A 72,089-nucleotide genomic window follows, 5' to 3' on the forward strand; every position below is an offset into this window, starting at 1 on the left:
CAAACACCTTTGCAATTTAACATGGGTATTGTATCTTTTATTATACTAAAAACAAGAGTGAGCACAAGACCCAATACTCAGTTTGCAATACTGCACTTACACATAAAGCTGTCTACCCTTAAAGTTAAATAAATGTTTGTCATGACTGTTGAAGAACCAGACCAATCCACAGGATCAGTGGCAAACACAGGATTTCTAGGGGGGGGGGGGGTTTCCAAATGCTTGATTTTAGAGTGAGTGTGGCCTTTCCATGAAGAGAGCATAATTAGCACTTATCCAGCTTTAATATGTTACATACAAAGTGTATTGTGCTGCATAATTCCAGCATATACAGGACCAGCAATCACAGTAAGCCATTAGATGCGGCAGTGGGTCCATCCTGTCTGAGCAGAAAGTTTTTTTTCAGTTGTGGACACCATTCCCGAGCATGGGAGCAAGTCTGAGAGTCTGAGGGAGCAGCAGAAGAACCTAGCACTGCCCTGGACATATATGTACATATCAGTCTCCTTATGTACTGGATAGTGTATTATTATAGAGTATTAATTATTAACCCTATAGATGGTCTATAGCAGTGCACCCCTAACAGTGCATGTTTTTCACATCTTCTAGTTGGTGCACAGGTATATTTATTACTGGCTGACACATTTTAAAAGATCACTGGCAAACGCAGGATTTCTAGAGGGGGGTTTCCAAATGCTTAATTTTAGAGCGAATGTGGCCAGTCCATGAAAAGGGAAGAATTAGTACTCAGCCAGTTTTATTATGTGTCATACAAAGTGTATTGTGTATTATAATTCCAGCATATACAGGACCAGCGATCACAATAAGCCATTAAATGCGGCAGTAGGGCCATCCTGCCTGGGCTGGATGAGTTTATTTTAGATGTGGGCACCATTCCAGACTATTAGAGCAAGTTCGGGAGTCTGGAGGAGCAGCAGAAGAATCTAGCACTGTCCTGGACATATATGTACATATTGGGCTCTATAGCAGTGTATCCCTAATAGTGCATGTTTTCCAGATCTCCTAGTTGGTGCACAGGTTATTTATTACTGTCTGATAAAAGATCCACAGGTGGTGCTAAGTATTTCATTTGCGATACTGAGAAGAACATGCAGCACTAGCAACAATCTATTATATTACTATTTCTACTGTGGTCATGTGTGTGCTGGGGAGGGGGGTTCCAGGCAGACGGAACCCCCCCCCCCTGCGTTTGCCTATGAAGATCCACAGTTGGTGCTAATCATTTCATTTGTGATACTGAGAAGAACATGCAGCACTAGTAACATTCTATTATATTAATATTTCTATTGTGGTCATGGTGTGTGCTGGGGAGGGGGGTTTCCAGTCAGACGGAAACCCCCCCCTGCGTTTGCCTATGAGGATGGCTACATATGTGAGGGACCAAAGACATTTCTACACCATCATCCATTTTAGATGGAACCATGACAGTGCATGCAGCAATGGAAGTCTCTGTTTAATCTGGCTTTCCACTATACTGGAACGAATCCAAAACAATCATTCTGGGTTTTGGTCAGTAATCAGCCCATTCATCAATGTGGTAGATCAGTTCAATTCTTCAATTCCTCTTCAGTTGGTGGGACTTATTAAATATTTAACAAATCCAGTTCTGGGCACAGCTAATTTGAACCTGTTGCCTACATTAATACACTGTGGGAAGCTTGTCCACCAAAAATATGTTTGGCATAATTATCGTAAAATAAATTGTAAAAGTTTCTGCCAATGTTCTTTTAGTTTAACAGAGTTGCAGCCTTCTGCTGTTCCATTGGAAAGTTAGTACAGGGAGCTTTATTAAAAGCTTTATTTTTCTAAAGGCTTTAAAAAAAATTCTCAAGTATTTGTGATGCTCCACTTTTTGTTTAAAGAAGCTGAAGGCTGTATTAAGCCTGATGCTACATAAACAACTAGTTTGTCAGGGAGTAGAGGTAATGGCAGTTATAGAGATACTCTCTGGTTTCTACTTCCTCTGTGTCTTCAAAGTTCCCGCCACCCCCTCCTCCCCAGTTTATTCGTGTGTTGTTCTTCTTTGTGGCGTATTTATTTATTTTACTACCGTTTGCTTATCAAATGAGGCACAAGTTTGACGTCACTGCTCAGCAGCCTATTAGGGCACAACTGGCAGTTAAAGGGCACCTCCTTTTCTAAGGGTAAGTTGTCTCTGCACTATAGGGGGGAGCTGAGGTTCTTCAAAGAGGTTGGGCTCGGTAGTACTATGCCAATAAGGAGGGCAGGAGTGGGACCTGCCCAGCTTAGGTTGCATCAGGAGCTTACATCTGCCTAAAGTATTATTAGTTTTATCTTGACTAGAGTCGAGAATGCAGTGCTCTGTAGGCCACCCTACCTCCACTTTCATTAGGTCAAGCAAAGCTGTAACATTTATCTTCATCCCTGGGTATTTTTCCGAAGGCTGCCAAACGCATAGCAACCATAATAAAAAACACAAAATGTTGACTGCAATTTACATCTATTGAACTGTTTCTCTTCCACAATATTATTCATTTACTTTTTCTTAATCTAGAATATTTGTTTGAGCTTCATTTATTTTACTTAAATATTAGGGCATAAAAGATCATTCTGTGATCTCTCGCTGTCAGTCTATTCACCTGCTGCACTCACTGCCCCTGGAAGTGAGCAGTTCACTACACTACAGAAATAAGCATAAGACCTAGATCCCTGGAATGGGATGCAACCACCGGTGTCAATCCCGACATCGGAATTCCGGCAGGGGATTTAAGATAGGCATCGAAATACTGACACCTATCTTAATACCGATGCCAGAACTCCGAAGACGCCAGCCTGAATGCAGGTAAGTCTGGGGCGCCCTTAGAGTTAGCCGTGTGGTGGTGGGGGAGGTAGGATTAGGGAGTCTAGCGGGGTTAGGGTTAGGTTTTTGGGGGGAGATTAGGGTTAGGCACCCCTAGGGGGGAGGGTTAGGGTTAGGCACCCCCAGGGAGAGATTAGGTTTAGGCACCCCCTCTGGAGGGTTAGGTTTAAGGAGCGGTATGAGGGGGTTAGGGTTAGGCACCACTAAGGGAGGGTTAGGGTTAGTGGGGGGGACAGGATGGGGTTAGGGTACTTACCTGCCCCAGTCGGGATCTTCATCCTGTTGGGCATCCGCTGTCGGATGTTTGAACTGGCAGTATTTCAATCCCTTTCCCCTGGAACCCTAGCTGCAGAAAAAGCATATGGCCTAGATCCCTGGAACCCTAACTACTTAAAAAGCATATGGCCAAGATGCCTGGAAACCTAACTACATAAAAATCATATGGTCTAGATTCCTGGTACCCTGACTACATAAAAAGCATATGGCCTAGGTCCCCGAAACTCTAACTACATTACTTAAAAAGCATGGGCCTAGGTTCCTGACACCCTAACTACATAAAAGCATATGGCCTAGTTGCCTGGAACTCTATACTACAAAAAAAGGATAAGTCCTAGAACACTGGAAACCTAACTACTACACTTTTCGGGGCACTGTCCACCTGCAGGACATTGGAGTTCACACATGTGCACAAGAACTCTGTGTCCAGCGGAAGGAGCTTAACAGGGGTGGAAGGATCTTCGCAAACCCTGGACCTCCTTCCCATAGAAAGTAGTGGGATGTGAGAAGAAACGACATCTGAAGATGGCTAATGTTCCTTCTGTCAACCTCTGAAAACTTGCTATTTTGTGAGCTTGATGAATTTAGGCCCCCATACTAGTGTATGGGAACAGCGAGACAGATGAGGACTGAAAAGTAAGCAGGAGATACAGTATCTGTGATATCTTTTGTTGTATTACCTTTTTAATGAATTGCCCAGGTACTTAATTTCTACAACAGTAGGTGAAAATTTTAATTTTCACCTGCTTTTGTAGAAATGAAAGGAAGATGAACATGTGTCTACCATTATAATGGGTGTGCAATAAAATGGCTGCTGAAAGCCATGTTGTGTGCAGTGCTGTTATGAATGTATCAGGCATTAGGTGGTGGTCAGGCGTTGCATTAGGTGGTACAGGAATGTGGAAACTAGACACGCTATAAATCTCCAAGGCGTTGTCTTTTACCCATCTAATCAGTATTTAACCAATAGAGTAGCTTGAAGCAGATTTATACCCATATTTGTAATTTATGTTCAGAGCTCACTGGCAGGCTGGTATAAAGATCAGGACAAAGGTGATTCATCAGCCTTTAGCCTTTGCTTTTTTCTCGATGTACGAGATTTCAACTTCAAGATTTTGGAGTGGGCTCCTGGAAATTAAACCATTTAAGTCCTAAGTAGATGAGCTGATGAGCAAGTTAAGTGTTTAAAATATATTTTATTTTTCTTTGTAATAAATGTCTTTTTAACTGATATTTGTTTGTGTGGCTTGATTAAAGTCTTTGTATCCGAGAATCTTATCTTGTTCAACTGAGAACAATCATATGTGAAGGACTGTAAATGCAGAAATGTGTAGTTGGAGGTATATACTATATACATGCATTAGAAGTAAAATACTCATTATATATATAGTATACTGTCCAAGCCAGTCAGCACTCCCAGTTGCACTATTATTATTGCCGTGGTGCCCACCAAATTCTTAGGCTATATATATATATATATATATATATATAATTGGACAATTAATAGGATTCACCCTAATGACTTAATCGCTGGGGATACCATGTGAATAAACCTCCCCACTCTCAAATGCATGACCTCATCCATCTCACCAAGAAGTGGCTATAGCCAGAGACTCTAACAGGAGTCAGGGCCATAGATCACTGAAAGGGTCGTTATGGACCGATATCTACAGTCACTGCCTGCAAATCTGTGCAAGTGGGTGATCCACAGGAACCCTAACTTAGCAGACCGGCTTGTGAAAATAGTGGAGAGGTATGTGGTGGCAGAGGAACTGCCGAGTGTACCCAAATGGCCCCTAATGCTGCAAGTGACCACTGGTAAAACTGTTCCAGGGTAAAAAGTTGCTGGGTGGTGGAGTGAACTTACAAGCTCAGAGACTGTAGGCTTGGGACCTGAAGACTGGCCAGCTGTGTCAGGAAGGTCCCCATGTCATATAAGACTTGATATATATGTGATCAGATGTTTTAGATGTGGTGGCTTGGGCCATGTTGCTGCTAATTGCCCACTTACCTCTGAACCTATGCAATATGATACTGCTTATGTAAATCCCAGAGTATCTGTCTTTGCTCAGATAGCCTGCACTGTAGACCAACAGCCTGAGCCAGATAATAAATGTGTATAATTACTATAGAAGGCAAACGAGTAGAGGCTCTGTTACATTATGGTAGTCTGGTTACTCTTGTAAAAAGCCGAGTTGGTAAACCACTCAAAATATCAGGGGGAAACTGTTGGCGTAACCTGTATACATGGGGGATACTCGGTATTATGTTACCGTTGAAGTGAACAAAGAAACACAGAGTGGCCCCATTGATAGTCACTGAGGGATTAGTTTCCTATTTGATGTATGATACTTTATTGGGAAGAGATTTTTCCCACTTCTGGAAGCTGTTTGTCACAAGTCACATAGGGATAGTAGATGCAAACCAGTACCGTGGAATTGGCAGAGACCCTGAACTGAGGCGCGGAGTCTAAAGTGCCATTGGTTTTCACCAGGGACTCCTGCAAGGAAGTTTGGACTTAGCTGCGCCCGCCACGCAGGTCGCAGCCCCCAGTCTGGGTTCCCAGGCAAACAATGTATAGGTGGAATGGCGCTAGAAACACATTACAACATGGAAACAATGTAATCATAAATCATTTTATAAGATGCAAAAATTCATTAGCCACTATTGCTGAGAGCGCTCCAGCGACCACTCAGACATACCCACTGTTACATTTTTAGGGTACCCTATTATCATTTTTCACATGGCTGCCTATTGATATTAACATCCACCTATTTTTGGAGGTTCATTCTCTCCCTGTATGGAACTTTATACAGCCTTATCCATTATTGTTGCAGTTGTTATAGGTTATTTCTGTTTCATTTGTTTCTCCCATTTATTGTCGCAGAGACATCATTCTTATATGTTTTAAAAATATTATATTCCTATTTACTGCATCAGTACTATTGTCATTGAATTTTTGCATCTTATAAAATGATTTATGATTACATTGTTTCCATATTGTAATGTGTTTCTAGCGCCATTCCACCTATAAATTTTTTGCAGTTTTCTGGCACATCTTGTGCCTATTGGGAGTGGTGGCTTACTCCCAGGTGGAGGGCAGCTTCATACACATTTGTAATCAATTATTCTAATTACTGATATACACCCCTTTGTGGCGCTTGGTCCTTTTGTGTATTTTTGGGTTCCCAGGCACAAGGCTGGTATGCACTGAAGCAGACACTGAAATATGTTAAATGACGTGCAGACTCTGGAGTGGCAACTGCTAGAAGCCGGTTGGCAGGGATACAGATGGAACAGGGACTATAAGGAACACAGCAGACTGGAATCCTGAATAGTACAGAGAACAGGTATCAGGAATGAACTATACACAGAGAAAGTAATTGCAAAAGGCAGATGCTGGAGTAAGGTGTGGGAGCCTATACTCTGGCACAGGAGTGCTCCCAGGGACTTTCTTATATAGGTGGAGTCCCACTGGGCACCAATGAGGAGTTTCCCTGTTGCCACGCCTGGCCTTTTTAGCCACCTGCGCTCAGCATGCTGCAGCCGGAGGAAGGGAAAGGATGCCGGCAAATCTGGAGCTGCTGCTTCCCAGCTAATATCACCGCAGTGGGCGCCGGGGATCTCCCGCCCGCTGTCTAGCAGAAGCCATAGAGGAGCAGCACTGCAGGACCCGGTGAGTGCTGGTATCCAGCACACTGTGACACTGTGGGAATAATTGATTTGTTACAGAAGTTAATAATCCTCGCTAGGGAACTAGTACATTTCTTAAGTAGTGTGGGAATATTTAGGAAATCCTAACTGATCAGTGAACCCCATTTATGTAGAGAGATCATGAAAGAGTTGTGCCGCCTGTTATAGACTGATGGGTAGTGAAGAGAATTAACTAAACTGTAAAGAATATGCTAAAGAAAGTGGCGGATTAAATATGGGGAAAATTGGGATTATTTATTACCATATTTATTGCTGGCCATTAGATGGATTCCATAATCTTCCACAGGGTTTTTACCTTTTGATTTGCTGTATGGGAGACACCCCAGTGGCTTGCTGGATACTGCAAAAGTATTTGCATTGTGTGAGCACTTTCATCTATTGAGGGTCCAATGTTTTCTTATTTTGAAGTGCCGTCAGTTCAAAGAAGCCGACATTCTGGCTGCTCCTTCCGGGAGGGGGCAGCCAGATCGGCAAAATCGGGGGCGTGGTCAGCGATTGGGAGGCGTGGTCATGTGAACATGCCATTTTGGCCCCTCCCCTGCTACACAATGCCAATAATCCCGCCATTGTGAAGCAGGGGGTGGGGCCAAAATGATGCGATGAATGAATCGCATCACAGGCCCCCCTGCTGCCTGGGATTCTCATGTAATCGCGGGGAGGGGGGGAACAGGAGGGGTCAGCAGCTGCCGGGAGGTTTGCCTGCCTTCCCGGGAGGCCAGAAGCGGCACCCGTTTTCGGGAGGCTCCGGACCAAATCGGGAGGGTAGGCAAGTATGCATCAGGTGAACACAAGCTGTAGCCAATCAGATCACCCGAATGATCAGAGTAGCACAGTGTATGTAAGGAGATGAGCTTGTGGGAGATAGTGACCTGTCCACCTATGTGATAATGTTATTGAAGAGAGGGCTGATTGTGACAAGTGTGAGGAGGAATATGGAGGTAAGCAGGAAGTCACAGTGTTATATAGGGAAAGGAGCATTGCCCTCCAGAATCATACAGTAGTTATGTGAGGCTCCAATGAAGTGCTTGGAATAGTGTTGGGTAACAAGCAGTCCTCTGAGCCTTTACCTGTGGCCTCCAGCTCATCTGCTCTGATATTACAGATAGGCGCCTGTTTCTATGACTAAGTACATTATTCTAATCCATTACAGAGTAATGTGTTGCCCATATCAAGGTTAGGGTCTATTTGTCAAGCAGTGAAAAGTGTGGAGAAGTGGACCAGTGGAGAAGTTGCCCATAGCAACCAATCAGCTGCTACCTATTATTGTATAGACTGTACTTGATAAATGCTACTTCAAAGATGATTGGTTGCTATGGGTAACTTCTCCACTGGTCCCACTTCTCCACACTTTTCACTGCTTGATAAATAGACCATATACAGTATATAGAGAGAGAGCCATCCATGTGATCCCTGAATTGTATGAGGGTGTCTATCACTCAAATAAAACAATAGCAAATGGGTATTTGATTGCTAAGGGTTACATTATTTTTACAGTCAGCTCCAGTCTTATGTCCCAGTCTGTGTACTGCTGTCTTCACCTTATTACATCTGGAGAGATCCTCACATTATAAAACACAGCAACAGGTTATTACATAGATACAGCTTTCAGCTATTATGATGCTATACATCAAATCCAGTTGCAAGAATACACGGAATGGACGTGTTACATGTCTCTGAAGGCAGCGCTGCCACGCACAATTTCTACTCTGACACATGTTCCTATGACATTATCCAAATAGATTACTCATTGACTGTAATCATTTCCTATGGTCTCATAACAGTTGAGCACTGTCAACAATTTACTTAACGTATGTCCAAAATTATATACATCAGAGTGATGGAATTTCATTCCCTGAAGGTATCATTTAAATGAAAGAATGTGTTCTCAAGACCTGGTAACAAATACATTTTGTATTCTTTGCATGAACATTGGGCCATGAAGTGCTTTTCACAAATAAAGGTTCCCCTTTGCAGAATAATTAGATGTAGTTTTACTTTATAATGTAGCTTTGTCTCTTTATCTATATTTTCTCTGTTTACTAACTGAAGAAAAATCCACATACCCTTTAGTTTTATCCTAGTCTGTGCAAGCTAGTATTTTGGACTGTCATGCTCTAGGACATTAGCTGTTGTTCCCGGCATTGTAGGTATTTTCTCATCTCTCTTCTCCCACCTTCCCATCTTCCTCCCATCTCTCTTTCTCCCCTCTTCTTCCATCACTCTCTTATCCTCTCTTCCTTTCATTGCTCTCTCCCAACCCCTTCTCCTCCCATCTTTCTCACCCTCTCTTCTATATCTCTCCCTCTTCCTGCCTTTTCTCTCTCTCTTTTCCTCAAGCCTCTCCCTCTTCCTCTCTACTCTCGCTCTTCCTCCCATCTCCCACTTCCATATCTCTCCATCTTCCAGCCACATTTCTCCCTCCTCCATCTCATCCTCTCCCTCTCTTCTCTTTCTATCTCTTCCTTACTTATATCTGACCTCTCTGCTCTCTCTATTTCTACATTCACGCTCTTATCCTCCTCTCTCTCTCTCTCTCTCTCATCCTCCATTCTCTCTCTCTTCCTCAGTTCTTTCTTTCTCTATCTTCCAGCCATCTCTCTACATATTTTCCTCCCCTCTATCTCTTTGTCGCTTCCTCCCATCTATTTCATGTTCAGGTCCTTTAAATCAAGTATGTGTGATGTGCCTAGTTCAGGGTATTCTCCTGGGAGGGGGGATTGACTGCAGTGGGACCTTCTCCCATGGTGGAAGAGGTGCAGAGGCGAAGAGGCCTCTGTTTTGGGACCATCTCCCATGCGGGGAGGAAGGGGTGTAGGGAGGTGTCTGGTTTAAGGACATTATCCTCCACAAAGGAGGGAAGAGGATGGAGGCTTGGTTTGCTGGTGCGACAAGGGAGAAAGAGAGGCTCTGTTTGTCAGGCAGCCAGTGAGAGCTCTGAGGAGAGGGGGGGGTGTCCTCCCTGCAGCTCTGACTGCAGCTTCTAGACCACAGGTTCTCAAACTTGGTCCTCAGGACCCCAAACAGTGCATATTTTCCAGGTCTCCTTGCAGAATCACAAGTGAAATAATTACTCCACCTGTGGTTCTTTTAAAATGTGTCAGTGAGTAATGAATACACCTGTGCACCTGCTGGGTGACCTGGAAAATGTGACCTGTGTGGGGTCCTGAGGACAGAGTTGAGAACCTCTGTTCTAGTCTGATACAATAGTTGGTTAAATAATAGATAATTAGACTTTAGGTTTTTTTTGTAGTAAAATTTATTTTTTAAAAAGTAATAATTATTTTACAACATTATTCTGTTTAGTATACTTTGTTGAAAAACAATATATTTTTTTATGGATTTTTAGGAATGTTGTTTTATTGTGATAATCTGGGTAATAACCCCTTAATAAAATTTTATATTGTTGTATTAGACAAGTTTTATAATCTAATTCCTGAAACTGGGCTTTCTTTATGAGCCTGTTATAAAGCAGCAGGGCAAATTTCTAAAATAAAGGGCAATAGGTCATTTTGCAAATATATACAAAATAATCTTTATTGAAAATAATCTTTTTAAACATGAGATATCATGTTACCAATTATGGATGATCCTATGAGTAATTCCCCAGGACTGGAAAACTTAGGAGCCAGGTAGACCATGCTCCGAAATAAATACTGATTATGCTTAGTTTTGGGAGGATGGGTATAAATCAATGGGTAAAAATCTTCTCTGGCTCCTTAATTAATTTTTTTATGTTATCCACCATTGCAGTATTTTTAGCATCTGTATGCAAAATCCAATAATCACATATTTATTTATTATAAAAATACCAGGGATTTACCTACAATATCTGACTTTCAGCACAGCACACATTCATACATGCAAATAAGGTGATTTTGAATAAAATTATTCTATTAAATAATAAATATATTTTTTTGTTGTTTTTGATACACATTAAACAACATATTTTAAGTTCAGGAAAAATAATACAATATCCTTATATGGTAGCGTGAGGTTTCATAGCAAATGATCAACAAATGGTTCTAGAGAATGGATTCAAAATGCCCATACGGTTAGTTTACAATATTTTTTCAACTGCTGGTTAAATCTGGATCTCCGATGTATTCAACAAAACTAGTCCAGCTACAGCCAAGCTCTTATCATGCGTTAACGGTGTAACCGTCCAACAAGCTAGGTAAAGCCCATATAAGGGACTTAAAAGCATTTACGTGAGCCCGCAGCCTTCTGGCGCAACTCCACAGACTGTTACGTGACATGAATTTTTCATCAAGCTCTGGATTGTAAACATATTGTCATGAGCTATAAGCAGCTCATTTCACAGATTGCGTAGTGCATCAAAATTCATCGTCAGACAGAGCATTGAGATAATCAGTATCTGCGTACAGAAGAAATCCAGAAAACAAACTGTCTGCCCAGCTGGGATCTGAAAAAAGGCCATTTTGATCTGTGAAAAATATTTCCAGCCAGACCTCGTCTTCTGGCTTTAGGTAGAGCAGTGTGGAGCCTGAAGCAACATCGTGGTTTCCTGTGTTGGCATCAAACGTCTTTATTTTGTACTCTCCGTTATGTACCAGGGTTATGGCCAGGTGCTTGTTTGCAAGTGTAATGTCATAGGAGAAATAATATATACCAGGAATAGCACAAATAAACTTCCCAATGGATGGGTTGTAATGCTCGCCCTCATTGAAGATTATTTTGTTGAATAGAATGGGCAGTCTTTCTTGTGGGTAGCTGGTGGTGATCCCAACGGAAAAAGCAGATTTCAGCACTATGCTGCCACATCGGCACACCCCTGCTTCTCCTCTATTTCCCCTTATGCCTGTATCGCCCTTAGGTCCAACTGGTCCATCAGGTCCAAATTCTCCTTTGTCTCCTGATGGTCCTATCGGACCTTTTTTGCCAGCTTCGCCTTGATCTCCTCTCTCCCCAATAGGTCCAAGTGGTCCAGTTTTTCCTCGTAAGCCTTTAAATGACATTGTGACATTGTTAATCAGGTATACATTTACAGAGGTGTGTATAAAAATGAACATAAAAAAAAAAAAAAATACATAAAAGACATTATAGCAGACATGTACAATATTAAAATATTGTAACCAGTGTACCTGTGACTATTACAAACAAGTCTGGTGTAAAGGAGAATTGTGCAAAATGCCCAAATACCTGTGTGGGGGCAACCTAGACATAAAGCCGGCCTTCTGTGTTTGGAGCAAGTGGATAGATCTGCTAGTTCAGTGGTTCTCAAACTCGGTCCTCAGGACCCCACACAGTTCAGGTTTTCCAGGTCACCCAGCAGGTGCACAGGTGTATTCGTTGCTGGCTGACACATTTTAGAAGATCCACAGGTGGAGCTAATTATGTCACTTGTGATTCTGCGGTGAAACCTGGAAAATCTGCACTGAGAGGATCTTAATAAATGTAGAAGAAAGTTTTAGATTTGGTCCTGGTCCTGTAGGCTGTATATCTGAACAAACTAGAAATGCCCAGCCCAATGAATCTCATATATTCTGTAGTGTAGTGGTATCTATAATTGTTAGGTATCAAAACCACTTTACATTGACCGGGATTTGACTTAGGGGGTCTATGTACTAAGCCTTGCAGTGAGATAAAGTGGATGGAGATAAAGTACCAACCAATCAGCACCTGTCATTTTTGAAACACAGCCTGTAAAATGACAGGAGCTGATTGGTTGGTACTTTATCTATGTCCACTTTAACTATCTCTGAGATTTGATACATCTCCCCCTTTGTATTTTGTGCTGTACCTATGGCTGGAGTTGGAGATAGGTATCACAGTTTGTGTGCATCTGGGGAAGAAGCACTGTGCTGGGGAGTATTCATGAGACTTAGGAGAGCTAGAAATACATTTATACCATATCTAGAATATTTTTCAAGCAGGTGCTTAGCAGAACGAGCTGCCTTTTCCACAAGTGCATTAGATTGTGGATATCTGAGACTACTGGTTTTGTGTGTAATGTACCACTGTGATGGGAAGCTTTTGAACTTACTGCTCATCAGTGGCGTAACTAGGGTCTTTGGTGCCCAGGACAATAGGGAAAATGTCCCCCAACTGTGTGCGCGCTGAAGGCTAAAAAAGTGGGCGTGGCCACATTCCAAAAGGGGGTCAACATGACACGCCACCGTTTCTTGTCACTCTGGGAACATTCCTTTCCATTCCATATGCACCTTAATGCCCTCAGTAGTAGTGTCCCTTATGCAATTCCCATACAAGTAGTGCCCCTTATGCAATGCCCACTGTAGTAGTGCCCCTTATGCAATGTCCCCAGAAGCAGTGCCCCTTATGCAATTCCCCCTGTAGTAGTGCCCCTTATGCAGTGCCCCCAGTAGTAGTACCCTTTATGCAATGCCCCAGTAGTAGTACCCTTTATGCAATGCCCCCAGTAGTAGTGTCCCTTATGCAATTCCCATACAAGTAGTGCCCCTTATGCAATGCCCACTGTAGTAGTGCCCCTTATGCAAGGTCCCCAGAAGCAGTGCCCCTTAAGTAATTCCCCCTGTAGTAGTGCACCTTATGCAGTGCCCCCAGCAGTGCCCCTTATACAGTGCCCCTAGTAGTAGTGTGCCTTACACATAAAACACATAGACAAACAGAACACAAAACTGCAGGAGCAAGAAGGCGGAGCTCATGACTGAGCTCCAGGCCAGAGCCGGCCCTGGATGTAGCAGCCAATAAGAATCTGTATGACTCTTATTGGCTGCTACAACAAACGCACTGCCGTCGGGTAGTACAGTCACTGTAAGTGACGCAGACCGCACTTACCTGGATGGCGGCCAGCGGCAACACCCCCCACCACCACCACCCCTGCCGGTTCCAATGGTGCCCAGGGCACATACCCCGTGCAATCCCCCTAGTTATGCCACAGCTGCTCATCATGGACTGCATGGCATTGACAGCGAAGAGTTGCTGCGGTATGCCATGAACCAAGAAGTGCCTCCTCAATTTGTTCATCAGAGGTGCTATTGTTGTTGGACAGGCAGTCTACTTCAAACCAACTCAAATACGAGTCGTGCATATCTGCCAACTGGAGTAATTTAGCTGGCTAGAATGGAGGAGTCTTTGTCCAAAGTGATCTGCCCGAAACCACACTAGGCATTCAAAGTCGTGAATACCTATGTACTGGGCATATCTGCAATGACTTGCTTTACAATCTTAATAGGGTGGACAGTCCCATCATTTTAAAATTTTTAACAGCAGCCACAATAGCAGACGGTATGCAGTCGGGAAGCCGGCGGACCTAATCCCGACAGCCGGCTTCCCGACTGCTTTATCTTAGCGAGGGTTAAATGACAGGCATCTAAATCTAGACGCCTGTCACTTTACCGACGCCGGGAGACCGGCGCCCGGCATCCCGATCGAAGTGATGCCGGGTACTGGACAGCCCAGGGGGGGGTAGGGTTAGGTTTAGGGTTCCCGGGGGGGGGGACTTAGGGTTAGGCACCCCCCCGGGAGGTTAGGGTTAGGCTAGGGGGAGGGAGGGTTAGGGTTAGGCACACCGGGGGGGACTTAGGGTTAGGCACCCCCCCCGGGGGACTTAGGTTTAGGCGGCGCGGGAAGGGGGAGTTAGGTTTAGGCACTTAGAGGGGGGATTAGGGTTAGGCACTGGGGGGAAGGTTAGGGTTAGGCACCCCTAAGGAGGGTTAGGGGAGGGAATTAGGTTAGTGAATACTTACCTTAGGGACGATCAAGATTTTCACCTATGTCAGGCAGCCGCTGTCGGGATTCAAGTCCGGCGGTAAATCATACCACACCCTAGCAGACACCCTATGAATGGCTTTTACCACAGTGGCAATTGTAGATGAATGCCGTGTGTGGATGGGGGAAGCTGCTGCACTGAAAAAACACGGTTCTGTACACATCTGCATTGAGCCTGTGCATTTGTACAAAGCTATTTTGAGACTACATCATCCCCTCAGAACTGTGGAGCAGGTAATAGCTGATATGACTAATACGACAATCTTCACTACCTTGATGTCGAATGTGGATAATGTAGATCACATTGGTCAAAGAATCACCCATGATCACCGCGGTCCTGGATGATTCTTTATACAATGTGATCTGTGATTGGTTGGTACTTTATCTCTGTCCACTTTATCTCTCTCCAAGGCTTAATACATAAACCCCTTAGTTCGTTGCCTTAGTGACAATACATGGCAATCATCATCAACTTTAAACCACCTGTCTAGAGATGGCACAACATTGTAAAGAATATATTTTGAAATCACCTATAACCCAAAACAAGTCTTATTTCAAAGGGGTGTAATTAGCTCGAGCCTGCACACCCTACTATACTCTGCTTGTATGAGAAACCATTAGAGAAAAAGCTCTGCATTCATCTCTGCCACATTTTAGTGGCTGCTGAAAGAAGTCAAAGTCCATAGATCTTTAGCAGTCTTACATCTAGTCAACTCCAGAATTATTGGAACCTCTCAAGGAATTGGGCAAAAAACAATCATACAAAACAAAACAATACAAATAATAATTTAAAGAAATTTCTTACTATTTACAGAACAGACATCATTCGTACAAGAGTGTTTTTATTTTTAAGAACACTGTATACTTTCAAAACACATGGGACAAAATTATTGGCACCCCTTTATATTTCAAATAAAACCAAACTAATTGCAAGTTAGTGTAAAAACCTCTGTCTCTCTATTGCACCTAGTCCCCACGAACTCCATTGTTGGTTATGACCATTTCTCGTCTCCCCAGGGTATAAATATGACCTGTTCTGAGCATGTGCAGAACGGGTCCTGTGATCTCGCACACAGTTCCCCCAAGTCTCTGCCTGACTGACGGGCAGAAGCGTTTGGGGTGCGGTCTGGGGGCAGCATGCGTTCCCAGAAATGGGGGTGTCATCCCCATTTTCTGGGAGAGCTGAGGCCTTGGTCTACCTCCATAGACGCAGACTTCCTGTCTTCCCAAGCAGCCAGGGGCCGGTCCAGCCTGCGTAAGCTGAGGGAACATCACAACCATCGATCGCGATGGTGATCCCAGTCTGCGATCTCGGTTGCAGCACTGGAAATGCAGATCCTGACAGGAGGCATCTCTTCTCTTCAGATGCCTCCTGTGACATTAGCATTTTAGATGGATGGTATTGCACAGCCACTTATGTGTGTAATAATGCCCCTGTGTGTAATAATGCCCGTGTGTAATAATGCCCGTGTGTAATAATGCCCCTGTGTGTAATAATGCCCGTGTGTAATAATGCCCCTGTGTGTAATAATGCCCCTGTGTGTAATAATGCTGCACATGATAACAATTAATCTAAGATGATACATTGCTGCAAGAAGCCGATAGATTGATGTTTGTGTATTACCTGCAATGCCCTTCTCGCCCTTTTCTCCTTTCCTGCCGTCTCTCCCATCTCTTCCAGGTAGGCCAATCCTTCCCGTGAGGCCAACTACTAATCCACTTGAACCAGGGGATCCTGGCGGCCCCTGGCAATCCCGGGACGCTACAGACATACCTTACGTTCTGGTGTTCTCCTTTTGCTTTTTTGTTCAATGTTTGTCCACTGGCACAGAGAGCAAAGCTTGTAATGTATAGCAAAATAAACATCATCTGCCCTGCGGGGGAAACATAACATCATTGTGACTTTAGTATGCAGAAACATTAATGCAAATCATTATTCCTGAAGCAAAAGCAGATACAAGAAATCAACAGTTCTAAATATAATCAGTTTACAAGTGGAGCCATGAAAAGTATTATAGTAATATGTATAGTAATCACACAGAGTATGTGGTTTTTAGGCATATGCAGGGGCGGATTGGTCATTGGAATTCCCCGGGAAGATTGCCGGTGGGGCGGTGGGCCAACATGTCCATAGGGCCGTCTGACGGACGGGTGACTTTTTTATTTTGTCTTTTTTTTTTGGTGCCTGTAACTGCCAGAGCCACCTAGTTGCCACCGGCAAGTACTTCAGGGGGCAGCCCCACACCACAACCTTGGTGCTCTGCTCAGGCCAGAGACGAAGTGAGTTTACTTTCACTTCCTGCCTGAAAGCTCCTGGGCCTAGCGTGCGGAGCAGCTGCAGGACCCAGCATGGGGACACAGCAAAGAGATAAGAGCTGGATGAGGGGAACCCTGTGACAGCCCCTTCTATACCCAGCCCGGTGTGACAGCCCCTCCTGGGAGTTATGATTTTCTTATGATGGTAGGTTATAAGTCTGTCCCACAAAGATCTAATTCCACTCAGGAGCCTGAGAGGGGTTCTTGTGTAGTTCATTAGAATGTACATCTCTGGGGATATCCTGTGACCAAGAAAAGCAATTATCTGAACAGATATTAGTAAACAAAGCATTTCATCTAAGGCTACATATAAATGAGGTGAGGCTGTGTTCCTGTCAGGGCCGGATTAAGGCACAAACACATATATATCAAGCGTATGTATTACAGACACACTAGCAACACACATATACAGTGTACACACATAAACACATACATGCACAGTATTCACACACTAACACATACAAATTAACACATACATACACATATATACATACTAACACATCCACAGTATGCGCACAATAACACATACAGTATATACACACAAACACATACACACACATACAGTATATACACAATAAACCAGTACACAACACATACACTTACATTTTTATGCTGCAGGTTGGTGATGGGGCCGGGCACTTTACATCATTAGGCTCCGCCTCTCGTGCCGTAATGCTGGTTTGCGGGTAATATGGGGCGGGATTTGTCAGTCAGGGGGATTTCTATGTACTAAGAAATCCCCCCTGCTTGCGCTAGTTGTGGGGGCCCCTCTGTGTGCCGGGCCCCAGGACAACCGCCCCTGTCGCCCTCCCCTTAATCCGGCTCTGGTTCCTGCCTCTTAACCCAGTGTGGGGGTTGGGGGTAGTAAATAGGGATGTGCACCGACCCCTGTGTTTTGGTTTTGGTATGTATGTCCTTCAAGGTTTTGGATCTGGATTTGGTTTTGCAAACCACCCTCAAGTGTTTTGCTTTTGGATCTGGATTTTTTAAATAAATCATAGATAAAAAGTTTTAAAAACAGCTAAAATCATGTAATTTATGCAATCCAAAACCCGAAATTCGGATTTAAAGTCCAAACCGCAAAAAGATCAGAACCGCGACCCGAATTTGCCCGGATCTCCTCAGGTGATTAGAACCATAACTCGGATTTACCCGGATTCACGAAATTCGGGTGGATTCGGATTTCTGGAGAACCGAACTGCACATCTCTAAATACTAAGCCATCTGCCTAAAAAGGTAATCAGACACCTGAAACCAGCACGGTCATGTGTGATTTGGGAAACATTGGAATGTTTGGTTTCTTACCAATACCAAACCACATCGCACCTTCATTTTTCCAGCTGTACCCCTATCACAGAAAGGGCTGTGAGTTTTATTCTGTAAGTTTTTTTCTTTTTTCTTTTAAATTGCAACACATTTGTCTATGTATAGATTTGTCTTAAGGTTCGCGCTACAGGGTTGTACGTAGTACCTGTAGCTGCTACACACCGGGAAGGTATCCCTACCTTCCTAAGTATTACAGGTTGAGTCTCCCATATCCAAATATCCCGAAATACGGAATATTCCGAAATACAGATTTTTTTTTTGCTTGACTGAGAAAATGAAACCTTTGATTTTTGATGGTTCAATGTACACAAACTTTGTCTAAGGCACAAATTATTAAAAAATATTGTATAAAATGACCTTCAGGCTGTGTGTATAAGGTGTGTATAACATACAAATGCATTCTGTGTGTATATTTGGGCCCCATTCCCAAGATATTTCATTATGATATGCAAATATTCCAAAATACGGAATATTCCGTTATCCAAAATACCCCTGGTTCCAAGCATTTTGGATATCGGAGACTCAACCTGTATAGGGAAAGAGGTGTAGTGCCAGCACTCTAAGGTCCTATTCTACCACTTCAAAGTTGTAATCTGTGGACTACCGTATGTGGGTGGTGTGTGTGGTATAATTGATTCTCTTGTGTTAAAAAGATGTATAGATTCTGTCGCCAAATTCCTGGTGTCCCACCTGAAACAAACTGTAGGGTGGGTGTTCTTACAAAATCAGTCTTAATATCAGTCTTAAAAATCAGTCACTGGTTTGCAAAAACTCTAGGCAGTTAGGTTCATCTGTGTCTCAGTGAATGGGTTGTAGTAAGTAATATTCAATAAGTCACTGGTGGATAGTAGCGTGGTGTAGAAAATCTTCCCCTCTCCAACGGGTATCTGCATCGGTATGCTGCCACTCCACCTCAAAGTTCACACAAACAAACCAGAGTATCAGGTACTGGTGGACACTATTGTGCAGAAAGGTGGGTAAGCTGTAGTGACTTACCCAGGTCTCGACGCTGTCCTGCTGGTTCACCAGATGTGCTCTCTCTGCGTGGTAGTTGTGTGTGGGTATTGGGGGCAAAGGACACTGTGGTCCAATATAACCTATGCAAAACACTATGTACGTGGAAAGGGTAAAAGTATAATTTATTGTTCTGTCCACATGCCTTGCTGTGGCTCAATGTGGTATCAGAAAGTATTACAACAAGGGGGTATACACTTCAAATTAGTTGGATGTGGTTTTTAAAATGTATTTTATGTAGGGGTGAGCGGGTTCGGATTTCTGAAATCCGAACCCCCCCGAGCCCCCCCGATCCGAGTCCGATCCGAGTCAGGCTCGACTTTTCCCGCCTGACTCGGATCTGACATCGAGGCAAAACGTCATCATCCCGCCTTCCGAGTCTCGCGGGTTTTGGATCCTATATAAGGTACCCGCGTCGGCGCCATTTTCTCACTCGGCTGTGGACAGTGAAGAGGGAGGGTGGGAGTTAGTGCTGTGTAGTGTAGTGTAGTGTAGTGCTGCTGTTGTCCACTACTTCAAAGTCCATAGGGGCTGGCTGTGTTGTGCTGTGCTGCTGTTGTTAATAGGGGCTGTGTCCACTACTTCAAAGTCCATAGGGGCTGGCTGGACTGTGTTGTGCAGTCAGTTCCAAAGTCCTGTGCAGTGTCCCAGTCCTAAAGGGGTGCTGTAGTGTTGTCCAGGGGGTGCTCTGTCCATCAGGGGTGCTCCCCCCAAGTGCTAAAAAAATAATATATTTTCTGTGTTTGTGAATTGTGTGCGCAGTAGCCGCACGTGCATCAACAAAGTAGTGCCAAGCGTGCGCCTGTGTCATAAGTAAAGGGCCGGCTGGCTTGACCGTTAAGGGTGCTGTAACCCCCGAAAGTACACTCCAGTCCAAACCAAAAAAAAAATTATTTTCTGTGTTTGTGAATTGTGTGCGCAGTAGCCGCACGTGCATCAACAAAGTAGTGCCAAGCGTGCGCCTGTGTCATAAGTAAAGGGCCGGCTGGCTTGACCGTTAAGGGTGCTGTAACCCCCGAAAGTACACTCCAGTCCAAACCTAAAAAAAAATTATTTTCTGTGTTTGTGAATTGTGTGCGCAGTAGCCGCACGTGCATCAACAAAGTAGTGCCAAGCGTGCGCCTGTGTCATAAGTAAAGGGCCGGCTGGCTTGACCGTTAAGGGTGCTGTAACCCCCGAAAGTACACTCCAGTCCAAACCTAAAAAAAAATTATTTTCTGTGTTTGTGAATTGTGTGCGCAGTAGCCGCACGTGCATCAACAAAGTAGTGCCAAGAGTGCCCCTGTGTCATAAGTAAAGGGCCGGCTGGCTTGACCGTTAAAGGGTGCTGTAACCCCCGAAAGTACACTCCAGTCCAAACCAAAAAAAAATTATTTTCTGTGTTTGTGAATTGTGTGCGCAGTAGCCGCACGTGCATCAACAAAGTAGTGCCAAGCGTGCGCCTGTGTCATAAGTAAAGGGCCGGCTGGCTTGACCGTTAAAGGGTGCTGTAACCCCTGAAAGTACACTCCAGTCCAAACCAAAAAAAAATTATTTTCTGTGTTTGTGAATTGTGTGCGCAGTAGCCGCACGTGCATCAACAAAGTAGTGTCAAGCGTTCGCCTGTGTCATAAGTAAAGGGCCGGCTGGCTTGACCGTTAAGGGTGCTGTAACCCCCGAAAGTACACTCCAGTCCAAACCAAAAAAAAAATTATTTTCTGTGTTTGTGAATTGTGTGCGCAGTAGCCGCACGTGCATCAACAAAGTAGTGCCAAGCGTGCGCCTGTGTCATAAGTAAAGGGCCGGCTGGCTTGACCGTTAAGGGTGCTGTAACCCCCGAAAGTACACTCCAGTCCAAACCAAAAAAAAAATTATTTTCTGTGTTTGTGAATTGTGTGCGCAGTAGCCGCACGTGCATCAACAAAGTAGTGCCAAGCGTGCGCCTGTGTCATAAGTAAAGGGCCGGCTGGCTTGACCGTTAAGGGTGCTGTAACCCCCGAAAGTACACTCCAGTCCAAACCTAAAAAAAAATTATTTTCTGTGTTTGTGAATTGTGTGCGCAGTAGCCGCACGTGCATCAACAAAGTAGTGCCAAGCGTGCGCCTGTGTCATAAGTAAAGGGCCGGCTGGCTTGACCGTTAAAGGGTGCTGTAACCCCCGAAAGTACACTCCAGTCCAAACCAAAAAAAAATTATTTTCTGTGGTTGTGAATTGTGTGCGCAGTAGCCGCACGTGCATCAACAAAGTAGTGCCAAGCGTGCGCCTGTGTCATAAGTAAAGGGCCGGCTGGCTTGACCGTTAAGGGTGCTGTAACCCCCGAAAGTACACTCCAGTCCAAACCTAAAAAAAAATTATTTTCTGTGTTTGTGAATTGTGTGCGCAGTAGCCGCACGTGCATCAACAAAGTAGTGCCAAGAGTGCGCCTGTGTCATAAGTAAAGGGCCGGCTGGCTTGACCGTTAAAGGGTGCTGTAACCCCCGAAAGTACACTCCAGTCCAAACCAAAAAAAAATTATTTTCTGTGTTTGTGAATTGTGTGCGCAGTAGCCGCACGTGCATCAACAAAGTAGTGCCAAGCGTGCGCCTGTGTCATAAGTAAAGGGCCGGCTGGCTTGACCGTTAAAGGGTGCTGTAACCCCTGAAAGTACACTCCAGTCCAAACCAAAAAAAAAATATTTTCTGTGTTTGTGAATTGTGTGCGCAGTAGCCGCACGTGCATCAACAAAGTAGTGCCAAGCGTGCGCCTGTGTCATAAGTAAAGGGCCGGCTGGCTTGACCGTTAAGGGTGCTGTAACTCCCGAAAGTACACTCCAGTCCAAACCAAAAAAAAAATTATTTTCTGTGTTTGTGAATTGTGTGCGCAGTAGCCGCACGTGCATCAACAAAGTAGTGCCAAGCGTGCGCCTGTGTCATAAGTAAAGGGCCGGCTGGCTTGACCGTTAAGGGTGCTGTAACCCCCGAAAGTACACTCCAGTCCAAACCAAAAAAAAAATTATTTTCTGTGTTTGTGAATTGTGTGCGCAGTAGCCGCACGTGCATCAACAAAGTAGTGCCAAGCGTGCGCCTGTGTCATAAGTAAAGGGCCGGCTGGCTTGACCGTTAAGGGTGCTGTAACCCCCGAAAGTACACTCCAGTCCAAACCTAAAAAAAAATTATTTTCTGTGTTTGTGAATTGTGTGCGCAGTAGCCGCACGTGCATCAACAAAGTAGTGCCAAGCGTGCGCCTGTGTCATAAGTAAAGGGCCGGCTGGCTTGACCGTTAAAGGGTGCTGTAACCCCCGAAAGTACACTCCAGTCCAAACCAAAAAAAAATTATTTTCTGTGTTTGTGAATTGTGTGCGCAGTAGCCGCACGTGCATCAACAAAGTAGTGCCAAGCGTGCGCCTGTGTCATAAGTAAAGGGCCGGCTGGCTTGACCGTTAAAGGGTGCTGTAACCCCCAAAGTACACTCCAGTCCAAACCAAAAAAAAATTATTTTCTGTGTTTGTGAATTGTGTGCGCAGTAGCCGCACGTGCATCAACAAAGTAGTGCCAAGAGTGCGCCTGTGTCATAAGTAAAGGGCCGGCTGGCTTGACCGTTAAAGGGTGCTGTAACCCACAAAGTACACTCCAGTCCGAACCAAAAAAAAATTTATTTTCTGTGTTTAGCCGCACGTATATATCAAATCGATATAACATAAATGGAGGACCAAACTTTCTCCGATAAAAATAAAATAGAGAAAGATCAAGAACCACTTCCTCCTAGTGCTGAAGCTGCTGCCACTAGTCATGACATAGACGATAACATGCCATCAACGTCGTCTGCCAAGGCCGATGCCCAATGTCATAGTAGAGGGCACATACAATCCCAAATGGCAAAGTTCAGGAAAATGACCTTGAAAAAGACATTTAAATCAGCTGAAGAGAAACGTAAACTTGCCAATATGCCATTTACGACACGGAGTGGCAAGGAACGGCTAAGGTCGATCCCTAGTATGTTCATGACTAGTGGTTCAGCTTCACATGACGATGGAAGCACTCCTCCCACTAAAAAAATCAAAAGAGTTAAGCTGGCAAAAGCACAGCGAAGAACTGTGCTTTCTAAGAAGATATCACAAATCCCCAAAGAGAGTCCAAGTGTGGTGGTGGTTGCGATGCCTGACCTTCCCAGCACTGGACGGGAAGAGGTGGCTCTTTCCACCATTTGCACGCCCCCTGCAAGTGCTGAAAGGAGCACCCACAGTCCACTTGCTGATATGCAAATTGAAGATGTCACTGTTGAAGTACAACAGGATGAGGATACTGGTGTAGCTGGCGCTGAGGAGGAAGTTGGCGAGGAGGATTCTGATGGTGATGTGGTTTGTTTAAATCAGGCTCCGGGGGAGACAGTTGTTGTCCGTGGGATGAAAAAGCCCATCACGGTCATGCCTGGGCAGAAGACCAAACATTCCACCTCTTTGGTCTGGCAATATTTCTATCCAAATCCGGACAACAACTGTCTTGCCATATGTACCATATGTAAAGGTGAAATAAGTAGGGGTAGGGACGTCAACCACCTAGGAACATCCTCCCTTATACGGCACCTGCAGCGCGTTCATAAAAAGTTACTGTCAAGTTCAGAAACTTTGGCTCAGACCGTAAGCAGTCCAGGGACACCTAAATCCCGTTGTCCTGTTGTATCCAAGCGCCTGCAAACCACACCGTCAACTCCCTCCTCGTCAATTTCCTCCTTAGTCAGGATCGGAAGTAGTCCTGCAGGCCATATCACTGGCATGACTGACTCTCCTATCCGGGATTCCTCCGGAGGATCCTGCATTGCTACGCCTACTGCTGCCGCTGCTGCTGTTGCTGCTGCTGCTGGGAGTCGTTCATCATCCCAGAGAGGAAGTAGGAACACCACTACTTTTACTAAACAATTGACCCTCCAACAGTCCTTAGCGAGGAGGATGAAGTACGACAGCAGTCATCCTGAAGCAAAACGTATAACTGAGGCCTTGACTGCTATGTTGGTGTTAGACGTGCGTCCGGTATCCGCCATTAGTGCAGTGGGATTTAGACAATTGATGGAGGTAGTGTGTCCCCGGTTCCAAATCCCGTCTAGATTCCACTTCACTAGGCAGGCGATACCGAGACTGTACAGAAACGTCAGAAAAAGTGTCCTCAGTGTCCTGAAAAATGCCGTTGTACACAATGTCCACTTAACCACGGACATGTGGACAAGTGGAACAGGGCAGACTAAGGACTATATGACTGTGACAGCCCACTGGGTAGATGTATCACCTTACGCAGCAACAGCAGCAGCGTCACCAGTAGCAGCATCTCAGAAACGCCAGCTCGTTACAAGGCAGGCTACGCTGTGTATCACCGGTTTCAGTAAGAGGCACACCGCCGACAACCTCTTAGAGAAACTGAGGGAAATCATCGCCCAGTGGCTTACCCCACTTAGACTCTCCTGGGGATTTGTGATATCTGACAACGCCACCAATATTGTGCGGGCATTACATCTGGGCAAATTCCAGCACGTCCCATGTTTTGCTCACACAATAAACTTGGTGGTGCAGAATTTTCTGAAAAGCGACAGGGGCGTGCAGGAGACGCTTTGGGTGGCCCGAAAAATTTCTGGCCACTTTCGCCATTCAGCGACTGCGTGCCGAAGACTGGAGCGCCAGCAAACACTCTTGAACCTGCCCCGCCATCACCTGAAGCAAGAGGTTGTGACGCGGTGGAACTCAACCCTCTATATGCTTCAGAGGATGGAGGAGCAGCAAAAGGCCATACAAGCCTATACATCCACCTATGACATAGGCAAAGGAGGGGGTATGCACCTGACTCAAGCGCAGTGGAGAATGATTTCCGTGTTGTGCAAGGTTCTTCAGCCCTTCGAACTTGCCACACGTGAAGTCAGTTCAGACACTGCCAGCTTGAGTCAGGTCATTCCCCTCATCAGGCTTTTGCAGAAGCAGCTGGAGAAAGTGAAGGAGGAGCTAAGACGGAGCGATTCCGCTCGGCATGTGGGACTTGTGGATGAAGCCCTTCATTCGCTTTGCCAGGATTCCAGGGTGGTCAATCTGTTGAAATCAGACCACTACATTTTGGCCACCGTGCTCGATCCTAGGTTTAAAGCCTATGTGGTGTCTCTCTTTCCGGCCGACACAAGCCTGCAGAGGTGCAAAGACCTGCTGGTGAACACACTGTCAGCTGAAGCGGAACGTGACACGTCAACGGCTCCTTCTTCATTTTCTCCCGCAACTGGGGCTGCCAGGAAAAAACTTAGGTATCCTAAGCAACCCGCTGGCGGTGATGCAGGGCAGGCAGGACCAAGTTTGGACATCTGGTCCGGACTGAAGGACCTGGCAACAATTTCTGACATGTCTACTGTCACTGCATATGATACTGTCACCATTGACAGAATGGTGGAGGATTACATCGGTGACAGCATCCAAGTAGGCATGTCAGACAGTCCATACCTGTACTGGCAGGAAAAAGAGGCAATTTGGAGGCCCCTGTACAAACTGGCTCTATTTTACCTGAGTTGCCCCCCCTCCAGTGTGTACTCCGAAAGAGTGTTTAGTGCAGCCGGGAACCTTGTCAGCGAAAGGCGTAGGAGGTTGCTTCCACAGAATGTGGAGAAGATGATGTTCATCAAAATGAATTATCAGCTCTTCCAGGGAGACCAGCCTCCAGAAGGTACAGAGGGACCTGTGGTGGTGGATTCAAGTGGGGACGAGTTAATACTTTGTGAGGATGAGGATGTACACACTGAAGAGGGTGAGGAATCGGTGGATGAGGAGGATGAGGATGACATCTTGCCTCCGTAGAGCCAGTTTGTGCAGGGACACATTAATTGCCAGCTTGTTTTGTGGGGGCCCAAACGAACCAATCATTTCAGCCACAGTTGTGTGGCAGACCCTGGCGCTGAAATGATTGATTTGTTAAAGTGTGCATGTCCTGTTTATACAACATAAGGGTGGGTGGGAGGGCCCAAGGACAATTCCATCTTGCACCTCTTTTTTTCTTTGCATTATGTACAGTTTGGGGCCTAGTTTTTCTAACTGCCATCCTGCCTGCCACTGCAGTGTCACTCCTAGATGGGTCACGTGTTTGTGCCGCCCACTCGTGTCGCTTAGCATAGTCATCCAGCTACCTCGGTGCAACCTTTTGGACATAAAAACACTATTGTGAGGTGTGAGGTGTTCAGAATAGACTGGAAATGAGTGGAAATTAAGGTTATTGAGGTTAATAATAGCATAGGAGCAGAAAAACCTACAAATTCTGTGATTTTAGCTGTTTTTATGCTTTTTTTCAAAAAAATACAGATCCAAAACACAAAACCCAGAACCCAAAACACGGAAGGGTGGTTTTGGCAAAACCAATCCAGATCCAAAACACGAAGAAAGATCCAGATCCAAAACCAAAACACAAAACACGAAAAGTGGCCGATGCACACCCCTAATTTTATGTGGATCTGGCTTGTTTCAGTATATTTTATGTGGATCTGGCTTGTTTCAGTATATTTTATGTGGATCTGGCTTGTTTTCAGTGTATTCTATGTGGATCTGGCTTGCTTTCAGTATATTTTATGTGGATCTGGCTTGTTTTCAGTATATTTTATGTGGATCTGGCTTGTTTCAGTATATTTTATGTGGATCTGGCTTGTTTCAGCATATTTTATGTGGATCTGGCTCGTTTTCAGTGTATTTTATGTGGATCCTACTTGCTTTCAGTATATTTTATGTGGATCTGGCTTGTTTCAGTATATTTTATGTGGATCCATCTGGCTTGCTTTCAGTATATTTTATGTGGATCTGGCTTGTTTCAGTATATTTTATGTGGATCTGGCTTGTTTTCAGTGTATTTTATGTGGATCCTACTTGCTTTCAGTATATTTTATGTGGATCTGGCTTGTTTCAGTATATTTTATGTGGATCCATCTGGCTTGCTTTCAGTATATTTTATGTGGATCTGGCTTGTTTCTGTGTATTTATGTGAATGTGGCTTGTTCAATGTTTTCTATATAGCTCTGGCTTTTTCTTTCACTTCAACAGTGAAAAAATTATATTGGGACTTATGTAAATTGGGTATTTTCAATGTGCTGGGCTCCTGCAAATGTCATACCAAAGTCGTGCGCACAAAAATGGGATGTGGCCTTGTGACAGCTAGATATCGGCTCTTTATCTTGACTACAGATATTTTTTGGCTCTATGGGCCTGATTCAGATCCGCTCGCTAGGATGGGTTCGCACGCAGCCAACCGATTGTTTGCATTTTGTGCATGCATACGCATCACAATGCGCGTGTACGAACTAGTGCGAGCAATCAGTAAGCGTCCGCTCGCTGCTCATAGACTGCCCGGCAGAATGAGTGACAGGAGAAGCCATTTGTGGGTGGTGACAGGGGCTGGCTGCTAGAAACGGGGGAGTGGCGGTGCGAATGCAGGCGTGCCTGAGCGTGTCAACGCCGTTTCAGAGGCATGCATAATTAACAGGCAGCGTCATAGTACACGTCACTTGGCTGTATTTTACACTGAACCGCTCGCAGTGCTTGCGGTAGGGTATGGTCAACTACAAGCGCTGCTTATGCATCCAATGGTACTCGATGTTATTGAAGGCTGCATACACTTCCTGGAGATGACGTGCGCAAGTGGGCATCTTAAGACAGGCTGGTGGGCGTCTGCATACACAGAGCGATCGCATGCCAAGAGATAGGGGCACGCTAATGCCTTGCCGTGTGATCGCTTGCCTTGCCGAATTGCATACGCATCTAGCGTGCAAGTCTGAATCGAGCCCTTTGTCTCTGATTGGTTGGCCACCCCTGGCTTAGAGCTACACTGTCACTCATGGTAACCCCAAAAAAATATAAAAAAATAAATCGAAGCGCTGAAATACCACTGGTAATATCTGTAGCTGCAGCAGTTAAGAATAAGGGGAAATTGCAACCCCACACAAGAACATATATGGGCAAAAACTGCGCTAATATACAGACAGGTATAAAATATAAGTAAATTTATTAGAACCAAAAATCAAAAACATCCAGTTAGTCACTTTTATTTTATTGTGGATTATGTGTTTTTTATTGTCATATGTTTGTCACTAATTATGTATGTATTTATTTTTCATCATTAATATATATATGTTTGATATTACTTACAGTACTTTAGATATTTGTGGTTATTCCATTATTTATTAACCTATCCATCATTCATATCCATATAATTCTAATATTTTTTTATTTTTGGTTCTAATAAATTTACTTATACTTTATACCTGTCTGTATATTAGCACAGTTTTTGCCCATATATACTCATGGTAACCAATCAGCTATCGTCAGCATGACCACAGCAGAATGCTAAATCATGCACCCATCATGCACCCATTATAGCTTCTACATTTGTCATTTTACCACTAGCTGCAGCTCATCATTGATTTTTAAACCATGTTAAATAAGCTTTAAAGATGTTAAGCTCCTTCATTTTCTTAGTGATAACTTTTCTGTGTATAACATACAAATGCATTCTGTGTGTATATTTGGGCCCCATTCCCAAGATATTTCATTATGATATGCAAATATTCCAAAATACGGAATATTCCGTTATCCAAAATACCCCTGGTTCCAAGCATTTTGGATATCGGAGACTCAACCTGTATAGGGAAAGAGGTGTAGTGCCAGCACTCTAAGGTCCTATTCTACCACTTCAAAGTTGTAATCTGTGGACTACCGTATGTGGGTGGTGTGTGTGGTATAATTGATTCTCTTGTGTTAAAAAGATGTATAGATTCTGTCGCCAAATTCCTGGTGTCCCACCTGAAACAAACTGTAGGGTGGGTGTTCTTACAAAATCAGTCTTAATATCAGTCTTAAAAATCAGTCACTGGTTTGCAAAAACTCTAGGCAGTTAGGTTCATCTGTGTCTCAGTGAATGGGTTGTAGTAAGTAATATTCAATAAGTCACTGGTGGATAGTAGCGTGGTGTAGAAAATCTTCCCCTCTCCAACGGGTATCTGCATCGGTATGCTGCCACTCCACCTCAAAGTTCACACAAACAAACCAGAGTATCAGGTACTGGTGGACACTATTGTGCAGAAAGGTGGGTAAGCTGTAGTGACTTACCCAGGTCTCGACGCTGTCCTGCTGGTTCACCAGATGTGCTCTCTCTGCGTGGTAGTTGTGTGTGGGTATTGGGGGCAAAGGACACTGTGGTCCAATATAACCTATGCAAAACACTATGTACGTGGAAAGGGTAAAAGTATAATTTATTGTTCTGTCCACATGCCTTGCTGTGGCTCAATGTGGTATCAGAAAGTATTACAACAAGGGGGTATACACTTCAAATTAGTTGGATGTGGTTTTTAAAATGTATTTTATGTGGATCTGGCTTGTTTCAGTATATTTTATGTGGATCTGGCTTGTTTCAGTATATTTTATGTGGATCTGGCTTGTTTTCAGTGTATTCTATGTGGATCTGGCTTGCTTTCAGTATATTTTATGTGGATCTGGCTTGTTTTCAGTATATTTTATGTGGATCTGGCTTGTTTCAGTATATTTTATGTGGATCCATCTGGCTTGCTTTCAGTATATTTTATGTGGATCTGGCTTGTTTCAGTATATTTTATGTGGATCTGGCTTGTTTTCAGTGTATTTTATGTGGATCCTACTTGCTTTCAGTATGTTTTATGTGGATCTGGCTTGTTTCAGTATATTTTATGTGGATCCATCTGGCTTGCTTTCAGTATATTTTATGTGGATCTGGCTTGTTTCAGTATATTTTATGTGGATCTGGCTTGTTTTCAGTGTATTTTATGTGGATCCTACTTGCTTTCAGTATATTTTATGTGGATCTGGCTTGTTTCAGTATATTTTATGTGGATCCATCTGGCTTGCTTTCAGTATATTTTATGTGGATCTGGCTTGTTTCAGTATATTTTATGTGGATCTGGCTTGTTTTCAGTGTATTTTATGTGGATCCTACTTGCTTTCAGTATATTTTATGTGGATCTGGCTTGTTTCAGTATATTTTATGTGGATCCATCTGGCTTGCTTTCAGTATATTTTATGTGGATCTGGCTTGTTTCAGTATATTTTATGTGGATCTGGCTTGTTTTCAGTGTATTTTATGTGGATCCTACTTGCTTTCAGTATATTTTATGTGGATCTGGCTTGTTTCAGTATATTTTATGTGGATCCATCTGGCTTGCTTTCAGTATATTTTATGTGGATCTGGCTTGTTTCTGTGTATTTATGTGAATGTGGCTTGTTCAATGTTTTCTATATAGCTCTGGCTTTTTCTTTCACTTCAACAGTGAAAAAATTATATTGGGACTTATGTAAATTGGGTATTTTCAATGTGCTGGGCTCCTGCAAATGTCATACCAAAGTCGTGCGCACAAAAATGGGATGTGGCCTTGTGACAGCTAGATATCGGCTCTTTATCTTGACTACAGATATTTTTTGGCTCTATGGGCCTGATTCAGATCCGCTCGCTAGGATGGGTTCGCACGCAGCCAACCGATTGTTTGCATTTTGTGCATGCATACGCATCACAATGCGCGTGTACGAACTAGTGCGAGCAATCAGTAAGCGTCCGCTCGCTGCTCATAGACTGCCCGGCAGAATGAGTGACAGGAGAAGCCATTTGTGGGTGGTGACAGGGGCTGGCTGCTAGAAACGGGGGAGTGGCGGTGCGAATGCAGGCGTGCCTGAGCGTGTCAACGCCGTTTCAGAGGCATGCATAATTAACAGGCAGCGTCATAGTACACGTCACTTGGCTGTATTTTACACTGAACCGCTCGCAGTGCTTGCGGTAGGGTATGGTCAACTACAAGCGCTGCTTATGCATCCAATGGTACTCGATGTTATTGAAGGCTGCATACACTTCCTGGAGATGACGTGCGCAAGTGGGCGTCTTAAGACAGGCTGGTGGGCGTCTGCATACACAGAGCGATCGCATGCCAAGAGATAGGGGCACGCTAATGCCTTGCCGTGTGATCGCTTGCCTTGCCGAATTGCATACGCATCTAGCGTGCAAGTCTGAATCGAGCCCTTTGTCTCTGATTGGTTGGCCACCCCTGGCTTAGAGCTACACTGTCACTCATGGTAACCCCCAAAAAATATAAAAAAATAAATCGAAGCGCTGAAATACCACTGGTAATATCTGTAGCTGCAGCAGTTAAGAATAAGGGGAAATTGCAACCCCACACAAGAACATATATGGGCAAAAACTGCGCTAATATACAGACAGGTATAAAATATAAGTAAATTTATTAGAACCAAAAATCAAAAACATCCAGTTAGTCACTTTTATTTTATTGTGGATTATGTGTTTTTTATTGTCATATGTTTGTCACTAATTATGTATGTATTTATTTTTCATCATTAATATATATATGTTTGATATTACTTACAGTACTTTAGATATTTGTGGTTATTCCATTATTTATTAACCTATCCATCATTCATATCCATATAATTCTAATATTTTTTTATTTTTGGTTCTAATAAATTTACTTATACTTTATACCTGTCTGTATATTAGCACAGTTTTTGCCCATATATACTCATGGTAACCAATCAGCTATCGTCAGCATGACCACAGCAGAATGCTAAATCATGCACCCATCATGCACCCATTATAGCTTCTACATTTGTCATTTTACCACTAGCTGCAGCTCATCATTGATTTTTAAACCATGTTAAATAAGCTTTAAAGATGTTAAGCTCCTTCATTTTCTTAGTGATAACTTTTCTAAGACTCAGGGCTAACTAAGGGCCTGATAAAGAGATGTGCGCAATGCAGATATTTATGCAGATCGAGCGATTGTTTCCCATTGCGCATGTGTGTCAGCCGCACTGCACATGCGCAGCGATTGTTTTGCGATTACACCCACACAAAGGAGCTATTCGCAAAGTGAGTGACAGGTAGTCAGCATTTGGGGGAGGTAATGGGGGGTGGGGGTTAATAAGCGTGCCTAATTTAGCAGCTGCTATCCCCTGTGCAGCATAAGAGACCTCTGCGTGTCCGGAGAGATGCAGTGTTTGTGGCTGGTCAGAATTGCCGCATATGCTGCACGGCTGCCCGATCTGCATCGATGTTACCGATGGTTTTCGCTGTTGCACGTCGTCGGACGGATATGAGAAGGCGGCAGTGGGCGTCCCAGTGCTCGGGTAAGCCTTGGAAATATGAACATGTTTTCGGAGCTGCTTTCCATGTGAAATCGCAGCTGCGTTTGCTTTAGTGTACATCTCTTTATTAGGCCCTAAGTGCCTATTTAATGCCTTGTGATATAAATTTATTATGAGTGTTATATTTCCCACACTATAAGTTTATGAAACATCTTTTGGGCCCCTTCCAGCACAATCATTTACCATCTGTGTTATATGTAATCTGAGCTAGGAAGAGCCTGTGGACGCTGTACAGTGACTGAACACCAAGGAAACAGCGATGATCATTGATCTCTCTGGATTCTTTGAAGATAGTTCAGAAATTCATACAATACAAACACCGCTCCCACTGAATGCGGTCTGGTCACCAAATGGGGGCCAAGGAATAGATGTTATCCCAATCTCCCCATGTTGACTAGGACTGCATCTTTTTTTAAATCACAGGAATTATTATGATACAAATTTATCTAATATGGAATAAACCAAATAAGAAACTAAAGCAAAAAATAATCCGCTTTATTTAAAGTGCTGCCAAAGATCACATGTATAATTCAAGCTATGAATGAGATGTGTTTTCAAATTAGATTTGCTATGAACAAGCTGCGATCATCCTCATATCTAGGTGGGATTTGCAATTGCTCACAGTTATGCACAAGATTGATTAATCGTGCGTAGGTTCGCCATCAGGTACCTGAGTATGAGGCTCGGGCCGGACTAGTCCATGATCCATGACTCAGGCATCCCAGGGGAGCGCAGCAATGCCCTCCGTAGTACATAAAGGTCTGGTATTTGCAATGTAGCATGGCCACTACTTGGCTTACTTGACCATGGCCATTAGTAGTGGGCCTCATGTGTCTAGTGGTGAATCGATGCTAAGATGTGCATCTAGATAAGAATAGGCAATTTGGTGACCTTTTTACTTGGATATGCTCTACCTCAGGTTTCATTTATGAGGGTTGTCAGTCTGTAATTTACACCCTATGGGGTATATTTACTAAAATGAGAGTTTTTAGAAATAGAGATGTTGCGCATAGCAACCAATCAGATTCTAGCTATTATCTTCTAGAAGGTGCTAGTTAAATGTTAGGCAGAATCTGATGGGTTGCTATGGGCAACACCTCCATTTCTAAAAACTCTTACTTTAGTAAATATACCCCTATGTGTCTACCAATTAATAGCTTTAGTAACGTATTTCTACTAATTAAACCACGCATATCCAGAAGTCTAATGCTAGGCCGTAACTAGGTTAGTACGACCAGTGCCATGGCACAGGGTACCACAGGCAGGGGATGCTGTTTGGGCCTGTCAATTTTCCTGTTTATTATCATTCTCACTTGTAGCTTCCTCTTTTATTATCCCCAGAATCTCCTGGCCTCCCCTATCTCTTCCCTGGCCCTTCCCCATGAGGCCATGGCCCTTTTTCAGGTGCACTATCTTATGTGCCTATGTAAAAAATGGATGGGGGGGGGTGTCAGGGCACCAAAAAGTCTATTTACGGCTCTGGTCTAACGGGAATCTATAGCACAACCTAAAAAAATTAAATAATCAAGACCTGAGACTATGGAAACCTTCTCACATAGATAATCCCCAACATTAATGTACCCCTCCCTTGAATCAGCGGTTACCGATAGGTTGACTTGACATGCAGTCCCTCTGCTTTTATATCAATAATAATGGTGCATGACGTCACTTGCCAAGCCCATGCCTTTCCCAGTCCTGTGACCCCTCGTCTTTGTCTCTGTAGAGTCATTTCCCCCTTCCTGCTACTATTAGATGTGTTTCAGTATCCATCTCTCTGATAATTTTCCCATCAAAAATAGAGCAGATGCAAAAGTTTCTGCCTACTGTAATATCATGACACTGTAATAGTAAGATGAAATAACTAGTAATTCTAGAGATTGTAGAGCTGGCCATTTCAGCAGTATCCTTCTTCATTAAATTAACATAATGAATGAACACATTCCAAAGCATCCAACCAGAACGAGACTCTTGGATGTAAGGGAATAATTGATTGAGTGAGCACATTGATAGTCGGTTTGCCTTTGAGATATGAACTGAGCATGGACAAAATCTTTTTAACTTGAATTTGTGGTGACTGCTATTTCTTCAGTACCAAGCAGAAACATCTGGGTGTTTATCACTGAGATGTAAAACAGTCCAACATTATAAACATGTTATCAGCCCCACCATGGTTAAGAAATAAACACTGGAACTAAAGTTTACCAACAAGGCCATATTTTTTATTATTTTCATATTAATTCTAATCATATTGTCAGAATCCAGATAGATCAGAGGGTCTTGGACTTTGACTAAGTTTATAGGCCCAAGAGGGTGAAGGGTGCAAAGAACCCAGGCCAAAGAGACTCAGCCATTCCCTCAAGATGGTGTGGCATTCACCCTTGAAAGGTGCCCCGTGACGTTGCGGCAGAGCAGAAACTACAGAGGGAGTCCGATGTTCACATCGTGATAAGGCCATGCCTCACTTTAGTTCTGGAGCACCAAATTTCTCGTGGTTACCCATGCTAAAGTTTGTCAGCATTATCTTTTTCCTCTGATTGTGTAGCTTGTTTCAATAAGTATGTTCACATTTTTCCTGTTTTTTTTATGTGTATTACAATGTTTAAACATATTGATACAACAATGAACAACACTCTAAATTCCTGTTTCCGGTGCCCAATATTATGCTCGGAATTCTCGTGTTTCAGGAGTAACTCACCCATGCTGCACACCTTCTGTCAGTTTCTAAAGACGCACAACCCGAAGGTCAATCATAAATTCCTACATTGACTGGGGTGAGTTACTAGTAAAAAGGTGGCAGCTCCCTGGCATGGTCCTTCTAATTGGAGCGGACCACTTAGTTATTACTGACATAAAGAAAGTGGGTTTACTGTAACTTGAGAAGGCCATACGTGTGTCAATGCAGGCTGGCCAAAGACACACTCTATGGGGAAGGAATCACTATTTTTGGAACAATAAAAGCTTTTTTTTTCTTAGCAGATCAAATTTACACTCATCCTGTGAATCCAGATGTACCAAATGTGTGTGTGTGGATTGTGGTTAACAATAGAGATATAGGTTGTCCTAGAGGAACTGGAACATATTAGAGCATGTCTCTGGCTAAACTAAATTACTTTCTGTTATCTATGTTCTTATGATGATATGAAATAAATACAATTTCTTAGGACATCAGAACACTTTGTGATTCCAGAAACACCTAATGTTCTTCTGTCATACTGAGCCAAGAACAGCTTCTATTTAATCATTTGTAATAATATTGTATTAAAGTGGAACACAGCTGAAAGGAGATGTGTGGTGTGGATTCCTTACTGTATTTGTCCAGTGGGCTAATATGGCTAAAAAGTTATTGCACCTGATCTAATTTTTGAGAGTTTTGTCTGTTGAAGTTAACAGAAGCTTACATTCACTGGGGTTCTGTATATTGTGTCAACATTCACCATGTTGACACTTATAATGTCAAGATGAGCATGCCGACAGTGAACATACCATCGGCTCATGCCCCTGTGTATCTCAAGCCTCTTCAACATCTCTCCAACCTCATCCCCATTTGTGCCTCTGTCTTATCCACCCCTGTGCTTCTACAGCTTCTTCCTTAACTGTGTTTCTACAGCTTAATCTTGCCTGTGTATCTAATGTGGCTCTCCACATCTCTCCAGCCTCATCCCCATTTGTTATCCACCCCTGTTTATCCCCGGCCTCTTCCTTGCCTGTGTTTCTACAGTCTCATCCTCTCCTGTGCCTCTAATGTGTCTCTCCAGCCTCATCCTCTCCTGTGTCTCTTCAGCCTCATCCCCTTTGTGTCTCTCAAACTCCAAACATTGGATCATTACCCCCTCATCTCAGCTATGTCTCTCATCCTCATCGCCCCCCTGTGTCTCTCAGCAACATCCCCCACTATGTGTCTCTCAGCATGACCCCTTCCCTGTGTCTCCCAGCCCCATCTTCCTCTGTCTCTCCAGCACATTCCCCACTGTCTTATAGCCCAATCCGCCCCACATCTCTACAGTCACTCTCCCCATGACTCTCCAGCCAAAACTTTACCTTTTGCTGCCCGCTCCTCTTCAGGGCTTCACCAGTGCAACGTCATGATGTCACTCTCACTACACCAGGAAAAATAAAAAACTTTTTTGTGTCATGTTACTGCCAGTAGCATGACTGTCCAGGGGTCAGGTGAACTGTATCCCGATATTCCCGAGGGGCCAGAGCCCTTTAGAAACTCTGAGCCTGGTACAAGTGTCCCCCTCGTACCCCCCAGTCCCTGGGCCTGGTGACGTTAAGTCAAATGTATCTTCTCCGTATATCTACTTGTGGCGGAACTGGCATAACTTGGGGGCAACAGAACATTTAAATGTAGGCTAAGTTTAACAATGGCGTATTGAGGGTAAGAAAATGGCATTGCAGGCTAAGCTGGGGGGAGCATTTAGTTACATGCATGCAATGCATTTGTAATTACTGACAATTTACATTGCATTAGCACCTTTACCATGTTTTATTCATAATTATTTATTTTGTGTATCTGAAACTCCTTTTGTTCCTAACAAACTGTCACAGGTTTCAATGGAGGTGTACATACAGCAAAAGATCATGGTTTTATTTTTTTGGTGAGTGTAAAAAATTCTGATTAATAACCATTATTGTTTCTCACTGGACGATACACACTGGACCTGATTCAGACCCGGTCGCAAGCGCTGAGCGCTCGCAACCAGATCGATGGTGGACCAGAGCGCATGCGTACGACGGAGCCGGCTCCGTCGTGCGCATGTGCGATGGGCTATCTGTCGCTCTGGGTCTCGTACCAAAGGGGGCGTGCTGTCGATGTTGAGTGACAGCACGCCCCCTTTGGTTGGCGGGCCGGGGGGGGGGGTGGCTGCCCAGACGGAGGCGTTCCCATGAGAACGCCTACCGTCAGGGGGCGGCCCCACTGACATCACAGTGAACATACCATCGGCTCATGCCCCTGTGTATCTCAAGCCTCTTCAACATCTCTCCAACCTCATCCCCATTTGTGCCTCTCAGTCTTATCCACCCCAGTGCCTCTACAGCTTCTTCCTTAACTGTGTTTCTACAGCTTAATCTCGCCTGTGTATCTAATGTGTCTCTCCACATCTCTCCAGCCTCAACCCCATTAGTTATCCACCCCTGACGACACACACTGGGCCTGATTCAGATCCGGTCGCAAGCGCTGAGCGCTCGCAACCAGATCGATGGTGGCACAGAGCGCATACGCACGACGGAGCCGGCTCCGTCGTGCGCATGCGCGAGACCCGGATAGCGACGGGCAATCCGTTGCTCTGGGTCTCGTACCAAAGGGGGCGTGCTGTCGATGTTGAGTGACAGCACGCCCCCTTTGGTGGGCGGGCCGGGGGGATGGCTGCCCAGACGGAGGCGTTCCCATGAGAATGCCTACTGTCTGGGGGCAGCCCCACTGACATCACAAGTGATGTCAGTGAGAGAGCTTTCGGCTCTGTTTGAGCCGAAAGCTCTCTGGGGCTTGCGCCATGAGACCCTACTACAAGGGTCTCGTCGCAAGCCCGATGGTCACGATGGTCTTGACCATCGCGACCATCGTCATGGCTGCTCGCTATAGCTGTGGGTGGTCACCCACAGCTATGCGAGCGGTCAGGAGGCCGTTCTAAAAAAAAAAAAGACAGGCCCTGATTCAGAGCGAGCGCTCTGTCAGAGCGACCGGCTCTGAATCAGGGCCACTATGAGGGTCATTTTGAGTTGGACACATTTGCATCAAAAGAGCAGGTGCAAAAAAATGTGGCGCAAATGACCAGCAAAAATCATGACCAATTGTACATGTGCTTTCAGGCGCCATTATCGATAACTCTAACTCTGTTTTTTTTTTTACAACCAGTATGTGGCTTCTCTATGTTTTATTCTTTTTGTTCCTTAAAGATTAAAAGTCTGAAGAAAATTCTTACCATAGACTTAGCCTGCACTATGTTCCCCGGGGAACTCTCTACTGTGCATGCACAAATCACGGGGAAAATGGCTGCCATGTGATTGTCTGCAGCACCAGCTGACACAGGACTATGGAAAGTAAGTATAATTATATATGGGTGCAGGGTGTGTGGTGTGGGCCCACCTGGACCTGCAAGGGGTGGATTGGGAATTAAAAGCGGCCCTGGAAAAAATCCCGAAAGTGGCCCCATGTGCACGCCTTCGGCGCGCACCTGAAAAAATTGTTGTGGCCTTGCAGCTTGGGGTGTGGCCGCGTGTGAAATGCTACGCCCGCAAGCTACTCCCCTTCTTTTCAACATGCTGGGGGCATGCCCACTGCTCTGGGAGCTGATAGATAGGCCCCCAGTCCCTCTCTTCAGTGAATAAGCACAGCGTGTGAATAAGTGTTTTCTTACCTATATGATTTCTCTGCAACAAGGAACCTCTGAAGAAATTGATCCTCCCTGGACAGGCTGTGTCTTGGCAGTTGTCGGTTTTCACTATTCATGCTGGAGATCACATGGTCCGGAAGCCGCCTGTAAGCGTAGGAATAAAGCCAATGTCATCATCATGCAACAGAGGTTCCCGCCAGTACCATCATCCTGTATCTTCCCTGTCACTCTCCAATACCATCCACCTGGGTCTACATCCCACTGTCCAGCTCCATCTCCTTTTTGCCCCAGCACCATCTCCTCTGTGCCCCCAGTGTCAACCCTCTCCCCACATCACAACATCCTCTCACAGCAAAACCCTCTCCCCTCACAGCACTCCTCACAGTCCCCTTCAGCACAGCCCCCTCATCACAGTCCCCCTCATAGCACAGTCCTCCACAGCTCAGCCCCCTTATCACAGTCCTTCATACCACAGTCATCCTCAACATAGTTGCCCACTTGCCAGCCCCCTTCATAGCACTGCTCCTCCCAAATCAGCCCCTCATAACACAGCCCCCCTCATCACAGTTGCCCCATAGTACAGTCCTCCACAGCTCAGCCCCCTCATCACAGTCCTTCACACCAGTCCTCCTCAGCACAGCACCTCACAGCAAGATCACCTGCATAGCACAGACCCTCTCACAGCACAGTCCCCTCATATGACAGCCCCCTGAGAGCACAACCCCTCACAGCATAGTCCCCAGCAGGCCCTTAGCACAAAATAACACAGCTCCACAGACAGATCATCTCTCCCTAGTTTGGCAGAACCCCCCTCCGCCCACAGACAGATCATATCACAGTACAGAATACCCCACCCCCCTCAGGTCATCATTAATCATTTCTCCCCAAGGCCCCCCCCCACCCCAGACATCCCTCTCTCCAGACTCCATCTCCCAGCCCCATTGCCCTCATCTCATCATGAATTTGATATAACACCCAGCCCTGATCTCTGATGGCTAGCTACCACCAGGCACTGACAGACTGCTGCAGCCAGCTGATGGTCTCCTCTCCACTGTGGTCCCTCCCCAGACTGTGAAGTTAACGTAAGAGCCTTCCGGCTATGACATTAAACTTCTTCACAGCCTGGGGAGGGGAAAGTGGAGATCAGACAATTGGGCTGACAGACTGCCCTGAGCAGCCCCGTAACTGCAGACAGGGGCGTAGGGAGGGCGGTTCCAGTGGAGCACAAGCTCCAGGCGCCGAAATTGGTTGCAGGCACCACACGCTGTGTACTGGAAGCTGTCTAAGCTGACAGCCTGCCGGGTGCCAGAATTGCCCTGTGAACACTGGTCTCTGAAGTGATCGGAGGCTAAGGAAGCCTCCGATCACTTCAGAGACCGGCGTTCCCAGTGATGCAGTGCGCGGGTGATGTCATGATGTCACCCACGCGCTGAGGAGCGTGCGTGGCCGTGCCTGCTGGATTTAGCTAGATCCAGTCAGGGCGGCAGTGGTAATGACACCCCGGACGACGCCCGCGATGTATGATGCAAGTGCTGGGAGAGGGGGGGGGGGGACAGAGCTACAGGGACAGAACTACATTGGGGGGAAGCAGAACTACAGGGGGGGAACAGAACTACAGGGGGGGAACAGAACTACAGGGGGGTGGACAGAACTACAGGGGGGACAGAATTACAGGGGCACTACTTTAAGGGGCACAGCTACAGGGGCACTGCATATGGGCACCTATACAGTATACAGGGGGCACTGCATATGGGCACCTATACAGTATACAGGGGGCACTGCATATGGGCACCTATACAGTATACAGGGGGCACTGCATATGGGCACCACTACAGGGGGCACTGCATATGGGCACCTATACAGTATACAGAGGGCACTGCATATGGGCACCACACAGGGGGCACTGCATATGGGCACCACAACAGGGGGCATTGCTTATGGGCACTACTACTGGGGGCACAGCATGGGGGGCACTACTTTAAGGGGCAGAACTACAGGGGCACTACTTTAAGGGGAACAACTACAAGGGGCAATGCATATGGGCACCACTACAGGGGGCACTGCATATGGGCACCACAACAGGGGGCATTGTATATGGGCACCACTACAGGGGGCTGCCCCAATTCATTATTTTTACTTCTCTTTAATCCCATATGGACCCGTCTCCTCCCAGGAACACTTGAGGAGGGGGGGGGGTTTGCGCCATAACACGCACGTGCTCCGGGCGCCCTGGCTACACGCTACTCCCCTGCCTGCAGATGCACCAACCACGGCTGTCAGTCAGTGGCGTAAGTTTATCCCAGTCACCCGGAGGCAAGTTAGAGATGTTCTCCCCCCAAAAAAGTAAAAGTAAATATGTTGCATAATGTATACTGTGTATGTGTATATATATATATATATAATTATATATACATATATAATATATATACACACACACATATACACACACACATAGCGGCGATAAGAAATGATAATTATCAGGACTAGGATCTTATAATTAATAAATATCAAAAGCACGCTGGTCATATGACGCATGCGCAGAGGTACTTCTAAGTCATTACCCCTGAAGTCCCTCTATTGCAAAGGACAGCTCTCCCGAAAGCGATTTTAACCGCAATTGCTCAAGCGTATGGCGTTACTAAATGCTGCTATGATTGCGATGAGTGGTGGGATGCTTAATGCATCCCACCCCAAGTATCATGCACTTTAAGGGTCATCATGATACCTATTTGCAGACCAAGGCCCCCATTTATTAATGATCGCAATTGCAATGTGATCTGGGCATGATATTACCATCCATGATAACATTGCAAAATGCGATCATAGCACTGGCATGTACCAACCGGAACATTCAGACACAGGGGCTCCGAAAGGAATCCATCACTGCAATGTGCCCGGAGAGCTACAGGGGCTGCTGCGCATGCGCAGTCCCGCTGACTGCTCATGTACTGCCGCCATTGCCGGCTAATTATGCGCGCTGTAGCCCATAGGCTACAGCGGCTGAAGCCATCTTCTGGTGGCGTCAGCTGCGGGGCCAATATCCGAATGTTAGTAAATTTGGCAACATGGGGGAAGCGGCTGCAAGAGGGAATGGGGAAACTAAATATTTGCAGTTAACCCCCGAAAACAGGTGTTTTCAGGGATATAGCAGCAAATATAGAATAATAAATGGGCCTCGAGCAACAGTGCTTTGATGTGACTGATAATAAGTAGAGACATGATTCATATAATAATTAGGGAAAGGGAAAATGGGAAAACTGATCCCGCACAGGAATGATAATTAAATGATTTGGTAAAACCAACAATAAATGATTCTTGGTATAAATCCGTAATCAGTAATAAGGTGTTGGTGGTGCTCCCAGGAATAAATTAAACTGTATATCTCAAAATTATTTTGCACAGGCAAAAAAAGAAAAAATTCCTTTTTGGGGCACTCTTATGTAAATGATGTGATATGATGTTATTAAAACTTAACTTTTAATTGACCTACTAAATATAATGAAAAAAATGTTTAATAAAAAATGGCGAAAATATATTGTGGATGATTATCCGGTCTTAGCCCGCAAACAAATGTTTATATATGCAATAATAAATATTCAGATTGCACAAGGTCTATTAGTACTAAATAATGTGCAAAAAAATGTGAAAAATGTAATGTGAAATATAGCATAAAGGATATTGGAGAACACCTATACACAATGTAGCACCAATTGTAATAAACAAAAATGATAATAATAATAATCACAGCGTTCACTGTCCCATGTATTGGTAGAATGCAATCAAAAAATTAAAAAATTGCACATTACCCGTATTACAGTAAGTATTGTTTATGCTAAAATATGCCTATATTACACTGTCCCCTTATTTGTGATGTTAAAAGAACGTAATAAATTGGGGATAGAGAGAATATCCGTGCAGCACTTAAACCAATAGTTTAAATCCCCTGTACTAGTAATTCAGAACAGAACATTTATGCTAGATAGTCTTATATTACACAATTCTAATCAAATATATATCTCCCCTGCAACAATAATACAGAGTAGATCAATCTTATGATGCACGTTTCCCTGCAGATAAATCCGCAGATTTGAGGAAGGACGTTAATACTGTTTGTAACCTCAAAACCTTGTGCTCAATATAACACTAGTTCTTGAACAATAAAAATAATAATAATCAGAGCATTTATTTGTCCCATGTAATAGCAGCATATAGTCATGAAAAAAAATGCACATTGCCCATGAAATAATGATTACTGTTATTACACAATATGTTGCACTGTCCCCTTACTCTTACATTTAGAGGAATATGCAGCAGACAATAATCAAGAAAGAATTGCACATTGCCCGTAGAATAATAAATATTGTTGGTACAAAAATTATTAATATTGCACTGTCCCCTTATTCATAAATTTAAGAAAGCGTGCATAATTAATATTGCATCTCTCTAATGGAGGTAGAAGCCTGTGACTGCAGTACAAAGCAAATTAATTACACAAGATAATCATTATATTGCACAATTCCCTATTGTAACTCTGACAGCGGACGTTAGTGCTACTGATAGTAACACACCTTAATGGTATAGATTAAATTGACATCAATATTGCACAAGCCCCTACTATGAGATATCATAACACATGTTCAAGTGATCATACATAGCAGTATAAATTGATATAATAGTACTAATATTCTTTCCTTTAATGCTTCAGATAGCATACATTTCTCATTTGTGGTAAATATCACATTGATAAATTCATAATTGAGAACACATTAATAAATGGTATCTGGTATTCACTGATAGGAGATACAAAAATAGTATCCAGTGATTAAATATGGAATGATTTCATCAGATAACAAATAATTCAACCAATTATACCATATAGAACATCACAGAGTTGTCTCCTAATAGCTAGGATAGTAACAGGTGTACTGAATCACAATACTTATAGATATGTAACATAGAAAAATATATCAGTAAGACACTTAAAGTGTTCCCCACTTCTGCTTTCACCCGTTATTCCGATTCCTACGCATTGAACCGGTGAGAGAGTGGGGCAGCTTGTGTCTATAGAAATATGAAGTATAGTGGTGGTTTGTTAAGGGTCTTTTAGTAATGGGAGTTAGATAGTCCCTGGTGCCTATTGGTATTGCAGGGGTTAAATTCACCCTGACCAGTCAATACCACCACCTGAAGGAAGAAATAAGAAAATATAGTACCCTGTATGTATCCTGTTAATGTGTCTAGACTCTGCCGGATAATCGGATACTACGTCAGCTGTGCTGAAACAAACATCTCACCCAAATATAACAACATCTCACCCAAATATAACAACATCTCACCCAAATATAGCATTAGTTAAGCACAACTTCTCTTTATAACAAAACCATGTGGCATAGTATATCAGCGTGTAGCTGGAGGTCTGTACTAGATATAGAAACGGCTTACAGTTTAGAACATAGCCTGAGGTCTAGCCAGCATCTCCGTTAAATCCTATGTAGCGCTGTATAACAGCGTGCGGCTGCAGGTCAGCGCTGGGTGAGAATCCAGCAATCACATGTTGTGTAGCTGGAAGCCTTGTCAGCGTGTCTGCCGGTCAGCTGACCGGCTTGACGGTAGGAGGGGTGTGTTGACGCGCGTTTCGCCGATGGGCTTGTTCACAACAAGTCACCTGATCCCCCTTCTCACTGTCCAGCTTAAGTTTAGTTTATAGCCAATCAAATCAGTCACAGATAAGACTGACAGCATTCTTAGTCAATCAGCAATTCCTATATGCCTGGAATCTCTATTGACATTTTAAAGAAAAATTAACCTATTATATTACAAGTGAGTTTGATATATAAATCCAGTTTTAAGATAGCAATAAACACAGTTGATGTAAATTATAAGGGAGTATATATATAGCAATTAAGCTGATACAAAGTACAAAAATATGACCTTCGGATTAAATCATCTGAACAGATTTAATGATAGATACAAAAATATTATTAAAAAATATTATACAATAGTTAAATAAACATTTAAGAAGGCAAACAATTGTCCATAAATAATAAATATGATATTTAAATTGCAATGTAAGTGAATTAATGTATTCCTGATGAATAATCTATCATCATTTTATTAAATGTAACCCCTGAAAGGTAAAATAAGTAGAAAATACATACAAACAGAATAACAGAAATCAGCTAACAAAAAGGGGCATAGTATATATATGTTAAAAAGTGCAACGCAAGTGAAAAAAGTCAAAAACCTACAAATAATTATATAGTGATGATTACAAAAGTGAACTAATATATTGATAATAATAAATGATAAATTATATGATTGACAACTACATGTGTATGCGTGAGAAAGAGAAATGTATTAAGAAAGTGAAACCGCAATAAATGTAATGTAGTGATAAATAAAATGCACGGTAAATACAAGTGGCAGGTGTCCTAAAATTAAGTAATATGATAATAGAATATTGTTAGTGAAAAATATTGAAGGTGTAGGTGTGAAAAAGTGAGAATGATACTAGCACCTGGATGACCTTCATTAAAATTCATAATATATAAGATTATTTATGGGAGGATGAAAAGATTTATAAAAAGAAGACATTTATAAAAAAACCACTAAAATTAAAATTCTCGTTCATCCCATTGGGGGCAATGCTGCCAAGTCTGAAGGTCCAATAGCTTTCCTTCTTTAGCAGTTCATTAGTAACATCTCCCCCCTGATACCAAGGTTCACTATTTCTATGCCACATATTTTCAAATCCTTAACAGAACCCCCATGTTTACAATGGAAGTGTCGCGCTACTGTGGTTAGTTGCTTCATTTTAATCATATCAGATTCAGCATGTCTAATAGTACCCATATGTTCAAGTGCTCTCTGTTTGAGCATGCGTGTTGTCATGCCGATGTATTTCAAACCACATGGGCACATAATGCAATAGATGACATTCTTGCTCCGACAGTTGATGTAGTATTTCAATTTGATATCTTCTCCATATTTATCTTTAATTTTTGTAATATTAACCGTATGGTCACAAATCTTGCATGAACCACAGGGATAAGTTCCTGTTACTGTAGGCAGTTTATGAGGATATTTTGTATAGTGACTCCTTGTGAGGTGATCTTTCAAATTCATTGACCTTCTCCAGCTCATGGCAACTGTGTCATTGAGTTTTGATGCCAAGTCCGTATCAGATAGCAATATGGGCCAGTGTTTCTGGATGGAGTTTTTAACCTCTCTCCAGTTTCCGCAGAAATTACCTACAAACCTGATATTATCTGGTTTAGTAATTTCCTTACGTTTGCTCCCACCAAAAATTAGGTCATCTCTTTTAGTAATGGATGCAAAATGACGTGCTGTTTTAATGCTTGTCCCACTGTAACCTCTTTCCTTTAAGCAATTGGTCAATTCAATACTTTTACTCTGATATATCACTTCATCAGAGCAATTCCTCTGAAGTCTCATAATTCTCCCTTGGGTATATTCTCCAAGGTGGGGGGGAAGTGCCAACTGGAATGGTGCAAAAGACTATTGGTCGCCGTGTGCTTCCTATATAGTTCTGTAGCAATCATGTTGTCCTCATCTCTGTATATCCTTAAGTCCAAAAAGAATATACTGGTGGGACTTGCTTCATAAGTAAATTTAAGATTGATGCTGTTATTATTAAGAGTATTGACAAATTCGACTAATTGATCTAAGTTGCCTTCCCAAATTACCAGTATGTCATCAATATATCAAAGCCCTTTGGTGACATGTGCTGTATGATGGTCATTGTCTTCACAAAATACTACTTCTCGCTCCCACCAACCTAGGAATATGTTGGTGTAAGTGGGGGCACAAGCTGCCCCCATAGCCGTGCCTCTGGTCTGTAAGAAGAATTGATCGTTAAAAGTAAAGTAATTTTTGTACAGTATGAAGTTCCGAAGCCTCAAAAGAAATTTGTGGAAGTCATCAAGACCCTCCATCCTCAAAAAATATTTGACGGCTTCTATACCATCAGCATGACCAATGCTAGTATACAGCGACTCCACGTCTATGCTCACCAATAGGTTGTCTTCATGCAACTGTATATCATTGATCTTCTTTAGATCATCTGTTGTGTCCTGCAATTAGGAGGGAAGTGTCGCGACATGATGTCTCAAATGTGTATCAATAAATATGCTTGCTTTCTCAGAAATACTACCTATGCCAGACACAATAGGTCTTCCTGCAGGCTCAGTCAGATTCTTATGCACTTTCGGGAGTAAATAAAATGTAGGAATTTTAGGATTATCAATAGATAACAAATCTTTCTCCTGCTTCGTAATAGTGCCTTCATACGCAGCTTTATTAATGATGTTCATGTACAAATCTTTAAAATTTATTGTTGGATTAAGCATCAATTTAGTATAGCAATTGGTATCTTCCAATTGTATTTTGGCCTCCTTAATGTACATATCAGTTGGCCATAGAACAATATTGCCTCCCTTATCAGACTGTTTGATAATAATATTAGGGATGGACTTCAATTCTGCTATAGCCTGTCTTTCTTCTTCTTTAAGATTAAAATAACCTGTGGGTGAGAAAGATAAACCTTTTTCCAACACAGATATTTGAGTATCTGTTAAATCATGTTGAGACAAGTTGATGATTTTAAGGGGGGATGTTGTCTTATTGATTTATCTGCAGGGAAACGTGCATCATAAGATTGATCTACTCTGTATTATTGTTGCAGGGGAGATATATATTTGATTATAATTGTGTAATATAAGACTATCTAGCATAAATGTTCTGTTCTGCATTACTAGTACAGGGGATTTAAACTATTGGTTTAAGTGCTGCACAGACATTCTCTCTATCCCCAATTTATTACGTTCTTTTAACATCACAAATAAGGGGACAGTGTAATATAGGCATATTTTAGCATAAACAATACTTACTGTAATACGGGTAATGTGCAATTTTTTAATTTTTTGATTGCATTCTACCAATACATGGGACAGTGAACGCTGTGATTATTATTATTATTATTATCATTTTTGTTTATTACAATTGGTGCTACATTGGGTATAGGTGTTCTCCAATATCCTTTATGCTATATTTCACATTACATTTTTCAAATTTTTTTGCACATTATTTAGTACTAATAGACCTTGTGCTATCTGAATATTTAATTATTGCATATATAAACATTTGTTTGTGGGCTAAGACCGGATAATCATCCACAATATATTTTCGCCATTTTTTATTAAACATTTTTTTCATTATATTTAGTAGGTCAATTAAAAGTTAAGTTTTAATAACATCATATCACATCATTTACATAAGAGTGCCCCAAAAAGGAATTTTTTCTTTTTTTGCCTTTGCAAAATAATTTTGAGACACATGATTCACACATGGCAATAATGACGGCTCTCCCCCTCACACACATACAGCACTCCAGCCAGTGGTCAAAGTGGGAATTTTGAAGCGGGGGTATGAAGACAGAGTGTGAGCGCCGAAGGCGTGCAAAGAAATGGTTGTGGCTAGGCATCACGAGGGGAGTGGCTACGTGTCGTGAGTGATGTGGCCACTCAAAACGGGGGCGTGTCATGCATCCATCTCTCATTCCTACCTTTCATCTCTCACCTTTTGCACCTCTCGCTCATCTCAAACACATAGGCCCCAGCCGCAGAAAATAAATCACATAATCTGTGCATGAAAAAAAACACACATTGGCACCCATAATGAAAAACCAAACACATAGGCCCCTACACATTACATAAATAAATAAATAAATCGCATAACCGTTGCATGGAAAAAAAAACGGTACCCATATGAAAAAAATCAAACACAGGGGGTATATAAACTAAAGTGTGGGTTTTTAAAAGTGGAGATGTTGCTCATAGCAACCAATCAGATTCTACTTAACATGTATCCAGCACCTTCTAGAACAGGGGTGGGCAATAAGCGGCCCTCCAGCTGTTGTTGAACTACAAATCCCAACATGCATTGCAACATTTTTAGCATGACCACATAGCAAAACTGTGGCAGAAAATGCTGGGTTGTGTAGTTTTACAACATCTGGGGGACGATTATAGCCCACCCCTATTCTAGAAGATAATAGCTAGAATCTGATTGGTTGCTACAGTATGAACAACATCTCCACTACTAAAACCTGCATTTTAGTGAATATACCCCATAGGCTCCCACAGGAAATAGATAAATCACAGGAGCTTTCCATGAAAAAAATAAAAAAAAGCACACACACACACACATTGGCACCGTTCGGAATAAAATAGGCCCCACAGGAAATAAATAAAATACATAGGGCACGATTGTATTCAACGCAAAGTGAATAGCGCTGGGAATCAACTCCCGGAGCCTTTCAATTCATTTGCGCTGATAAGCCTTGTTTAAGGTGTGAGAACGAGCCTTCCCAGACCTAACTTTACGCAGAATTGAATAGCTCCAGGAACTCATTCCCGGCTCTATTCACTTTGCGTTTAATTGAATCGTGCCCTTACAATTGTTCTGGGTGGCGTCCAATGCAGCAATTCAAATTCTGCTCCTTTGGGCACACATCACTGTGGGTGACACATTTCTTCTCACATCCTCATGAGGTGGTGAGAAAAAAATGTGCAAAAAGTCCGTGGTTTGTATGCCAAAATGGCTGTTGGGGTGCTGATACCATGAGTGTAGACAAGTTTAGCGCGACTAAACCTGGTGCTTCAAAAGTAATGGGAGCCCGAATAAATAGAATTGACTTTAAACATCACTCAGAGGAATTCCCCCAATAGATTTTGCAAGAAAAAAAAAAAATATCACATAGGTTTTGCATTAAAAAAACCCGCACATATTGGGGGCAGTTGAATTAAATGTGATGTGAATAGCGCCGGGAAGTAGTCAATACAATTGTTTCCACCATGTCCGGCACTTAGTTGGGAGATGCACGTTAGAAAGCCTTAAGTGAGGCATTTTCCAAATAAAGTCCCGACCGCAATGCTGCCAGCGCCGCACTAAACTTAAAAAGAGCATTGCGGCCGGGACTTTAGTCAGATTTCCGCTTGCACTCTCAGGAGTGTGTGAGCATAATCCTTTAGTTGGACTAAAGGTGTGTACACAGACGATTTTTTAAACGATATTGCCAATAACGACACATCGCTACGACAATTTTCTTTAATCGTCTAGTGTGTATGCACTAGACCGATAACGATGTGTGCTCCCACGGGTTGTTAACGATATGCCCAGTTGTTTTTACTTGCAGTACAATTTGGGGATAACGTTTGCGATGCCATGAATTGAATGCAGCATGGCCGCCCCCCCCTCCCCCGTCGTTACCGGCATCGACAAGTGTGTACGCACTTAACGATTCCGCCACCCCCGCTGGCTCCCGTTGTCGATACCGGTGCCTACACACATCGCCTATTGTGTACACACCTTAACTGCCTGTCCAATAGAATAGCTCCAGGAACCTGTTCCCAGCGCTATTCAACATTGCCCTAAATTGAATTAACCCCACTGGCACCGATGTGAAAATAAAAAATACATAGGCCACAGGAAAAAACAAACAAACTTAGGGCAGTATCCAAGTAGCCTGGATATATTTTCGGTGGCGAAAACCAGAGATTTTTCGACAATAATCCCTGTTTTTCGCTGACTTTTGACGTTTTTACCCTATCCCATTTGTTTTGGGTGAACAAATAGGATAATTCACCCGAAAAAAACCCACATACAATCCGTGATATGTTTACAGACCTATGTGTTTTCACCAATAAGTGTTTGCATCGGGCCCGGACTACGGGGCTACTTGGATAGCTTTGGGGGATCCAAATCACGTTCGGTGGTAATTGGATGCCGCCCATAGGCATTGCATGAAAAAAAATAAAACATATTGGCACAGATAGGGAAATGTTGTGGGGTACAAAGGGGTGGTAAGGAACACACAGTTAATGTGGCACATAGAGAAGGTGGGCTAAACAGAGGAGGTGGGGGTAGACAGAGAAGGTGTAGTACACAAAGGAAATGATGTACACAGAGGAGGTGGGGTACACACTACACAGGAATAGTAACTGAAATCTGGTATTACTTACCAGTTTCTTGCTGTCTCCAACTGAGAATTGAAAAGGTGGAGCAAATGCTTTACTAGGGAGGGTGGAAGCATGAATCTTTTCCTCACTCCCTTCCCTTTACCTCAAGGGTGGAAGCAACAGCAGTAAAAATAAGCTCCAGGGCTCAAGCGGACACGCAGACTCAGTCACCCGAGCAGTATGAGAGGCTGTCCTGTCTGTTACTCCTCTCACTGAATCCGGCAGGGGCCGGCCGAGCACACAGCCACACACTGGCTGGTGGGCAGAAGGGCAGGCAGCAGCTGCTGAGGTAGAATGCTGGACTCTGCAGCGGGGATGTGACAGAGACTTTCCGGCAGTGAGTAAGGGGCGGGCACTGGCGGGCGAAACAAGCACCGTGTGGCACACTGCCAGAATTTACACAGAGCCAGCCGCGCAATCTTATCACACACTGCGGCTGGCTATGGCTTCAGGGGGCTGGGGCTGTCCTCCTGTGACCGACAGCCTGTGAGCAGCGTCAGTCACTGACAGCAGCGGGCGGAGGCATGTAGCTTCCCCGCACATCACTGTAGTCACGCCTCCGCCCTCCATCCTTGCAATTAAAAAAAAGTTGTCTGTCACTCACCCGCGGACAAGCACCACGTCTTCACCCTGGGTGGGTGGAGCTTTGATAGGCTGGCCTCTCTTCTCGCGAGAGAGGATCAGCCACGCAAACACACTGGCAGCCGGGCTGCCTGTGTAAAACACACATTGTACAGGGGCCGGGTGACGCGACTCGGGGGGCGGGGCCACAATTGAAAAGCGGCCCCACAATCAATCGGCCCACCGGGAAAAGTAATGGCCAATCCGCCCCTGCACCCTGCACCCATTATAGATGTAATAATTTGTCAGGGAGTCTTTGTTACAAATAGAGACTTGATTCAAAGTGTGTATGTGTGTGTGTGTGTTTGTTTTGTTCTACACCAAAACCACTTTATGACTGTAAAGACTTGTGAAGACCAGTAGTGCTAAAAGTTCAGAAATCTATTTTAAACTATTTATTACGGAAACACACATAGTTAACAGGGTCACTAGTCTTTCAATACTGACATGAACTTAGGGGTTCTGAGTCGAATTGAGGGCCTGATTCAGAGCCGCTCGTAAGCGGCCTCTCGTTCGCTCCGAGCGATGTTTGCCCAACTGCGCATGCGTACGGATCGTTATAGGCATGCGTGAACCAGTCAGTGCGGTCGAAATTCATGTGCTCGCAAAATAGCGAATGCCTGATAATTTGAGTGACAGAAAGAGGCGTATGTGGGTGGTAACAGGGGAAGGTGCTTGAAAACGGGGAGTGGAGATCAGAACGCAGGCGTGCTTAAAGGTCAAAACGGGCGTTTTATGGGTGTGCATAATTAATACAGCAGGGTCATTGACCACGTCACTGGGTTATTTTATAGCCAGAACTGCTCGCAAGATTGTGGTAGCAAAAAACAACCACAAGAATAGCGAGCAGTTCATACGCTGGTGGATGTACTCGATTCATCTAATAAATAGCGGACATGACGTAGGATGCGAGCGGCCAGGGGGCGTAGTTTCCAAAAAACGACCACAAGTTTTGTTCGCTCGTTCAGACCTAGAGGCGTGAACAGACCGCAAAGAGCGAACGGTTCATTTGAATAGCCACCCCTATTTTCTGGACGAGCGAGCGCTAATTGCGTCCGGCTCTGAATCAGGCCCTGAGTACCAGTTCAGTTCTGTAGTAAGTTTTGGAATGCAAGATTTAAAAACTGAACTCAGGTTTTGGATTAAATGTAAACAGGTCCCAAATTACATGATTTTAGCTGTTTTATTGAATTTTTTTAATCGATTTTTATAAATTTTTATGGAATCCAAAACCGAACCTGAGCCAAAGCACTTGAGGGTGGTTTTGCCAAAACCAAAACATGATGGCAAATTAGAACCAAAACCAAAACATGGAGGTCTGTGCACATCTCTAGCTCTAACACTAGGGGCAGTGTCTAGTAATCCTCCCAGGGTCTTGCGAGAAGTGGTCAAACTTCCCCTTTCCCAGAAAGGGGAAGCAATCATCGCCTTCACAGCATTTTATGTAAAACTATGTACCTGTGCAATTCAAAAACAGCCCTAATAATTTGTGGTTGTAGTGTGATATATTCTACTAAATTCACATAGCGAATTTAGGAAATCTCACATGGATGTACTAACATCTACATACAGGTACAGAGCTTGCGATAAAGCTCTGGGCCTGATTCAGAGCCGGACGCTCTGAAAGAGCGTTCGCTCTTAATCAGGGCGTCCCTTTTTTTTTTAAAGACGGCTTCCTGGCCGCTCGCATGGCTGTGGGTTACCACCCACAGCTTATGCGAGCGGCCAGGTGATGGTCAAGACCATCGTGACCATCTGGCTTGCGAGGAGTCCCTTGTGGTAGGGTCTCATGGCCGCAAGCCGCAGTGGACTTCCTGCTCCTGCTCCCTTCAATATGTGAATTGAAGGGATTGGAGTAATTTTTCACGAAAACTACTCCAATTGCCCTTTCATAAATTTATGTGATACTAAATTAAAGTGATAAGGATGTGAAGACCACCCGTTTTCACATTATTTTAGTAAAAATAATGTTAATAAATATGCCCCTAAACCCCTTGTTATAGGTCACAGCTGGTACAAAGGAACCATGAGCTGTCAGTGGCTGCTGAAAGTACTGCATGGATTTCATTAGGAAGTGCTTGTATTTTACTGCCTCTTGCAATGGGACACAGCACAGCAGCAACTCTTTCTACATTTTAATCTGGTGGTAACAAAACAGCTGCCAAACATATTTCTGAATGTTGATGGTCTGTCTGGAAGCCACCCACATTCATATGTTAGTGTATTTAGTAAATGTCCGATTATCCTCGTCTAAGGGCCAAATGTAATAGGGTGGGAGTTTAGAAAATGTGCGAGATTAGCAGTAAGCTCTCCCATTCGTCGAGTTTTATCTTCAAAATGGGAAACCATCTGGATGAAAGTTTTAATCGTGAGAGTTTTCGAGTCTGCAAAACATGCGAGTTTGTATGTTCTCGGACTCTATTACATTAGCCGAGTTTAAAAAGTGTGACAGGTTACTGCTAAACCCTCACATTTTCTACACTCTTTTCCCTATTACATTTGGTCCTAAATATCTACTCCAATAAAGGCAGTGAATGATGTACAAATACATGGTTTGCTAAAGACATGAAAAAGTATAAGAAGTTAGTTTAGTCCAGTTTTTTTATTTGTTTTCAGGACTTGGAAATCACAGTCTAATTTATATTACTATAGGAACTGGAATACAGATAAATCTAATAGGTACAGACCTTTCCCTACTTCACCTTCATAAGAGTGAAGAAAATATGTTTTTTCTTACTTTATTTACACTAACAAGAAGTCCTTAGGAAAGAGTTGAAGATATAGAAAGACAGAATGAAAAAAAGGGACTATATAATTATAAACAAGGGAATGAGAGTTTGCTGCTCTCGCTCCTCTCGGATTACTCTTTTTCTGCCAAAATAAGTACTAAAGAATTCGAAATCTGTAAAGCACAAATCAAAACAAAAATGAAAGACTTCAGCTTGGTAAGAGCCTTTGTCAACACGTAATAATTCTAGGAGGCAATTCCCATTGTCTGAGGAGCGCACAACAGGAAATATCCCAGTTACCCTTTGAGAGGTTTATGCGCCAGAGGGGCCAATTCATCTTCGAGGGCCATATGGCCCCCATGATAAAGTTTTCACTTCGCTGCGGGGGATACTTAACACCGGAGCAATTCATCTTTGCTCCGATGCAGGAACAGCTGCTCCGAAAAGCAGCTGTCCCTGCAATAAGTAGCACTTGTCCCTGCGTCCGGCTTCTGCGCAAAGTGAGGAGGCTGCGGAGGGGTCTGCTCGGACCCCTCTTTGCATCACCGGTACTTCTTGCCATAGGAAGGAGCGGGACTAAGAGAACAAGCGCCATCTTTCAGTTTTCGGAGTTTGCTGAATATCAGGTGGCCCTGTTCGGACCCCTGATGATGAATGGCCCAGTAACTTAAATATGCGGAAACTAGCATCTCCTCATGGTTACCGGGCCATTTAACGTATGATGACAAGGCCCCGGAATTGTATAATTGTAAAAGTATAATTTATACACACAAGAAAAACAAAAACATAATACAGCAGGGTCAATATAGTCTTGTAGCGAATGCTACGGTGCAGAGTTGAATGCAAGCCAGCCCCAATTGCTCCCATAGTGCCCACATGAAACTAAGGTATCTATGTACTAAGCCTTGGAGACATGGGCATAACTACCATAGGTGCAAGGGGTGCAGCTGCTATGGGGCCCAGAGCTGAGGGGGGCCATCTACCTTGTCAAAGTTACATGTGCTATATACATTTTTCACCATTGGGTGGTACATAGGGGCACTTACAATGTTTTGTTATGGGGCCTTCAAATACCTAGTTACACCCCTGCTTGGAGAAAGATAGACATAAAGTACCACCCAATCAGCTCCTAACTGTCACTTTACAGACTGTGGGGTCTATTTACTAAGCCTTGGATGGAGATAAAGTGGACAGAGATAAAGTACATGCCATTCAGCTCCTAACTGCCATTACACAAGCTGTGTTTGAAAAATGACAGTTAGGAGCTGGTTGTTTGGTACTTTAACTCTGTCCACTTTATCTCCATCCAAGGCTTAGTAAATAGACCCTACAGTCTGTAAAGTGACAGTTAGGAGCTGATTGGGTGGTACTTTATCTCCGTCCACTTTATTTTTCTCCAAGGCTTAGTACATAGACCCCTCTATGCCTACATTCTATTCCGATGGCTTGATGGGCCAGTCCAGTCGACAGTCAGAGGCTGAGCCATTTGGAGGCCTACTCACGCAGCACTTCTTTCCAGCACTCTGCTTGGTGGGCTTTTGTTATGTGGGCCGGCCTGGCTGAGGCTGAGCTGACCTTAGGCCTAGCTGAGCAGCTCCGCCTCCCAGCTCTCTGCTCAACGGGATGGCTGTATGGCGTGATGTGACATCACATCGAGTATACTGGGAAAGGCTGGGAGCCACACAAGGAGCAAAGAGGAGGACACCATTGCCGATTTGGGCCTGTCTCTGCTCTAAATGGCAGTGCCTATTTTTAGTCTGAGCCCGGCCCATCTCTATGGCCGGACTGTGCTTATACATACACTTGCTTTCAGAGCCGTCATCATTATTAGTGCACACATGCATCAGCCCGTATCCTTGGACACATACGTAAAACTCAGCACAGCCAGCAATTCTGATATTTCCTTAAGGAGCTCTGCTCCCCATAGCCACAGGGGGCAGCGCTCTACTGCTTTTGTAATATTCACTTATTTTGAAAGCCATCTACAGTATAAAAGCAGTGGGGGATGTGTGTGTGTGTGTGTGTGGGTGGGTGGATTGTTGCTTTTGATTGCTCCTGTAACTGACCCTATCCCCCCTCCCATCTCCCCCCAATAAAACGGAATCGGCATGATTTACCGCCGGACGCCTGTCCGGCGGTTGGAATCCCGACAGCGGCTGCCCGACATGGGTGAAAATCCCAATCGCCCCTAAGGTAAGTATTCACTAACATAATTCCCTCCCCTAATCCTCCTTAGGGGTGCCTAACCCAAACCTTCCCCCCAGTGCCTAACCCTAATCCACCCTCTAAGTGCCTAAACCTAACCCCTCCCTCCCCGCCGCCTAAACCTAAGTCCCCCGGGGGGGTGCCTAACCCTGCCCCTCCCTCCCACTAGCCTAACCGTAACCTCCTGGTGGGGGTGCCTAACCCTAAGTCCCATCCGGGAGCCCTAAACCTAACCCTCGCCCCCTCCGTCGCGGCTGTCCGCGCTCGGCGCCCGGCATCACTTCGAACGGGATGCCGGGCGCCGGTCTCCCGGCATCTGTAAAATGACAGGCGTCTAGATTTAGATGTCTGTCATTTAGCCCTCGCCGGGATAAAGCAGTCGGGAAGCCGGCTGTCGGGATTAGGTCCGTGGGCTTCCCGGCTGCATACCAAATAAACTACCCCCATTGGGTCTCTCTCTGGGACAGCAAAATAAATAGAAGATGTCCAGGAAAAAATACTGGACTGGGCAGCTCTGGGGTTCCTTTGTAGTAATGCAGCAGCTCTATATAAAACGTCTGCATGGTATAAATAGATATATATCAATGGATGTACAATCATAGTTTTGCCTTGTGCGAGGCGCCTTAAGAAAATATTTTTTTTGCAATTAACTACTAGCGATTGGTTTCTCATTCAAGGCATAGGGAAGCCTACTTACCAGGGATAGCCGTAGTAAAAGTACCGCTGGCTGTCCCTCTATCACTGTGATTAATGCTACTTTAGACAGGGCCTCCTACTCTTCCTATTGTTATTAAAGTAACAAAAGTACTATGCCAATGTCCTACTATGCCAAACAAATACATGACAAACGCATCCGGTATGATTTACTGCCGGCCGCACGGCAGCCCGACAGAGGAGGAAATCCCGATTGTCCTAAAGGTAAGTATAAACTAACCTAATTCTACCCCCTAACCCTACCCTCCTTTAGGGTGCCTAACCCTAACCTCCCCCCCTGTGCCTAACCCTAATCCCCCCCTGTAAGTGCCTAAACCTAACCCCCCCATCCCCTGCCACCTAAGTCCCCCGGGGGGGGGGTGCCTAACCCTAACACCCCCTTCCCCTACCCTTCGATCGGTAAGCTGGGTTTTGGGCTCCCAGCGTAGGGAAAATGACGGGCGTTGAGATTTTGATGCCTGTCATTTAACCCTCGCCGGGATTAAGCAATCGGGAAGCCGGTGGTCGGCATTGCGTCCGCCGGCTTCCTGAACATATACCATGACAAACATTGAAAAAATTATATATTTACTAATACAAGAGCAATATATTTATGGTTTTAGCTATATTGTCAGTTCTGCAAGAATGTTTGATACAATTCATTTTAGTGGTGTGAAGATCACTGCAGGGTTTACGAGCCAGCACCTGTCTGCAAAAATGTCAAAAAGACCAATAAAACGTAGGTTTTCTGAGAAATTATTAACGTACTTTTACTATCAGAAATTCAGCCCTACACTTGTACTTATGTATTGTATGTGTTTAGTCTCTCTTCTTTGCCATGAATACCTGTTCTAAAGGAATGTAGTTATTAATATAGTTATTAATATGTTCATGTTCACAATGCCGACACTGACAATGTGGACATCGGAATATTGAACACGGCACAGCATGCCGACATGATAGTAATGTGAGCATTGTAACCGTGTTGGCACACATGCTGCTTTACCATCCTGTTTATGAACACCTTGCAAGGTCTTGCAAGTACAGTTTTAATACCAGACACATAGGTTTTAGCAGTAAGTTACATTGGCGCAGTCATGTGGCAATCACTTTGACAATTGCAGGACTTTTCCTAATCAATGCTACCAGTTGGCCAGACAACATGCCGTGCGGTGATCAGCAACTTTGCCAGTCACTTTAATTAAACACCACGGTCATATTACTTCTTGGCATCCAACTCACTGCTACCCATCAAGTCTTGGTGGCTGGAGCTCTAGGTTGATCAGGCACTGGATGTAATTATGTGTACCCATACCTCTGCATTGCCGGCAATTCCAAAGACACATCCTCACTAAACTTAGCCTAGGTGACAATGCCCAATTGCAGCCCTATTACACCCCTTCAGTCACAAGTGGAGATGTGTTTTGTTTACATAGGACTCTGCATCACTTGTACTTGTGTGCATTTACTTATGCTGCATGAGTGAAAACATACATGATGGATTTATGTTATTCTCTATATCAGCCCCATTGTGTTAAACACCATGGTGTGATCATGATTCAAGTCCTGAATCTGCTGGCCTGTTTTGAAAGGCATGGATGGGACCAGCATTAGGAGTGTGTGCTGGTTCCGGTACTGCTATTTGGAGGATTCTAGGGTACCTATAGGTGAGTTGGCTTCCAATTTAGATACATTAATGTATATGCTATTATCATGTAGCCTAACAGTATGCAATTATATAACCCAAAGTGGGTGCTATTATCATGTAGCGTTAGGGACCACCGGTACAGAGACACCTTGACGTAGCCCGGATCGCTTAAACATATCTTTGCAAATAGATTCAACTAAGATCTCTGGATTTCTATTATCAAATAGTATTCAAGTCTTATAGCTGGTCTATTGCAGTGTGCTGGGGGACATTTTTTTCTTTTTTTCTAATCTAGATTAAAACCCTCTCTTTCATGCACCTGTGAAAGACTATTAAATTGATCTGAACAGCCACTATTTTAAATTATTGTTTTGAGAGGCATGGATGGAACCAGCATTAGGAGGGTGTGCTGGTTCTTGTAGTGCTATTTGGAGGATTCTGGGGTACCTCCAGGTGAGTTGGCTCTCAACTTAGATATATTATGTATATTCTATTGTGATGTGGCATAACAGTATGCAATTATATGACCCAAAGTGGGTGCTATTATTATGTAGCATTAAGGACCACCGGTACAGAGACAACTTGATGCTGCCTGGATGGCTTAAACATATCTTTGCAAATATATGCAATAAAAGATAAACACTTAGCAGCGGGCCTTAATTATTATTCATAATAATTTACCATATGCAACAAAGATCTCTAGAATTATATTATCATGTAGTATTCAAGTCTATAGCTAGTCTCTTGCAGTGTGCTGGGGGACATTTGTTTTTCTTTCTTTCTAGTCTAGACTAAACCAGCCACTATTTTATATTATGGCCTCATAGGTGATGCAGACATAAAGCATGTAAGAGATGGGGATCAGTGTAGGAAGAATTCTAGTGTATGGCTTCCCTTTGCTGACAACACATGGATTTATGTGATTCATGTAGTGTTAATCTGAGACCACAGGTGGGGGTCTAAGCATCTGGGACTCTGGAATTTGGATGTAATGTCTAACATTTATATTATTATTACTTTGTCCTCCATAATGCATTTCTTAAAGGCATATTCCACATTAAGTCCCCTGGAATTCATAGCATTTGCTCTATTTAGTTTGAACTCTGCACTTAACACATAGCTAGGAAACTTTGCCGATTACCTTTGGCACTGCTTGGCTCCCTCTGTAGCAAACAGCTTTGTATGCAGTTGCACTTCAATGCTCCTTCGATGCTGTTACCCAGAGATGACTTGTGCATGTGTGTGTGTTACTACAGAGAGATCAGAAGATCGGAGATTAAGAACCAAGAATAGGAAAATAAAGACAGACACGCATGAGCAAAATAAGCTGTTAGTTGATGGTGACCTGCTAAGTACTGCACATGCTAGGTGTGATGCATTACAGAAACAGGATGAAAGATCCAAAGTGAACAGTAAGGTGTTTCTGCTAAGGAATCCATACCAAAAGGGACTTGTCAAAAAAATAAAATGCAGGATCATTTAAATGGTATGCTAGTAGCACAACACTTATCAATGGGTGGGTGAATACATAAAGTCAGTCATATTTCTGTGCCAACACATATAGTACACTAATTACTACAGTACCTTGGAAACAATAAAAACTTGAATTTGTTAAATCCAGGCTTATGGATAAACACTGAAGAAAATATCTCAGACATCACACCATGGAAAGTTATCCCTTAAAGCTGCAGATGTAAGTAAAGTAACACAATAAGTAAACAAAGAGAATGTTTTAGGTGCAAGAAACAGTAATAGCTGAAGAAATAGTGCTCAATATAGAGAGCAAAGCAAGAGACATTATCCAAAAGTCCAAGCAGAAAGTTAACATCACACTCAATGGTACATGCTCAAATCAGTGGAGTGGAACCTTTAAAGCAACAAAAGGTCACCTGTCTCATCGTTAGTGCATAGATCGGGAGCAAGAAGTCACATACAGAGTTATAGAAACTTAATCACATAATTTGACCTGCTCTCGTATCTTCCAGATGCTGAAAGTATTGGATGCAGCATAGTAATGTGCTCCAATCATGGCTGGGCTGGCCATCTGGTAAATACAGGCAAATGCTAAACAGGCTGATGGCCTTATGGGCTGCTCTGGGTGTCTCGAGTCCTGGCAGAGCCAAGCCTCGTGACTCACACTAAGACCCCCGTGACTCACATTATGCCCCCGTGACGAGTGGCCATGCCCCATGACACATGATCTAACCTGCTTTTTCAGAAGAGAGAATGCCGGGGATGACTTTTAGCCCCAGTCCATCCATGGTTCCAACACAAACTGATATAAAGTAACAGTATCAGTAAAATATGTGCTTAAAAGGTGGACTCTTGTCTAAATGTGCCTGCTAAAGGACTCGCCATGAAATTCCAAGACGACAAGTCTATTGTCATGAATGGAAAAAATAATGCTGCATAAAGGTTAAAGTTACAATAGTAACAATTCCTAAAATAAATAAGAGCAGCACCTCAAGAGCACTTGATGTCATGCACAGTGATGTGTACAATCCTATGAACTTTACAGATGACTATTTGAGATATACAGTCACTTATCTAAAGTACAATGAATAATTATTGGACAAATAATAGGGAATATGTAATAATTTATTTATTATTATTTATTACCAGTTATTTATATAGTGCACACATATTCTGCAGTGCTCTACAGATAATATTTGGCCACTGACATCAGTCCAAGCCCCAGTGACTATTACAATCTATATTCCCAACCACATGCACACACGCACACACACACACACACACACACACGAGGGTTAATTTTGTTGGAAGCCAGTTAGCCTACCAGTATATTTAATAATGACAAGTAACAAGTCTCAACGATATCCTCTTGCTAAAACTACACAGTGACAATGGAGGAAATTTGGAGAACGTAAAATATATACAGTACAGGACACCAGAAGAAAACAGGATTTGAAAGGAAGAACAGAACCCTGATGAAATTATTATAATCATGCTAGCAGGCTGCAGTCTATCTGAAAAATAGTGAGGTGAAGCATCAATGACAGCTACAGTACAGTCTTTTAAAACAGATATTTGTTTAGAATGATGGAGGTGGAGGTGGAGATGATGAAGATTAGCAGTTTGAGAACAAATAGCTTTTGGCTGGTACGCATCTTTTTTATTATATTCCAGAAGAAAAATGTGCTAATCTACAAAGTTCTTGTTGGATACAGTGAGAGCTGCAAGGGCTGCAGACTCATTAAACATCCTAATGGCTGTAGTGCTTCATATACTGTATGTAACACTCTAACATTAAACATTCTAACGGCTGTAGTGCTTCAAATAGTGTATGTAACGCAGCAAAATATAAACTTAAACTGCATACACATGGGACGATGTGCTGTATGAACGATATTGGTGAAAGATTTCCCTAGAACTTTCTGTAGTGCAGGACAAACGATATTGGGTGTACACACTGAGAGATATCTTTCAGTGAAGTCATCCTGCCACATCTCTGAACAGACAATTCTTGACTATATCGTCCAAATTGGCCTGCATGTACAGACGACCAAAGATATCGTTATCGTCCAGCGGGAGTGCACATCGTTGGTCGTTCATTGCATACACATGGAATGATATGAACAATATATTGTTGAACGATATCGTTATCATTCATATTGTTCAAAGATATCGTCTCGTGTGTATGCCCCTTTATTCATATAAAGTAAATCTTAAATTAAATATAGAAAGGGGAAAGAACTGTATAGTGGCAAAAAAAGGACAGCCAAAATCAAAACAACTGATTGATGCAACATAACCAACAGCATCATGCATTGTAGGCGCATTTCACCAAGGATGCTGAATAACATAACACAAAACAATACATACAAAGAAGGTATCCAATCAACCTCCTTACGTGACTACCCACCCGTGAGAATAATGATACTACCCCCGTTTGGGTGGTACAGCCGACTAAAAGTCAATGAAAGTGAATTGCACCCAAGTTGAATTACCTGCTTTTCTTAACCTGCCAAAACAAGTTCTGGTTACAGAAACATTACAACACCACCATACACTACCCCAAGCTAATACCAAAAATAGTCCTAAACAGATCCTCTACACACTAATAAATTCCATCCTCAGTTAAATGAACCCCATCAGACCTGTAAAGGTATCTATAAATAAATAAAATCATAGGCTGACATGACACAAAACCACATGAACCATTAAAAACTTTGGCAAAAAGCATTAACAATTTTACAGGTCTCATCAATAGCTACATAATTATGACAGCCTCTCTAAACCAACCTGAGAACTATATTGGACCAAACCACCTTACAATCTGACTCGGCAGACATGATCTGTAAATGATCTTCCATGATGGAATGCTTCAAACAAACCACAGTAATCATTACCGCTAAGGTGTATTACTAAAATGCCAGGTAAACCAAACCTGGAAATTCCTTCCAACAATCTCTGCTTCAGGGAAGACCAAAGCATAACCCTAAAGCCAATCCAATGCACAAATCGAGAAACAGGAAATACTGATGCGCCAGCTGCAGTTACAAATCTGTTGGCCCAATAAATGTACGAGTGGCCCACCACCCAAACATGCAAATCATCCAAAACAATGCCTATGGCAGGAGGTATAAAATTGAGAAAATAATTAAAATTAATAGAAATGGTGAATCAATTGGAAAAACTTTTGAAACTAGAAGAGGATATGCCAAAAAAAAATTAATTTGAAAAATGGCAATTGAAAATGTTAATTTTATTTAAAAAATGTAACTAAAAACCCTAGAGAGGGGGAGGGACAAACATGGGAGGGACACACACAAAGGAAAACACAAATGAACTCGATGAGAGGCAAAAAAGCAAAAAGCTGCTGAGGGACTGAGTAAAATCAGAAATCAAATGTGGTCGAATGAATCCAAATTTTGTCCGTCTAGCCAGCAAAAAAAGAAAAATTCCTCTAGTCATCCGCTGTGGAAAGTGGGCACGTGGCAATAGCCCAGATAACATACAACAAAAACAACACCATTAGCAAAAAACAACCAACAGAATTTAAATAGGTAACAGCCCAAATCAAACAAAGTTCCAAAACAAAGAATCTGCCATCACCGCCGTGGCTGCTCCAATTCGAAAAGAATACATTCTGAATCGTGAAAAGAGACCCCAACCCCAGTGACACAGCAAATAAACTGATATTCCGCTAAAGCGAACCATCACATTGCACTGTTAAAGAACCAGTAGTCCTCGGTCAAAGTTCACTTTTCTTGGTTAATCTTGAGGTAGCCCTGAGAAGTTCCACGTGGTTGTAGAGTGGGACAACTGGGAGTGACTATGACTGACGATCAAGCTTAGATGGGCCAGAATGGTGACCAGAAGTGAGACCCAGAACTATAGCCAGGATAACCTATTTGGTCTATGCGCATTAAAAACTGTCCGCAGACAGTTCTTGCCATCAGCTGGCAATTGTCATTATTTCAACCACTTGTGGATTCTGCTTTCTGTGATTGCCATATATTTTGATTGTTCTTTGAAGTACTTGTTTTATCTTGTTTAATTTGTGATAGTAAATGGAATTACACTATGTATATCTTTCTCTCTGTTTTTGGGTTACTTCTCAATAACTGCCAACGTGAGGAGGTTACATACCAGAGTGGAAGAATATCATCTGATATTGGGAGCATATTCCATGTGCATTCATAAGCAAGGGCCACTGGACAATCTGTGGGTCAACACACCTAGCCAAAGATACCCCACGGCCCCTGCCAAGATGACTGGTCTAGGAGCACCGCAGAACTACAGATTCATTCTGGTAGTTTGTTGCGAATCCCAGCAGAAACGTGCACGCAAATCGCTCTATGCACCACGCTACACTATGGCGCATCCCCGATCACAGGAGTGCGTCTCCATAAGATTGAATGGAGACGCTATTTCGCGTCCCCGTCGTCTCGTGTCATGCATAGCGCTACTCGTTGCGTTACAGGCAACGATGTAACTGGGCAGATCTGTAGAAAGAAATAAACTACAAGCACCAGACACAAGAGTTTACAAAGAATCTAAGCAGGGTCACTTATCTCTGGGAAGATCACAAATCAAAAAGTCTGTGGCCAAGCAGCCAGAGCCTTATAAAGGCAGACGCTAGACACACCCACTATCACCTAAGAGGCTTTCAGGTACACACTAAACTCCGCCCACAGCTTTGAGGATTCATCTCAGTCTCATTGCAATCGTTCAGTTGACTTTTGTTGAAGACCAAATGGATGATGCGATGACCTTGCTAGACATAGACACAGAAGAGAAATCCAACACTAAACAGACCACTAAAACTTATTCTGAACAAATGATTGAGTTGAGTGTAGGGTTGGGCACAATGGACAAGAGAATAGCAAGAAGAACAGAGCAGAAAGTAAGGTGTACGACAAAGGAAAACCACCTGTACACCTTCCATAGAAAGTAAGTATACAGGAACCCACATCCTGATAAGACATATTTTATATTTTAGAAAGGGAATTTAACACATGGACAAAAGTAGCTGAGGCATAAATACAGTCCATGGATGACAATTAGAGGCGTTTCATGGAGACACGGTGCCCGAAGCAATCACATGCTATGGTGCCAGCTGCCCAGTACTGACGTTCCCACTGGTGCATGTGCAGACAGCACCCTCTCTATCTCTCCAGACTGGATTAACCCTGTGACCTCTCTGCTTTGCGCAAAGTTGGTTACAAGGCGCAGACATAGGTGCCAATTGCCTGAAGCTGTTGTCCACCTCACAGCCAACGATGCCTTCTGCTCACAGTCACAGTTATGAGTGCAAAGAATCGCATACAACTAAATAATGTTTAAAAGGAAGAAATTCTCATATACATATAATTCAACCAGCTCTGTTAATATAAAATAGATAATCACTAATGGGACATCCTAAAGATACTGATACAAAATAAAAAAATATTGTGGTAGATATATGTTAAACACCCCACCCCCCATAGCACTATTTATTTTTAGCGATTTTTTTCTGTTAACAGTTATAAAACTTGATAAAAATTCACCACCCTGTACAAGCAATATCACACATAAGGCCTGATTCAGCAAGGAACGCACATTAGCAGACACACGCGCCCATCTGCTGCGAGTATATGTTAATCAATGCATACACACGGAGGGCTGATTCTGCAAGGAACGCCCGCTAGCAGACGCACGCACCCGTCTGCTGCAGGTATATGTAAATCAATCCATATGCACGGAGACAGCAGCACAAGATGCAAACGCCCAGCCTCATATTAGGCCGCCCATCTCCCTTTACTCACAGCCTGATGAGTACGCAAGTTAGTGTAAACATCGGTAACATCGAGAACCATCGACCACATTTGCATAATAGTGGTTGACCAGACCTAGTGCAGGATCTTGGCAACTTCCTGTGTGCACGGAGTCTCATCACAGCATACGTCGCCACACTGGATTAATTATGCACGCCCCTGAAATGGCATCCCAACGCACAGGCACGCCTGCGTTCACCCGACCACCCCCCGTGCGTGCGTTCTCTCCTGTCCGTTCCTTGCTGATTCAGGCCCATAATGACATCAATGATCTCCCTGTAAATAATCCCCTTAATATATGACAGCTGAAGCCAAGAAGTATTGCTGGCAGAAACACCTGCTTTTTGCTTTCAGAAATTGTCTTCATAATGAGAACATAAATCCTTGTTGCTTCTGTAGGGATTACAGCAGAGGTATGCATAACTTGTAATACAGTGGACTGGATAAGGCAGAAATCCTGCAATGTAAATTATGACCTGGCACTATCTGGCTGTCTGGGAAGAGTTCTTAACAGCACTTGAACCCTCCTAAAATCTAGGTTACATTGTAGCCTATTGTTATGAGATATTTACGTAATGTGGAAGAAAGTCAGAGAATAATACAACAAATCATACACTGACTCTAGATGACAGACTAGAAGAGAACGATTTGTTCGGACCATTTATTTGTCTGCTCCTAGAGCTTCGTAGAGAACACTAAGGAATATTTAAGTTTATAAATATCTAGACAGGCTTGCCAGGCCAATTTTGTCACCGGATGGGATAAATGATACATTTGAAATTAATCCTTCTTTATTTATCTACAGTTCCATAGTTTTTATTATATAAGTAATGCTTAAATCAACTCAATATATGAATTATTGTGATACATATAGGCCAACCCTACCTACCTAGTTTCCCAGAATGTTCAGGAGACTCAGGGCCTGATTCAGACCCGCTCGCGAGCGCTGAGCGCTCGCAAGCGGGTCGATGGTGCCCATAGTGCGCATGCGCACGACGGAGGGAGCTCCGTCGTGTGCATGCGCGAGACCCGCATAGCGACGGCCAAGCCATCGCTATGGGTCTTGCACCAAAGGGGGCGTGCTGTCGATGGTAAGTGACAGCACGCCCCCTTTGGTGGGCGTGCCGGGGGCGTTGCTGCCCAGACGGAGGCATTCCCATGGGAACGCCTACCGTCTGGGGCCGGCCCCACTGACATCACTAGTGATGTCAGTGGGAATGCTTTTGGCTCTGATAGAGCCAAAAGAACTCCTGGGCTTGCGGCAGCGAGACCCTACCGCAGGGTCTCGTCGCAAGCCCGATGGTCACGATGGTCTTGACCATCGCGACCATCTTTTTGGCCACTCGCATAAGCTGTGGGTGGTCACCCACAGCTATGCAAGCGGCCAGGAGGCCGCTCCAATTTTAGGTAGGAGGGCCCTGATTGAGAGCGAGCGCTCTTGTCAGAGCGTCCGGCTCTGAATCAGGCCCTCAGTGTGAGTAGAAAAGTCCTCCTGCACGCTTCCCGGTTGAAGTAGGCAGTCATGCGGCTTAATGATGTGAATCATGTTGAATTGTGCCATCTTGGCCACATCCTCTGCTTTAAATTACACAATGACACAAAATGAGCCTTTGTATAGTGTGGGCAGGGCCAAAAGTATACAGATCTCCCAATGGATGAAACAGATGTGTCGTGGTTGGATCACAAGATATTAGGCAACATGTAACCTTGTTTGTTTATTAACTGCATGGTAACCTGGTAATTAACCTTTTATGTGTATGTCCAACTGCAAGGGTAAGTATTTGTCTGAGAATATGCCATGTGAGGTGGAGGCTGGCAGGGCCGTAGCTAGGGTGATGCGGTCGGTGCCTCCGCACAGAGTGCAACATTGCTGAGGGCGGAACGACCGCCCACCATCTCTCTCTGTTGTTCACTTCTTTAATCTAGTGCTGGGCGGCCGCTGCTGTGTGTCCGCGGCGCCCAGCACAGAGGAGGCAGGGCAGACAGACGCAGCTTCCCCGCCTCCTTCTGACATCCCGACTCCGGCAGCAACCTATTAGGGCAAAAGAGATGGAGATGTGTTGACGTCATGATGTCTCCCCGCCCAAGGCTCCCAGGGGTCAATGAGGAGCTGCTGGTTGCTGGGTTGTGGGGGCTGGCGGGCAAGGTGTGGCACAGTGGACACAGCACACAGACTGGATGATACAACAGGACCGAGGACCTGCCAGTGCCAGGTGAGGTCTGACTGGCAGTATTAAAAGTAGTGGCCAGCCCAGCAGCCTGCCCCAGACCCCATCCATTACAACTCCTGTGCTGCTTAATTTATTAATAAAATAACTAAATGTATATACAGTATATAATACATATATATATATATATATACACACATGCATATACATACATGTAGACAGTTAGGAGGGGGGGCACCAATGAACTTTCTCACACAGGGCACCAAAATGTCTAGCTACAGCTCTGGAGGCTGGTAGATTTATTTATAGCCCATAAGGACTGCCAGCAAGTGATCCCAAGAAAGATAATAGTAACAGGGTCTTAAACATTCCGTGCTTGCTCTTCTCATCGACATGAGTTTGGCCTGGGGAGTGTCAACCCCCCACCTAAGTGACAGTATGCTCTGGACAAAAGGCCATAAAACCTAATTAGCATCTACACAAGCCATTGAGCTAGAAGGAGAGGACAGCCCAGGTAGGCCTAAAATACCATGTACAATTCTTGGGAGCCAATCTGACATCAGGAATTGCTCTGTCTTTTTGTGTCTCCGAACATACTGCTTTATGCAAGTGAGACTGTTCATTTTTTAAAAAAAATTTATAAGAAAATTATTTGCCTAAGACTATATTTGTATGTCATTGTTATTAATTGTTTTTTTTTTGTATATACGTTAAGCATTGTATCTTTCTCATATTAAACTTAATTTAATAAGATTGATCTCTGTGATTCTTATCGGATCCATTTTGCCTATTGATTTGGCTAATCCATGATAGATATCTGTATTGCAGGTTATTACTTGGGTAGTGATAACTGGAACTTAGTTGTAGTTGTAGGGAGGACTTTAGACTTGCTTCTTATTTGTAGTGAGTAGCTCTTGACACAACCTTAAGTGGTGGAAGACAACTTAATAGTGAGTGGGAGAGATACTGGAGAGTGTAATCATTTCTTTAGACAGACCAGGTGGTTGTTTTTTATAAACTCTGTTAGACCCACATCACACAAACTTCTTGTTTTTTGCAAAAATCGAAATTGTATTAAATAAATCCACCTAAATAAATCCACCAATGTTTCAGGGAAGTTTGCAGCACTTTTCTCAGTGTTTGTGACACCCTGAGAAAAAGGCTCCAAGCAGCCCTGAAACATTGGTGGATTATTTAATACAATTTAGATTTTTACAAAAACTGAAGAGTGCATTCTGTTTCCTTCCATTGGGCAAATTTTGAGGATTATCTCTATATAAACATTTTAGGGTAAGATACTCTTTAATAGATCCTACGTAGATTGAAATATATATCATTATATCAGAATAACAACAAATTATAACACACAGGGCTTGGCAGAATAACAGAACAAGTCGAAATCACTGAGATTTGCTATAGAACCCAGTGTTCCTAGTCAACAATTTGCACTGTGAATCCCATTTGGCAATTTTATGAGTTCCAAAAAGTATTATCATGTGGCAAAATAATTATGATTATTGAATATGAGTTAGCATTATCAACAAAGGAATTAGATGTTAACTTTCTATTTATGCTTAAATACTTTATATGCATAATGAAAACATAATTTCACTGACTTTCCCCCAGTTTTTCCTTTTACTACACATTGGATCTTCTATATCTGTGGGCTTTTTACAACTGCCTTATGTGTGACTGATGGATTGTCGTCTGTGCAAAGCAGCTGCTGTCCGACAAAGATAATTTTAATTCCAGAGGTTAAATACATTAGAAATTGGATACACTTTTATAGTTTACCTTACTGAGATCAAAGAACACAAATATACTAAGTACCATCAGCTTCTTGAATTTCGTTTAAAGGGATTAATTGAATTTGGAAATTGTATGATACATACAGTATGTAGAGCGCCCTTAAGAAGTGCTTTATGATTTTCCTCAACCAGAAATGCGCCCACACATGGATGACCACTGTTACATTGGTTAGAAGAAAGAAAAAGTTTGTAAGAACCTCCCAGATAGTATCTGTACTAACTGGACTATAACATTTTGGGGCTGATTGTGAGTCACACTGATCTCTCATAAAGGACCCAAATGGTGGGTTTTGGCAACGTATGGGAGACAATGGAGGTGCCTTCCGCCGGGCTTCAGCACTGAAGGGGCACCTCCTCTATTGCCCACAATATATTCACCCCACTTAGGGCTTTAACTATGTCCCCGGAATGTACCGTCATGACCACCCAATATATGGCACCTCTTCCCGGCACCTGGGAAACCACCATACACTAGTGGAGACCTCATTGTCAGACCATCAGCTGCTGCCTCTGTATATCTATAGCCTGTCCCTACTCATTGGTGTTGCTGCTCCTCAGCAGCTTCTTTTGACAGTGTGACACGTCCGGCACCCACAACTCTCTGTCTCACTCCTCCATGACATGCCTATATTCTGTGTGCAACTGCAGGTGTATCTGTTTATGAAATGCTACGTTACAGTGTCAGCGGCTGTGATGGGGGGGCACCATGTTATAACTTGCCTCCGGGCGTCTGGGATGAACTTACGCTACTGAGTGTATCATACCTCCCACCTGTCCCAAATCCAGTGGGACAGTCCCGTTTTTCTGGGGCTGTCCCGCTATCCCACCCGTGGGCCACAGTTTCCCATGGTGGGGGGGAAGTTGGGGAGAGCACACACTGCTGCTCTGCATAGCAGAGCAGCAGGTGTTCAGGAGGAGAACAGATGTCACGCGCATGCGCACGGAATGTGTTCTCATGTGTTAGGACTGCCTGGGGGCTGCTCAGCATCTCGGAGAGTGCTGTGCATGCCCCCATAGTGATGAAAATGGGGGAAGCCGTGAGGCTCCGCCTCATTTTCAGTAGACTGCCCCCTTTGCGTAAGCCACGCCCCCTTTTCGGTCGCTCACGTCTTCGGCGCACAACCTGTCCCTCCTTGGGAGGATGAAAAGTTGGGAGGTATGGTGTATGTATACAGTATATGTCTATCTGTGAATTAGGGTGTTTCGGGGCATGAACTGAGCGGTGACACGTAACTACCCTGACTTGTCGGAAGTGTCATGGGAGTTTCATGGGAGTGTTGAGGGTCATACTTGCCTACTCTCCTAGAAGTTGCAGGAGGCTCCTGATTTTTTTGGACAGTCCCCTTCCCACCCAAAGGAGTGGTCGGAATTCCCACATCCCGCCCACTTCCTAGTGAAGTGGGCAGGATTGGGAGATTATACCACCGGGATTCGGATTGGCCATCCGTAGGGAGGGGGCCATGGCTAGAATTAAGTGATTGCGTAACCCACAAACTGCAATATTTTGCCTCAATGGGGCGAGGCCTAATGATGTGAAAACCCATCCGGGGCCCCGAAGTAGCCAGCTGTATCTCCTCTCTGGGCAAGTATGTTGTGGATGTGTATCAAAAGGTCTGTGTAAGTTGTGCGTATGGAGAAGGGAAGCCTGTTTTTTTACACATATCTTGCACCTAGCCGGTATAAAATAAATTTGCAACACTGGTTTCTGCTTGTACACGCAAGATCCCCCGCATTAGTTGAGTAGATATTTGCATTAGCATAAGGTAGTAAATCAGCCTAGTGAGGCTACCCTATCTGCAGCCATTTTGCCTGCGACTCAGAATCAGCCCTTTTGTCTGCAATCTGAGATTCATTTTTATGGGAATCTGCTCATGTTTTAATGAATTTTGGATAAAAAAAAGTGGCTACAACAAATGTCAACCGTTATAGTTCTTTGGCTCTAGTGTATTTTTTTTACCTATGTTTTGGTTCTTGTTCATTTCTATTTCTTGGCTGTCGTGAGTAAACTACTGGGTATGTAACTGTGCATGTGATTGAGTAAGGAACGCAGTCGCTTGTATGCACGCAATCGGCCGATTAATTTGCGCTGTGCATGCGTATGCATCGCAGTGCACGTGTGCAAGCCAGTCGCTGCATTCGCAGAGGATACGCAGACCCATGGCAGAGTGATTGACAGGAAGTGCCATTTGTGGGTGGTGACGGGGGGGGTGGTTGGGCAAATGCAGGCGTGCCAG

At 43.6% G+C, this 72,089-nt stretch overlaps 1 protein-coding gene across 1 annotated transcript; it reads right to left on the bottom strand.

Annotated features, from left to right (window-relative positions):
• Nucleotides 1-10,789: 10,789 nt before the first annotated feature.
• On the bottom strand, nt 10,790-38,697 carry C1QTNF7 (C1q and TNF related 7). The gene is given in 4 exon segments (XM_088442026.1): nt 10,790-11,795; nt 16,167-16,281; nt 16,283-16,416; nt 38,690-38,697. Coding segments are annotated over 3 exon segments (873 nt in total). The 5' UTR covers nt 16,412-16,416; nt 38,690-38,697; the 3' UTR covers nt 10,790-11,166.
• Between the last annotated feature and the right edge of the window lie 33,392 nt (nt 38,698-72,089).

Source organism: Taudactylus pleione, unplaced genomic scaffold, assembly GCF_031769625.1.
Source record: "Taudactylus pleione unplaced genomic scaffold, aTauple2 ptg000302l, whole genome shotgun sequence".
Lineage (NCBI taxonomy): Eukaryota > Metazoa > Chordata > Amphibia > Anura > Myobatrachidae > Taudactylus > Taudactylus pleione.